The sequence below is a fragment of the Balaenoptera musculus genome, chromosome 11, assembly GCF_009873245.2.
Source record: "Balaenoptera musculus isolate JJ_BM4_2016_0621 chromosome 11, mBalMus1.pri.v3, whole genome shotgun sequence".
Taxonomy (NCBI): domain Eukaryota; kingdom Metazoa; phylum Chordata; class Mammalia; order Artiodactyla; family Balaenopteridae; genus Balaenoptera; species Balaenoptera musculus.
The window spans coordinates 56,596,740-56,668,496 of record NC_045795.1 but is presented as its reverse complement, the minus strand read 5'-3'; the positions used below and the strand labels follow the sequence as shown (position 1 = coordinate 56,668,496).

General features: G+C 43.7%; 3 protein-coding genes across 8 annotated transcripts; 2 read left to right on the top strand and 1 right to left on the bottom strand.

Annotated features, from left to right (window-relative positions):
• The first annotated feature begins 3,697 nt into the window (after positions 1-3,697).
• On the top strand, positions 3,698-6,564 carry LOC118903789 (tax1-binding protein 1 homolog). The gene is given in 2 exon segments (XM_036869232.1): positions 3,698-5,709; positions 5,711-6,564. Coding segments are annotated over 2 exon segments (2,448 nt in total). The 5' UTR covers positions 3,698-3,930; the 3' UTR covers positions 6,380-6,564.
• Positions 6,565-28,789: 22,225 nt separating this feature from the next.
• On the bottom strand, positions 28,790-62,866 carry LOC118903859 (nuclease EXOG, mitochondrial). Of its 6 annotated transcripts, XR_005021879.1 has the most exons (13): positions 62,676-62,844; positions 60,757-60,906; positions 55,318-55,457; positions 53,743-53,819; positions 50,360-50,474; positions 39,549-40,050; positions 37,141-37,241; positions 36,943-37,045; positions 34,125-34,238; positions 31,381-31,539; positions 30,564-30,637; positions 30,251-30,326; positions 28,790-29,236 (listed from the first exon to the last, which is right to left on the bottom strand). XR_005021879.1 is itself a non-coding variant. In XM_036869339.1 (6 exons), the coding sequence occupies exons 1-6, from the start codon at positions 62,836-62,838 to the stop codon at positions 39,589-39,591; spliced, it is 1,107 nt and encodes a 368-aa protein (XP_036725234.1). In that variant the 5' UTR covers positions 62,839-62,866; the 3' UTR covers positions 38,229-39,588. The 6 variants fall into 6 exon arrangements, 1 of the variants encoding a protein (XP_036725234.1); XR_005021878.1 differs by having other exon boundaries at positions 30,251-30,637; XR_005021880.1 differs by lacking the exon at positions 34,125-34,238 and having other exon boundaries at positions 30,251-30,637.
• Positions 59,464-60,467, top strand: LOC118903860 (60S ribosomal protein L29-like). Its single transcript, XM_036869340.1, has 2 exons — positions 59,464-59,754; positions 60,098-60,467. Exons 1-2 carry the CDS (start codon positions 59,560-59,562, stop codon positions 60,350-60,352), a joined length of 450 nt encoding a protein of 149 aa, XP_036725235.1. The 5' UTR covers positions 59,464-59,559; the 3' UTR covers positions 60,353-60,467.
• Positions 62,867-71,757: the final 8,891 nt, after the last annotated feature.

Here is a 71,757-nt window from a genome sequence, read left to right as displayed (position 1 = left end):
ATTGAACCCGGGCCCCCTGCATTGGGAGCGCTGAGTCTTAGTCACTGGACCACCAGGGAAGTCCAGTGGATGGGCTTCTTGATGGACTCTGGAATACAGCTAGTAGTATCTGCCCCACATTAATGCCTTACCAGAATCCTATCTGCTACCTCTTCCCAACCCCCAGTCATGCAACTAACTCATAATTCAGCACTCTGGATGGGGCAAGAAAACAACGGGCCTTTTGGGCAGCATCTCACACAGTTGGAGAAGCTACATGCTCACTCACATGCTTTTACTTGCCCCTGCAGGAGAAATCATGGGCCAGGAAGATATCTCTTGGCCCTAAATTGTGCAATCTTGGGGGAGGCGTGATGTTGGTAAAGTGAAACTGTTCCCTTTACTTTGTCCAATGCATCCAAACTCATACTTTTTTTTTTTGCTCCAACATTGTGCTAGTACTTCTCTACTAGAAACCTGGATATCCACAAAGGCTCTTTTGTTCATGAGTGATGGCTTAATATAGTATTTTCCAGGTGCCCCTGGACTCGAGCCAAGAGGAGCCAGTTAACAGATGACTGCAAAGTCCAGAGCTGGGACTGAGGTCTCTGTGCCTACTACCCTGTTCATGGGTGGGTGAGACTCCTCCTGGGCCCCTTGGTGTGTGGTGCTGGAACCCACAGCTCCCACAAAGACACTTTTGTCTGTGAATGAAGCCAAGTTGTTGAAGGGGGTCATGAGGAGGCACATCTTATTCAACCGTAATGCTCATGGAACTCCTCACTGGAATATATTCAAGTCAAATTGAGTAACTCAACCTGAGCTTCCTTTACTTTGCTTTTATATTTTCATTGGTCTTGAGGCCTCAACCAGGAGTCTTCCTCATTAAGGGAAGAAGTCCTAGAGAGAGAGAGAGAGAGAGAGAGAAGCTTCCATGAGACAGAGTCTCATGGGGAAAAATGATTAGGTTCTTTGCCCCTCCTAATAGAATCCCATTCTCTATAAAACCACCCACACTTTCTTGACCCAGGTCAGAGTTTCTTCCCACGCTGCAAAAAGACCAGAACAAGTCAGGGAACTGTTACCTCTTCATCTATAGGAGTTCTCAGACTTTGCCTCACATCATTATTACTTGGAAAACATTTTAAAATTCCCATCCCCAGGACTTAGAAGCATTCAGTAAATTAGTATTTCTGGGCATCAGTATTTTTAAAATATCACCATGTTATTCAAATTTGCTGTCAAATTGAGAATAAGTACACTTGCCCTACTTAGTAAAAAAAAAAATGTGCATGTGAGTCACCTGAAAATATTGTTAAAAGGCAGTTTCTGTTTCAGAGCCCTGGGTTATGCCTAAAAGTCTGAAATCCGAACACAATTCAGGGACACAGACTACAGTACACTGAGACTACTAAGGGCCTCTTTTACACCGAAGTAAATAAAACTTGGTGACAAAATAACAAAACAAAAAACCTTATAAGTGATGACTGGAAGTGAAAATATCTGTACAATATATCACATTGGGAGGCTCTCATTATCATGAAGAAACTAACCAAATATAATTTCCAGTGATTTTTAATAACCAAAATTTATAAGATGAAGAAAATATCCTCCATTATGGTTTTCAGTAGCACTCTTTCAGAGATAAAAATTCTAGTTTCAGGAAAGGCTCAGCTTAAAAAACATAGGTGTCTGTTTTATCCAGAGTTTCCCAAATTCCAGTTACCTGCACACTGAATACAAATAAATGTTAATCAATTGCCTCCTACTGGCATTATAGCTTAATATTTTCCAGTGTGTTGACTCAGTTTCTTATTAACTATTATTTTCCTTTATTTTTCTTTCAGTTTTATTGAGATACAATTTCTACATACAGTACTGTAGAAATTGGAGGTGCACAGCATAATGACTTGACATATATTGTAAAAGGATTAGCAAACAACAATTTTTCTAATTTACTAAATACTTTATATGACAGTTTGGTAACTTCCATTTAAAACATAAGTTAAATTTACATCATTCATAACATTACATGAAATGGGCTGTGAAACTCTCAATGGTATTCGGTGTTCTGAAATTTGTACATAAAGCACACCTGGGGAAGTGCTAATTCATGAGACAAATTCTGCTCTTTTCTTTCTTTTACTGCAGTAGTCCCCTCCAAGACACGTTAGCCTGGAGGCTGAGTCTTCCGTGCCTTGGGGTGGGGCGGACCACTCTCCTCAGAGGAGGAGACCAGAAGGTCCTCATGGAAAACATGGACTGGGACATGGGTTAGGATCACCCAGATTCCTCTAAGATGTGAAACATCTGACTTGTAGGAGCAGGCTTCTCAGGAGGATGAAATGAAAGCTGTTCTGAACCTGGAGCCCTTCCCCCATCCCTTGTCCCATCATGAAGACAATTCTGGGGGGTTGGTCTGGAATGTGCACAGATGGTGGGGGTTGGGGGACAGTGCAGGCCTGGATTGGGCTCAGGTGAGGCGAGTTGGGTAGAGGCCGGGAGTCAATGCTTAGCACTGGGGCAGGTGGCCTTATGGTCATTTGATGTGCCTGTGTGTATCCAAGTCCAGTTGTACTGGGAAGAGGATGAAGACCATGGACAATTCCACAGATCAGGTCTCTAAGTATCCTCAGAGGAAAATAAGGACCCGAGTCTTACTTTTTTGGGGGGAGGGGAGGTTCTAGCAAAACTGGATGGAGACCTGGGAAGGTCTCTTGCCTGGGGCCTGAGTTTGGAGTCCTGGTCACATTTATGTTTGACAGGCTCTGGTCCACACACTGAGTCTACTTCAGGACACTTGAGTTGTGCCTTGTGGTTGATGACATAGTCCAGACCAAATGTCTTGGTGGCAAGCTGGCGACATCACAGGAGAAGATCCAGGCCTGTTGTCTGTCACCTTGGCAATGATGTTTGAGCACTGACCAATGTGCTTGGGTGCAGGTTGTGAGGTAATAATGACACCCTCATCCTGTCCTTTATCTGGTCCATAAGTTGAGAGCAAAGAGCTCAGTACAGAGTTCTTGATGTAAGGCTGTTCAAGGCAGATGGCCCTCATATCAGGTGTCTTGAGTGGTGGATGACCTGTGAAAACGAGTTCCTTGACAAATTTTTTAGTGACTGTGTGGACAGTAATTGGCTTGGAAGGATGCTGTGGGAGAAGACACCACAAATATAAAGTATATTTGAATTGCCTCTCAAGACAAAAAATAGAAGTGACCAAATAAAAATATTTGGAACCTATGAAATTAAATTTCACTGAAAAAGAAATAAAAACGATCATTTTACATATGAAGAGGCACCCAACCTCAAAGAGATGGTCGGGGAAAATACATTACAATGCCAATGTAACGTTTTTTTCCCCATTATATTGGAAACTTAAACTGCCTTTGTAGCATCTCTTGTCAATATCAGTGGAAACAAGCCCTCTGATACACTCTTGCAGGGAGTATACATGGCTAATGTCCTTTTAAAGGCAGTTTGTCCCCTCTTTTGCTTCTTTAGGTTCTGGGCTTTAGGGGTGCTGTGGGGCTGATGTTTGTGTGATGACCTTGATATATGCTGTGTCCTTGGGCCTCTAGTCAGTGTTCTTCAGGCACTGATCATTTGATTTCCTGTAGTAGAAGAAAAAGGGCAAAAAAATCACACAGAGATTGAATCAAGATGGTGGAATAGAAGGACGTGGAGTTCACCTTGTCCTGCAAATACTGAATACATCAAAAATACATCTACAGCGATTGGCCCAGACTGACGCAGCTCGGCGGCGGCGGCGGAAGGGGCCAGGCCGTGGACGGAAGTGACATAACGCCGGCTTTTGGCCTTGTGGGGAGGCGTAGCAGGTCGGTAGAGGGAGACTGTGTTGGCGGAAGAGGCTCGGCGGCTGATGGCGGCTCAGGCTCGGAAGCCTCTCTAACATTCCCCTCTGCTCGGGAGTTCCTCACTCGATTCACAATGACATCCTTTCAAGAAGTTCCACTGCAGACTTCCAACTTTGCCCATGTCATCTTTCAAAATGTGGCCAAGAGCTATCTTCCTAATGCACACCTAGAATGTCATTATACCTTAACTCCATATATCCATCCCCATCCAAAAGATTGGGTTGGTATATTCAAGGTTGGATGGAGTACTGCTCGTGATTATTACACGTTTTTATGGTCCCCTGTGCCTGAACATTATGTAGAAGGATCAACAGTCAATTGTGTGTTAGCATTTCAAGGATATTACCTTCCAAATGATGATGGAGAATTTTATCAGTTCTGTTATGTTACCCATAAGGGTGAAATTCGTGGAGCAAGTACACCTTTTCAGTTTCGAGCTTCTTCTCCAGTTGAAGAGTTGCTTACTATGGAAGATGAAGGAAATTCTGACATGTTGGTGCTGACCACAAAAGCTGGCCTTCTTGAGTTGAAAATTGAGAAAACCATGAAAGAAAAAGAAGAACTGTTAAAGTTAATTGCTGTTCTGGAAAAAGAAACAACACAACTTCAAGAACAAGTTGGAAGAATGGAAAGAGAACTTAACCATGAGAAAGAAAGATGTGACCAACTGCAAGCAGAGCAGAAGGTTCTTTTTGAAGTCTCACAAAGTTTAAAAATGGAAAATGAAGAATTTAAGAAGAGATACAATGGTGCTACATCCAAAGCCCTCCAGCTTGAGGAAGATATTGTGTCAGTCACACATAAAGCGATTGAAAAAGAAACTGAATTAGACAGTTTAAAGGACAAACTCAGAAAGGCACGATATGAAAGAGAACAGCTTGAATGTCAATTGAAGACAGAAAAGGATGAGAAGGAACTTTATAAGGTACATTTGAAGAATACAGAAATAGAAAATACCAAGCTTGTGTCAGAGGTCCAGACTTTAAAGAATTTAGATGGGAACAAAGAAAACATGATTACTCATTTCAAAGAAGAGATTAGCAGACTGCAGTTCTGTTTGGCTGAAAAGGAGAATCTACAAAGGGCTTTCTTCCTTACAACCTCAACTAAGGAAGATACAGTTTTCTTCAAGGAGCAACTTCGTAAAGCAGAGGAACAGGTTCAGGCAACTCGGCAAGAAGCTGTCTTTCTGGCTAAAGAACTTAGCGATGCTGTAAATGTGCGGGATAAGACGATGGCAGATCTGCACACTGCACGCTTGGAAAATGAGAGAGTGAAAAAGCAGTTAGCTGATGCAGTGGCAGAGCTTAAACTAAGTGCTGTGAGAAAAGACCAGGAAAAGACTGATACACTGGAACACAAACTGAGAAGAGAAGTTGAAGATCTGAAACTTCATCTTCAGATGGCAGCAGATCACTATAAAGAAAAATTCAAGGAATGCCAGAGGCTCCAAAAACAAATAAACAAACTTTCAGACCAATCAGCTAATAACAATAGTGTCTTCACAAAGAAAACTGGGAGTCAGCAGAAAGTGAATGATGCCTCAATAAACACAGACCCAGCTACTACTGCTTCTACTCTTGATGTAAAGCCACCACCTTCTACAGCTGAGGTAGATTTTGACAATCTAACTAAGGGACAAGTCTCTGAAATGACCAAAGAAATTGCTGCAGAAAAGTATAATAAATGTAAACAACTCTTGCAGGATGAGAAAACAAAATGCAATAAATATGCTGATGAACTTGCAAAAATGGAGCTGAAATGGAAAGAACAAGTGAAAATTGCTGAAAATGTGAAACTAGAACTAGCTGAAGTAGAAGAGAATTACAAACTTCAATTGGCAGAGAAGGACAAAAGAGATAAATGGTCTAACTTCATATTTGGAAAACCTCTCCAGGGAGAAGGAACTTAAAAGGAGTATAGAAAATCAAGCAGAAAGGAAATTGGAGGGTCAGAATTCCCAGAGTCCTCAGCAGATCTCACAGTGTTTCAACACCAGCTCAGAGCAAAATGGTCATGTTCCTGCAGTGCCAAATACACAACCAGTTCTGCAGTTTGGTAATCCTTATGCAACACAGGAAACAAGAGATGGAGCAGATGGTGCTTTTTACCCAGATGAAATCCAAAGGCCACCTGTGAGAGTACCCTCTTGGGGACTGGAAGATAATGTTGTCTGCAGCCAGCCTGCTCGAAACCTAAGTCGACCTGATGGTTTAGAAGACCCTGAGGATAGTAAAGAAGACGAGAACGTGCCCCCTGCTCCTGATCCTCCAAGTCAGCATTTACGTGGGCACGGAACAGGCTTTTGCTTTGATCCCAGCTTTGATGTTCAGAAGAAATGTCCACTCTGTGAATTAATGTTCCCTCCCAACTATGATCAGAGCAAATTTGAAGAACATGTTGAAAGTCACTGGAAGGTGTGCCCAATGTGCAGCGAGCAGTTCCCTCCTGACTATGACCAGCAGGGGTTTGAAAGGCATGTACAGACCCATTTTGATCAGAATGTTTTAAATTTTGACTAGTTAATTTTTATTAGAAGTTAATAATACAGTTTAGCAGTTGGAAAAAAAATCACCTCAGACCACTAAGGAGACCACAAGGTGTCACTTTCATGCACCCTCTACTGCACTTTTCTGACCAAGAGCTACTTTGAGTTTGGTGTTACTAGTGTCAGGGTCAGTCCTTGGCTTACCACTTATCAATAAATATAATTAAAAAAAAAATCTACATGTGGAACAATCCTCACACAATACCTACTGAACACTAGCAGAAGATCTCAGACATCCAGAAGTGCAAGAAAGATCTCCACATAATGAGATAGGATAAAAGAAAAAAAAAGGAAGAAAACAGGACAGGACCTGCACCCCTGGGAGGGAGCTGTGAAAGAGGAAATGTTCCCTCACCCTGGGAAGCCCCTTCACTGGTGCAGAGATCAGCTGGGACAGAAAGGGAGCTGCAGAGACTTGGAGGAGGGCGCAGCAGACGGTTTGCAGCAGACAAAACAGAGACCTGCACAAAGGATCTGTGCTACTTTGTGCAGTTCTCAGCCCAAGATGCATGCCTGCTGGTATGTGCAGGGGCTGGGTGCTGAAACTTGGGCTTCAGAGGACAGACCAGGGGAGATGACTGGGGTTGGCTGCACGGAGACAGCCTGAAGGGGCTGGAGTATAGTATGTGCCCAAGCGGGGTGTGCACGGAAGAAGCCCAGGCCAGCCACAGAAGCGAAGCGCCATTGTTGAGGGGCAGGTGAAGGGAGGTGCAGGACCACCATAGCAGCCTCCTTCTTGGTGCCACCTCTATGAGCTCTGGGAGTGCACAGGTGCCAGCAAGTTGCCCACCCTTCTAGGCGGGGCTGAAATCAGATCTGATCCCCAGGGACTGCATGACATAGGAAGCAGGCCTGAAACCTAAGCCCTCTCCCCATGGCTGTGCGATCTGCGGCTTTATGTCACTGCCACTGGAGTACAGTTGATTTACAATATTATATTAGTCTCAGGGGTACAACATATTGATTTAATATTTTTATAGATTATGCTCCACTTAAAGTTATGGCAAAATAATGGCTGTATTTTCCTGTGTTGTACAATATATCCTTGTTTATTTTCTACATAGGGGTATTGGATTAAGAGAAACAAACTACTATCTTTCCCTCCCTGCTTCCCTCTCCCCACCAGTAACCACTAATTTGTTCTCTGTGAGTCTATTGCTGTTTTGTTACATACATTCCTTTCTTGCATTTTTTAGATTCCACATGTAAGTGAGAACATAGAGTGTTTTTCTTTCTCTAACTTATTTCACTAAGGTATTATATAATACATTCTAGGTCCATCCATGTTGCTGCAACTGGCAGAATTTGATTATTTTTTAATGGCTGAGTAATAGTCTATTGTGTATACACACCACATCGTCTTTATACATCTTCTAATCCAAGAGCATGGGATTATCTTTCCATTTCTTTGAATTGTCTTTAATATTCTTTATTAATGTTTTATAGTTCTCAGCATATAAGTCTCTCACCTCCTTGGCCAGGTTTATTCCTAGGTTTTGTGGGGGTTTTTTGGGTGCGATTTTAGAAGGTATTATTTTTTTTACATTTCCTTTCTGATATTACATTGTTAGTGTAAAGGAATGCAAATGGTTTCCAAATGTTAATCTTATATCCGTCTACTTTGCTGAATTAATTTATTAGATTTAGTAGCTTTTATGTGGAGTCCTTAGGGTTTTCTATATATAGTACCATGTCATCTGTATATAGTGATGATTTTACCTCTTTCCTTCCAATTTGGATACCTTTTATTTCTCTTGTCTGATTGCTGTGGCTAGAACTTCAATACTATGTTGAAGAGAAGTGGTGAGAGTGGGCATCCTTGTCTTGTTCTAGATTTCAGGGGGAAGGCTTTCAGCTTGTCACTGTTCAGTATGATACTGGCTGTGGGTTTGTCACAAATGGCTTTTATTATGTTGAGATATGTTCCCTCTATTCCCACTTTGGTAAGGGTTTTTATCATGAATGGATGTTGAATTTTGTCAAGTGCTTTTTCTGCATCTGTTGAGATGGTAATGTGGTTTTTGACTTTTCTTTTGTTAATGTGGTGTATTACATTGATTGATTTGTGTATGTTGAACCATCCTAGTGAACCTGGGATGAATCCCACTTGGTCGTGGTGTATGATCTTTTTTATGTGTTGTTGGATTCAGTTTGCTAATATTTTGTTGAGAATTTTTCCATCTATATTCATCAAAGATATTGACCTGTAATGTTTTTTTTAAATTTATTTATTTATTTTTGGCTGCATTGGGTCTTCGTTGCTGCATGCGGGCTTTCCCTAGTTGCAGCGAGTGGAGGCTACTCTTCATTGTGGTGTATGGGCTTCTCATTGCGGTGGCTTCTCTTGTTGTGGAGCATGGGCTCTAGGCACACTGGCTTCAGTAGTTGAGGCACTTGGGCTCAGCAGTCATGGCTCGTGGGCTCTAGAGTGCAGGCTCAGTAGTTGTGGTGCACGGGCTTAGTTGCTCTGCAGCATGTGGGATCTTCCTGGACTAGGGATTGAACCCATGTCCCCTGCATTGGCAGGCGGATTCTTAACCACTGCGCCACCAGGGAAGCACAGTGGTTTGTTTTTTTTGTTTTTGTGGGGTTTTTTTTTTGCTTTATACTTAATTTCTGCACTGGAAAAGAAAAGGAAGGTGTAAATGAGGACAGGTTAGTTTACAGTGACTCCATCTTTGCCTTTAAATTAATCTTTGCTCTTGGAAACAGAGGGGGATGGAGAGACAGGAAAACATCAAAGCACAAGAGTGAACTGGTGACCAAAATGCCTCCCCGTCCAGCTAACTAGGGATCTAAAAGCCTGGAGGCAGCGCCATAAACACTGACAGACGTCAGTTAAGATACATTAAAAAAAAAAAAATCCCCATAATTCCATTCTCAAAATCAAGCACAAAAACTGACAGTGAAACATGGGTTCCATGTGCGCCCATCGGCCCGGAATGAGCGCCACCTGCTCTACCGCATTGGCCCTGCCGGCCAGGAAGGACCCACAGGTAGGGAGTGGGAGGGGATGCAACCTCCCAGAGCCACAGGCGGGTCTGTGTGCCTTGGAGGCTCTGCCTCTGGAATGTTCCACGCGGGCAGGTGGTGGGTTTGAGTCATGCACCACACGTGGTTGAAGTGCTCACTTTATTTTCCGTGTGCAAACTGTCACCTCTTTTTTCATTTCTTATTTTATTTGGGTTCTCTCTCTTTTCTTCTTGGTGAGCCTGGCCAGAGGTTTGTCAATTTTGTTTACCCTTTCAAAGAACCAGCTCTTGGTTTTATTGATTTTTTCTGTTGTTTTTTAAATATTTATTTTATTTATCTCCACCCTGATCTTTATTATTTCCTTCTTTCTGCTGACTTTAGGTATTGTTATTCTTTTTCTAATTCTTTTAGGTGGTAGGTTAGGTTGTTTACTTGAGATTTTTCTTGTTTTTTTGACGAAGGCCTGTATTGCTATGAACTTCCCTCTAAGAACTGCTTTTGCTGCGTCCCATAGATTTTGTATGGTTGTGTTTTCACTGCTGTTTGTCTCAAGGTATTTTTTAAATTTCCTTTTTGATTTTGTCATTGACCAATTGGTTTTTTAGTAACGTGTTACTTAGTCTCCATGTAATTGTTTTTTTCTCATTTCTTTTCCTGTGATTGATTTCTAGTTTCATGCCATTGTGGTCAAAGAACATGCTTGAAATAATTCCTATACTCTTAAATTTGTTGAGGTTAGTTTTGTGCCATAGTATGTGGTCAATCCTAGAGAATGTGCCATGTGCACTTGAAAAGAATGTGTATTCTGATTGTTGTTTAATGTAATGTCCTGAAAATATCAATTAAGTCTAACTGTTCTATTGTATCATTTAGGATCTCTGTTTCCTCATTGATTTTCTGTCTAGAAGATCTGTCCATTGATGTGAGTGGGGTGTTAAAATCTCCTACTATTATTGTATTCCTGTCAGTTTCTCCTTTTATGTCTGTTATTATTTGTTTTATGTATTTGGGTGCTCCTATATTAGGTGCATGTATGTTGACGAGTATAAAATCCTCTTCTTGTATTGATCCTTTTATCATTATATAGTGTCCTTCTTTATCTTTCTTTATAGCCTTTGCTTTAAAGTTATTGTCTGATATGAGTCTTGCAGCTCCTGCTTTCTTGTCATTTCTGTTTGCATGAAATACCTTTTTCCATCCCCTCACTTTCAATCTATGTGTGTCCTTTGCCCTAAGATGGGTCTCTTGTAGGCAGCATACTGTAAGCTCTTGTTTTTTTTATCCAGTCTGCCACTTTATGTCTTTTGATTGGAGCACTCAGTCTGTTGACATTTTTTTTTTAAGTTCATACTTTATTCAGATATCCTTAGTGTTTTTTTAATGTTTTTATTTATTTTATTTATTTATTTTTGGCTGTGTTGGGTCTTTGTTGCTGCGCACGGGCAGCTAGCGGGGGCTGCTCTTCATTGCAGTGCATGGGCTTCTCATTGCGGAGCATGGGCTCTAGGCGCGTGGGCTTCAGTAGTTGTGCCACACAGGCTTAGTTGCTCCGCAGCATGTGGGATCTTCCCGGACCAGGGCTCAAATCCGTGTACGCTGCATTGGCAGATGGATTCTCAACCACTGCACAGCAGGGAAGCCCTCCACTGACATTTAAGGTAATTATTGATACATATGTATTTATTGACATTTCAAATCTTGTTTTCCAGTTGATTATTTGTTTCTTCTTCATTCCTTTTTCTTTTTGTTTTTCCTTTTGTGGTTTGATGATTTCCTTTTATTTTATGCTTGTGTTCTCTTCTTTTTGGTTTTTGTGAATCTGTTGTATGTTCTTGATTTGTGGTTGCCCTGTTTTTCAAGTATTGTTAACCCCTTGCTATATCTGCTTGCTTTAGATGGATAGCCATATAGGCTTAAACACATTCTAAAAAAAGAAAAAAAAAAGAATCTGCATTTTCTTACTCTCCTTCCCCACATTTTATGATTTTGATGTCCCTTTTTACATCTTCATGTTTATCCTTTTGCTGTTCCTTGTGTTTATCATTGCTTTCACAAATAGGTTCTTTTTTTTGTTTTTCTTTTTGATCCATATACTGGCTAATTTAAGTGATTTACTTTCCAATTGTGGTTTTCTCCTTCCTATTTCTTCTTGCATCTTTTCTATTTAGAAATGACCTTTCAATATTTCTTTTAGGATAGGTTTAGTATTGCTGTATTCTTTTAGTTTTTGCTTATTTGAGAAATTCTTTATTTCTCCTCCTATTCCAAATGAAAATCTTGCTGGGTATTCTAGATTGCATAGTTTTCTCTTTCAAGACTTAGAATATATTTTGTCACTCTCTTCCTGCCTGCAGTGTTTCTGTAGAGAAATCAGCTGATAGACTCATGGGGGTTCCCTTGTAAAGAACTCTTTGTTTTTCTCTTGCTGACTTTAGAATCCTCTCTTTAACTTTTGCCATTTTTATTATAATATATCTTGGTGTAGGTCTGTTTGGGTTCATCTTGTCTGGGACCCCCTGTGCTTCCTGTATCTGGATATCTGTTTCCTTCTTTAGGTTTGGGAACTTTTCAGCCATAATTTCTTCAAATACATCTTCAATCCCCTTTTCTCTTTCTTCTCCATCTGGAATCCCTATAACACGTAGATTGGCCTGCTTTGTATTATCCCATAGGTCTCTTATATTGCTTTCTTTTTTCCTTTGGCTTTTTGTCTGCTCTTCTGATTGGGTAATTTCCATTATTCTATCTTCCAGATCACTTATTCTTTCTTCCACATTATTCATTCTGCTATTCACTGCCTTGAGCTCAGCTTTCATCTCGGGAAATGAATTTTCTAATTTTTCTTGGCTCCTCCTTATAGTTTCTAGTTTCTTTTTTACAGTAATTTGTATTTCTGTCAATAGACTTCCTTAATTCCTTCAGTATTTTCATTACCTCCTTTTTGAAATCAGTGTCTATTAGACTGAAGAGGTCTGTTTCATTGCTTGTTCCTTCAGGGGAATTTTCTTGGTTTTTTAGCTGAGAGTGGATCCTCTGCTTCTTTATTTTGGTTCTATGGTTCTATTTCTCTTAGTCTGTGAGTTTAGGAAAACAAGTATCTACTGTAGTCTTGGAGGGCTGTTTATATGCGGGGGGTGTCCCTGTGTAGCTTGTGTGGGTTTAACATTTTTTTGGCATGAGGGCTGCTTTTGGTTTGGATGCTTGCCGTCTCTTACCTCAGTGTGTGCTGGCTGGTATCCCCTTGATAGGGGGTGTGCAGGTGTGCAGGTGCATGGCTTGCACAGACTCCCAGGAAGGCAGGGGCAGTGGCTGGCTCCTAGTCATGGGTCCCTCTGCAGCAGCAGCGGTGGGTCGCAGGCCCCTGGGGAAGATCGCCCTGGATCTTGGGACCCTAGGTGGCGGCGGTGGGTCGTGCAGCCTCTCGGAGGTGGGGGCAGTGGTCAGCGCCAGGTTGCAGGGCCATCAGCAGTGGTGGCGGACCATGCACACTCCTGGGGAAGTTGGCCCCAGATCATGGGACCCTTGGCAGTGGGCTAAGCCGGCTCCTGGGAGGGTGAGGGCAGTGACCTGCACCCACTCACAGGACCCTCGGTGGCAGTGGTGGCAGCAGTCCAGGCCCGTTCTGGAGTCCAAGATGGCAGCCACAGCTCATGCCCATCGCTGGAGCTCGAGAGGCAGTAGGTGGTGCCCTGCTGCCTGAGAGTGGGCAGAGAAGGAGCTCCTATGGCAGGCCCGCCCCTCTCCTCGTGTGCCCCACCCCCCGACAATGGTGCCTTGACTCTCTGGCGGGCTCAGGCTTCTTCCCCAACTCCCTCAGTTGTGGCACACTGCACCCTCGCCCCCTCAGGCTGTCTCCACGCAGCCGACCCCAGTCCTCTCCTCTGGGTCTGACCTCCGAAGCTCAAGCCTCAGCACCCAGCCCCCACCCGTCCCAGTGGGCAAGCGGACAAGTGTCTCAGGCTGTGGAGAGCCAGGCAGCACTGACCATGTATGCAGGTCTCTATCTGCTTTGCCCTCCAAACACCTGTTGCTGCACTCTGCTCTGAGGCAAAAACTCCCCCTCTGTCTCTGCCAGTGAGGGGACTTCCCAGTGTGTGGAAACCTTTCTACTTTCACAGCTCCTTCCCAGAGGCACAGGTCCTGTCCTGATTCCTTCTCTCTCTCTTTTTTTCTTCTGCCCTACCCTGTTACCTGGAGATTTTCTTGCCCTTTTGGAAGTCTGAGATCTTCTGGCAGTGTTCAAGTAGATGTTCTGTGAGAGTTGTTCCACACGTAGATGTATGTTTGATGTATCTTTGGGGAGAAGCTGAGCTCCACGTCCTACTCCCCTGACATCTTGATCCCATCCTACCCCAGGACATTTCTACAGGACAGGTGTTATTTACAGCCCCACAGGCCTTGTGACTATTAAGTGCCCAAGACCACCAGTTTTAACGTTGCTGTTACGGGAAATGGCCACAAGGCAGCAGGATTTCTTCATGCCCCGCTCTGGGAACTTGGGCAACCAGAGCCTTAGTGAAAGTCGTGTTTCTGGGTTGTAAATTGGAGTGAACATGCCAAAACAAACATGCAAGTGATGCTGTCTCATTACTTCTTTCCCCTTACTCTTCACCCCTGGGACAAATGCCAACCCCTGCAAATCGCTCTACTGAGGGTGCTGTCCTCCGGAGGTGGGACGACTGTAAAGGAGGAGGATGGAGGTGGGAACCTTCCCAGCAGGAGACCTGGAGACCAGGTGACTTTTCAAAGCTCTTGCAGCCCAGAGGGTCTACCCTGCTTTACGTGCATTGGGTTTGGTTTAGCTGTAGGAGTGCAGGCCTGGATCTGGAGATGGTGGTCCCATGCACAGGGGACCAGGCCCTCCTGGTCCAAGGAAAGCTCATTTCCTGGCACATCCTTCCCAGCCCCGAGTCCCTGGACAGGCCAGTCCTTGGGATTGAAGCCTGCCAAGGCTCCAGCGATGTGACACCAGTTTGGGTCAGCGAGGCAGGAAGTGATCATATGAGGCATTTCTTTGTTTTCATATTTTTTTTTAATTTTAATTTTCTAGTGGAGTATAGTTGATTTACAATGTTGCGTTTTTTCAGGTGTTTGGCAACTTGATTCAGTTATACATAGACATATATCTGTTCTTTTTTGGATTCTATTCCCATATAGGTTATTACAGAGTGTTGAGTAGAATTTCCTATGCTATACAGTAGGTCCTTGTTGATTATCTATTTTATACATATTAGTGTATATATGTTAATCCCAACCTCTAATTTATCCCTTTCCCCTACCTTTCCCCTGTGGTAAACATAAGTGTGTTTTCTAAGTCTGTGAGTCTGTTTCTCTTTTGTAAATTACTTCCTTGGTATCAATTTTTAGATTCCACCTATAAGTGATATCATATGATATTTATCTTCCTCTCGGATTTGATGCCAAAATCTTGGCTTTCTGTGCACCAATGCCAAACAGAAATATAGAGACAGAGTTCTGGAGAAAAAGAAAAATAGCTTTATCTTTGACAGGGAAATGGGAAAATACAGCGCACTAGCACCTCAAGAACTGTGACCCCCTTCCCTGGGGGGAAGTCCTATAGGTGAGGCTCGAAGTCCGGGGTAGGTGATAAGGATCAAAGTGGTGAAGGTCTGCATTTTTCTTCTTTCTGCATTATTTCAAAACAGTCACAGCTAGCATCAGGCAACCCGGTAATTGGGTCCGTTCATCTCTAAATTATCAGCCTGCAACCTTCTTTCTGAAAGGCAGAATGCTACAAGGGGAGATTTGCTACAGGGGAGTGCAGGGAGTGTAAACACAAAGTGCAGGATGTAATTCACACAAGATTAGAGTGTGTTAGGGGCAGGATATAATTCAAACAGAGTTAAGGAGTGATAGGTGCAGGATGTAATTCACATAGTGTCAGAGAGTGTTAGAGGTTAGCTTTGTGAAAACCAAATCTAGTTACAGACACTACAGATGAGTGATAGTTAAAATGAAACTAGGATTGATTACCTCTTTCAAGCCAGTTTATGTTTCTCCTCTAGCCTGTTTACTGTTCACTTTCTTTTCCTTGTTAACAGGAGAGGAAAAACCTCATTTCTATTTTTGTTGCAACAGACTTACTTCACTTAGTATGATCACCTCTGGGTCCATCCATGTGGCTGCAAGTGGCATTATTTCATTCTTTTCATGACTGAGTAATATTCCATTGTTTCTATCTACCACTTCTTCTTTATCCATTCATCTGACGATGGACAATTTGGTTGCTTCCATGTCTTGGCTATTGTAAATAGTGCTGCAGTGAACCTTGGGGTGCATGTGTGTTTTTGAATTATGGTTTTCTCTGGATATATGCCAAGGAGTGGGATTCCTTGATCATATAGTAGCTCTATTTTCAGTATTTAAGGAACCTCCATACTGGTCTCCGTACTGTCTGTTACCACTTTAAAAATCTCACCAACAGTGTAGGAGGGATCTCTATCCTTCACGCCCTCTGCAGCATTAATTGTTTGTAGACATTTTGATGATAATCATGCGGCCTATTGCGACGTGATACCTCGTTGTAGTTTTGACCTGCATGTCTCTAACAATTACCGATGTTGAGTATCTTTTCATGACCTTTCTTTAAACAGTGTGAGTAAAATTTGGCTGCTGCAACTGCCTTCTTGAAAATTTGCAATCTTTGTATTGTTTTTTGATTACCTACACAAGGACATTTCTTGAGGGCAGGAGTCATTTACATCCCTGTAGTCCTGGTGAATACTGAGTGCCCGAAAGCACTAGTTTTAAATCTTGGCACAATCTTGTTGGAAAGGAAACTGGTAACAGCCAGTATAAAGAACAGTATGGAGGTTCCTTAAAAAACTGCAAATAAAGGTACCAGATGATCCGGCAATCCCACTCATGGGGGTATATCCAGAGAAAACCCGTATTTGAAAAGACCCACACACCGCAATGTCCACTACAGTAGTATTTACAATCGCCAAGACATGGAAGCAATGAAAATGTTCACCAACAGATGAATGGATAAAGAAGATGTGGTACATATAGACAATGGAGTATTACTCAGGCATTAAGAAGAATGAAATAATGCCACCTACAGCAACACAGATGGACCTAAAGATGATCAGACTCAGTGAAGTAAGCCAGAAAGGGAAAGACAAAGATCACATGATATCACTTATAGGAGGAAACCAAAAATTGATACAAATGAAGTCATTTACAAAGCAGAAACAAACTCACAGACTTAGAAAACAAACTTATGGTTACCAAAGGGGAAAGGTGGCAGAAGGGATAAATGAGGAGGTTGGGATTAGCACATAAACCCCAATATATATAAAATAGATAATCAACAAGGACATTCTGTATAGCACAGGGAACTCTACTCAACACTCTTTAATAACGTATATGGGAAAGGAATCGGAAAGAACAGATATGTGTCTATCTATAACTGAATCACGTTGCCGAACACCTAATAAACCACAACACTGTAAATCAACTATACTCCACTAGAAAATAAAAATTAAATTTAAAAAAACCCCTAAAACTAAGAAATGCCTCATATGATCACCTCAGGCCTCGCTGACCCAAGCTGGTGTCACATCCCTGGAGCCTTGGCAGGCTTCAGTCCCAAGGCCTGGACTGTCCAAGGGACTCAAGGAGCTGGGAAGGATGTGCCAGGAAATGAGCCCTCCTTGGACCAGGAGTGCCTGGCCCCCTGTGCATGGGACCACCATCTCCAGATCCAGGCTGGCACTCCGACAGCTAAACCAAGCCCAGCACACCCAAAGGAGGGTAGACTCTCTGGGCTGCAAGAGCTTTGAAAAGTCACCTGGTCTCCACGTCTCCTGCTGGGAAGGTTCCCACCTCCATCCTCCTTCTTCACAGTTGCCCCACCTCTGGAGAACAGCACCCTCAGCAGAGTGGTTCTCCAAGGGTTGGGTTCTGCCCCGGGCAAGAAGGGTAAGGGGGAAGAGGTAATAAGACACAACCCCCTGGAATTTCTCTTTTTTTTTTGGCCCTGGGGCTTGTGGGATCCTAGTTCCCTGACCAGGGCTCCAACCCGCACCCCCTGCATTGGAAGCGAAGAGTCTTAACCACTGGACACCAGGGACACTCTCTCGGGTGTTTGTTCTAGCACATACCACTCAAAGTTACAACTGGGGAGCACAACTTTCCCTAAGGTTGTTGTTGCAGGAGTAACCAGAGCTGGGTATGAGAAAATGCTGCCGCCTTGTGGCTGGTTCCTGAAACAACAACTTTAAATCTGGTGCTCATGGGCACATGTTCATATTCACAAGGCCTGGGGGGCTGTAAATGACACCTGCCCTCAAGAAATGTCCTGTGGTAAGCAATCCAAAAAACATTCAAATCAGGGCAGAATGTCACGAAACCAATTTCAAGAGGTAACTTTTACTCATACTGTTTTAAAAAAAAGCACATGCCAAGATGCTCAACATGACTAATTATGAGAGGAACACAAATCAAAACTGCAACGAGGTCTCACCTTGCACCAGTCACAATGGCCATTGTCCAAAAGTCTACAAACTATAATAGCTGGAGATGGCATGGAGAAAAGGGAACCCTCCAAGCTACTGGTGGGAATGGCAACTGGTAACAGCCACTATAGAGAACAGTACGGAGGTTCCTTAAAAATCTACAAAAAGCTACCAGATGATCCGGCAATCCCACTCCTTGTGGTATATCCAGAGAAAACCCGTATTTGAAAAGACCCATGCACCCCAACATCCATTGCAGCAGTATTTACAATAGTGAAGACACAGAAGGAATCCTATGTTCATAGACAGATGAATGGATAAATAAGTTTTGGTATGTACAGACCATGGAGTATTATTCAGCCTTAAAAAGAATGAAATAATGCCACTTGCAGCAACACAGACGGACCTTGAGATGATCATATTGTTGCTGAAACTTCTCCTCTGGTCACCCATACCGAATAGGAAGGCGGAGACAGAGTGTTGTGTGAAGTAGAAAAGTGTAGCTTTTATTGCTTTGTCAGGCAAAGGAGGCCACAGCGGTCTAATGCCCTCAAGAGTCTGTGGCCCACCCTGGAGGGGGTAGTGAGTAGTTTTATAGTGTTCAAGAAGCAGGGCATGATCAGCTCATGGACAATTCTCAGACTGGTTGGCATCGAGGTGAAATTTCAAACTTCATTAACCTTCGGTTTTCATCCAGTCTAGGGTCTATGTTCTTGCTGTCAGTAGTTTTCAGCTGGAGGGGACTGCTTCCCATAAAAAGAACTCAGGAATGTGTGTCAGGCCTTTATATCTTTCAGGAAACTCTAAGTTGGGTGATTCTGCTACTTGGCAGAAGTATAGTCTAAATTCTTACCAGTTCCCCAGCCCATCTGCTATTGTTTGTTTCTACATCTTCACATTTCCCAATCACTGACTCTTGAGTCAGCGTTTTTCTTCAAAGAGAAGGACACAGGCGCTTGTACATGGTTTCAATCCCCCTTTTTCTTTGATATTCCTCAGTTGAGGAGGAATAGGTGCAGAACATGAAAGGGAATGTTTTAGATTGAGAGGTTAATCATAAACTTGGCAGAAGAACTGTCAGTCCATCTCTGTTTCAATTTTCCCCTTCTCTGTGGGAATGGAGTGACAACCACTCTGGTTACTTCCTGCTGATGTGGGGTGTAGTCCTGACTAATTGGGGGAATGGACACAGAGTTGGAAATAATCTCGAATTCGAAGCTTAGCATCAATATTTTGTATTAAGAAAATATTACCTCTCTGATTCCTTTGTCATAGCACCTAGACAAACATTTGAAAATTATTAGACATATTACAATGCAGATAATGGTTAAAATACACCTTTGTAGTATTTTTCAAAATAATCCTCCTATTTTAGATGGCAACCAGGAAAATAAGTTTTGGAGTGTTTCCTTTTTACAGATATTTAGTAACCAAGTAGGCTTTTGCTGGGAGGCTATAGCTTGAGCTGTCTCATTTGCTATTACTATTTTTAAAGTAGGAAAAAGGTTTCATAGTTACAAGAAGACCTTGAGAGGATAAGGTTGCAGTTGGCAGCTGCTATTAGATATTGTTTTGAAAATGGCTGATGGTGTCCTTAAGTCTGATAAAGTTTAGAGAACTCAAGTTTTCAGTAGTATAGGAACGTGTCTGAACCCACATCCATACTGGCCACCTAGTTCCATTTTGGACGTCTGAACCAGTTATTTCATTTTGATTTTTTTTAATGGCTAAAGCAGATGTACAATGCATGTTTAATAGACCCAAAACAGGCTGTTTTGGTTACCCTAAATTTCAAATTCAGTCATGTACAAGCCAGAATGATTTCCCCATACCTCAACATGTGAAAATTTCTTCCATCATTTTCCCTTTTCGACTGCAAATATTTCCATAAATGGCATTGATAATCAATATATTTTTCCAACGTTGCCAGAGTGGTGGCCCAGTTGCCTGCTCTGGGTCCATATATGTCCCTCGGTCCTATGCCTTTTTTTTTTTTTTCTTTTTTGCTTAGTTCTCCACGTTGGGGGAAAACTAATCAGATATCATGAACAGGCTCAGAGGTATGTTAATGGGGAAATGCTTTGTAGGCTATACAGTTTATCACTTGTACTTAATTGTCACGCAAGCATTGTACATGTGCGCTTAGCAATACACTTAAAACAAGCAGTGATACATGTCATGAATATTTATACTCTGTGACAACTTCACTAGAGAATTTTTTTTTCATGCTGAACACGGGTCAAAAGTATGGTTAGAAGTAAAACAATAACTTTCTGTTTTGATAGGAAGACAAACATTTGATAAACAGTGCAGTTGAATTAGTTGGATGGTTCTTACGGGCCTGGTCCAGATTTTTATGTCAGCTGTCTTCCACTGCTGTTATCTTCTTTTCATCCTGGTGTGGGTGTCGTTTGGAGTTAGCAGTCTTTTCTATAGACATTCAAATGCAGAGGCCCTTCTTAAATGGGAAATATGAATTCGAGTCAATTCCCTTCAGTTTTGTGGTACATATCATAGTTAAGAGTATCTTTTAAGGGTCTTTTTATTTAGTTTGCTGACAGTCCTTTAAATAATGTCTTTTCCACTGTGCATAATCTCTTAGGTGTAGGTCACAGGGCATCTGAGATTGGCTTTAGAAACAAGCTTAGAATATTCTTTTACTAGTTCAATTAAACTTTATAATAAGGTAACATAGCAATAAGGAGCCATTTTGGACATAGATAATAAATACAAAGCCTCAATAAATATAAAACTTCAATATCTGCAAAGGTATACTATTGAAACATAATTTTTCTGTCTAGATTATCCTCACTTTTACTAAGTCCAGCCAAATTAAGGCTTTGTTCAAAATAAGTCTGGTTTCAATATACATGGCCTGATTATTCATATAAATGTAATTGCTCATATAGGCTCATTTATATTGGCTGCACTGGAACTCTTCTTTAGGAATCACAGATCAAACTTTTTTTTTTTTTTAATTTTATTTATTTATTTATGGCTGTGGTGGGTCTTCGTTTCTGTGCGAGGGCTTTCTCTAGTTGCGGCAAGTGGGGGCCACTCTTTTTTTTTTTTTTTTTTTTTTTAAAGCACTTTTTTTTTTTATAGCTACTTTATTTATTTATTTTATTTTTTTTTATTTTTGGCTGTGTTGGGTCTTCGGTTCATGCGAGGGCTTTCTCTAGTTGAGGCAAGTGGGGGCCACTCTTCATTGCCGTGCGGGGACCGCTCTTCATCGCGGTGCGCGGGCCTTTCACTATCGCGGCCCCTCCCGTTGCGGGGCACAGGCTCCAGACGCGCAGGCTCAGTAGTTGTGGCTCACGGGCCCAGCTGCTCCGTGGCATGTGGGATCTTCCCAGACCAGGGCTCGAACCCGTGTCCCCTGCATTAGCAGGCAGATTCTCAACCACTGCGCCACCAGGGAAGCCCCAAGGGGGCCACTCTTCATCGCGGTGCGCGGGCCTCTCACTATTGCGGCCTCTCTTGTTGCGGAGCACAGGCTCCAGACGCGCAGGCTCAGTAATTGTGGCTCATGGGCCTAGTTGTTCTGCGGCATGTGGGATCTTCCCAGACCAGGGCTCGAACCCGTGTCCCCTGCATTGGCAGGCAGATTCTCAACCACTGCGCCACCAGGGAAGCCCCCAGATCAAACTTTTAAAAGGCCTCTCAAGGCCAGGCTTGCCTGCAGATTCTGCCTGTGATATCTATAGATTGGGTAAATTTGTCTCTTCTCCAGGTCTAAAGAGTATCTAGATTCCTGCACATGCCAAGAGACAGTCTTTTCCATTCACCTGATAAGGCTGCTCAGAACCCAACAGTCTCCAATTTCTGGAGGAACCAGGCAGAGAGAAAAAAATATTTTAATTTTACCTACAGGTGTAAATTACCAAATTGTTGTAAATCATAAGTAGCCTGAAGAAAAGGGCTTTTCTATACCTGAAAAACAAAGATTAGAAGCCAGCAGTATGTCAGACAATTCATAAAAACTATAATTATATTTAGCAGTTCATTTAATCCCCTATAATTTATTTTGTTGTTTGAGTCCAGTTTTTCCATTAGTTTTGTTGACCTTGCTTGATGATTGAGGATGATAGTGACAGTGATAATTTCAAGAAATTTGTGACATTTTTGTTAAGTCTTGTATGATTTGTCCAGTGAAGTGGGTGTCTTGATCACTGGAGATGGTAGACACTATACTCCAAGTGGGAAACACATTTTCTAACCTTTTCCTTTTCATTGTGAGCCATTCCCTGCAGCCAGAGAAATCTTTAACCCATCTAATAGAAAATGAGGTTTGTCAGGGAGCCGGGAAAAGCCAAGAGGGCATCTTGGATTTCCCATAGCCCTGATTTTTAAAAATTTACAGCTATTGTTTATTCATTTTTAAATTCCCTGACTTAGGAGTAGACCATTTCCATGCTATAAGGGCAGCAGGACAGCAGATATCTGACAATGAGGGGATCAATGTTAACAACATAGAAAATTCTTTTCTCAAAGTACCTTTTTCACAACCCTTTTATCACTTTCTGAATTCATAATAATTTGTCCCTTATTTTTTTCCATCCAGAAACAACCAACTGTAGGACAAAATTTATTATCATCATTTTTTTCCTCAACAAAAATATCTGCAATCTTTATACCTTCTTTCACTGGCAATACATCTCCTACTTGCTTTACACACTGTAATGTTTCCCTTATCATTTTATTAGCTTTAATTACATATTATAATTTTTAACCCTTAAAAAAATGCTTGCACTTCCCTGGTGGCACAGTGGTTAAGAATCCACCTGCCAATGCAGGGGACACAGGTTTGAGCCCTGGTCCGGGAAGATCCCACATGCTGTGGAGCAACTAAGCCTGTGCACCACAACTACTGAGCCTGTGCTCTAGAGCCTGCGAGCCACAACTGCTGAAGCCCAGGTGCCCAGAGCCTGTGCTCCGCAACAAGAGAAGCCACTGCAATGAGAAGCTCACGCACCACAACAAAGAGTAGCCCCCACTCGCCGCAACAAGAGAAAGCCTGCACTCAGCAACAAAGACCCAATGCAGCCCCCCCCAAAAAATAATTAATTAATTAAAAAAAAAACCCAACCCTTAATCTCTAGTGAGAACCAAGAAGAAAGCAACTGAACTGTCTGTCATATTGGCATTCTCTGATTAGCAAACTTAGGAACATATTCTATAATCTCCAAAAACATGCATTTTCCCAAAGCACAATTTCTTTTCTCAAAGTGGCACAAGACATGTGTCTAATAAATGCAAACATCTTTAGTTTCCCTCTTGCAAGAAGACAAAAGTAGGTAAATTTAGATCTCATTTGTAAGCACTTACTTTTCTTTAAACCAATTAAATAGAGCTCATTTACAAATTAACCTCAGCAATATTATCCAAAGTCAAAGACACATACTGAGACATACATACAGACGGACAGAGATCTCATTGTTTCATCTTTTTATATTTCATCAGGCACTGTAATTAAACTTAGTTTATGAATAACAGAATACTCAAATTTACACATTTGATTTTAAAAGGCTTCTTTTTCTTCCCTCCTTTCCTGCCCCCCCTTGGCTTGAGGTTCTACTAATTAACCCAAGACTGAAGTCCCAGGCAAAGTGGGCTGTGTTTGTACTTCAAGGACATGATAAGAGTTAACTTCAAGTTTTCTCCTAAGAATATTTTTGTTCTCTCAGTGTTCTGAAAAAAAGTATTTTATCAAGCCAGCTTTCTCTAACTGCACATGCAAAATGGACCAGTTTTGGAATTTCAAGAGTTTCATCTCAACCAGTTTTCTCTGGAGTCTAAAGAATATTGTGACCACATGGTGTTTGTTAAATTATTTTTTCCTTATTTATAGGTTTATAATTATAGGTTGACCAGGCTGCCAAAATTTTCCCTAGTGGGCTGTCAGATGGAATCAAAGAAGCGCTTCCTACGTTGAGTCAAATTAAACACTTGCCAGCAAAACCAAAGGCAAACCAAATCCTTGTCGGGCAAACAGAAGCCACAAACAAACAAAAAAAACCAAACAGCCCAAGGCTCAAATTGGTTTCCAAGCTGCTACTTACAAACTGGATCTAAAAAATCCACCCCCCCAAAAAATAAATAAAATAAAAAATTCCCAAACGGCAACAGAAGGTTCCCCAAACGGACAAGGTTGAGGGTCCTCAGAGTGCACGCCGGGGGGCTTACCGAAGTGCTGGCAGAGGTGCTGCGACGTCCCAAACGCTACCTTGCTGCTTCCCCAAAATATCTTCTCAGAGCAGGAAGTCCGGACCGGTGTGGGCAGAAGGAGAGGGGGATGACCTCAAGGCAAAGGTGGCCTTGGCAGCTGCTAGGACAGCTTCTCTCCTGTCTTCCATCCCCGCCTTGGAGCTCCAACTACCGAGACGGCAGGCCGGGTATGATCAGGGCACAGCCCTACGGCAGGGGATCCCTGGCGATCCGGCCTCCAGAGGAGTCCTTCAACCCTCTGCTCTCTCGAAGGAGGCTGGTGTGGAGAGAAACCTCAGAGCGTCCGCTCAAACACAGGGGCGCCTCAAGGCCACCTGCACACAGGTCGATCCTGGATGAGCCCCCAAAATTCTATTGCCAAAACTCGGCGTCTGTTCACCAGTGCCAAATAGAAATGCAGAGACAGAGTTTTGGGTTAAGTAGAAAAGAATAGCTTTTACTGCTTTGCCAGGCAAACAGGGCCACAGCGGGCTAATGCCCTCAAGACTGGAGGGGGTGATTAGCTCGCGGACAATTCTCGGATTGGTTGGCATCAAGGCGAAGTTTCAAGCTTCATCAACCTTCTGGTTTCAACCAGTCTAGGGTCTGTGTTCTTGTGGTCAGCAGTTTTCATCTGGAGAGGGTCTGCTTTCTGTAAAAACAACTCAGGAATGTGTGTCAGGCCTTCATATCTTTCAGGGAACTGTGGGTTTCATGATTCTGCTATGTGGCAGAATTATAGTCTAAATTGTTACCAGTTCCTCAGCCAAACAGCTATTCTTTGTTTCTCTATTTCAAATTTCCCAATCATTAACTCTTGAGTCAGTATTTTATTACAAAAGACAAGGACACAGGGGCACGGTTTCAATACTAACTGAAGTAAGTCAGACAAAGACAAGTATCATATGATATCACTGGATGAGGAATCTACAAATTGATACAAATGATCTAATTTACAAAACAGAAACACTCATAGACATAGAAAACAAATTTATGGTTACCAAAGGGGAAATGTGGCGCAAGGGATAAATGAGGAGGTTGGGACTAGCATATAGACCCCAATATATATAAAATAGATGATAATCAACAAGGACCTTCTGTATAGCACAGGGAACTCTACTCAACACTCTTTAATAACCTATATGGGAAAGGAATCCGAAAAAGAACAGATATATGTCTATGTATAACAGAATCAAGTTGCCGAACACCTAAAAAAAAACAACATTGTAAATCAACTGTACTCCAATAGAAAACAAAAATTAAATTAAAAAAAAAATGCCTACAATGTTCCCCTCAGGCCTCAGTGACCTGGGCTAGTGTCACATCCCTGGAGCTTGAGGAGGCTTGGGTCCCAAGGCTGGACTGTCCTGGGGCTGAGGGAGCTGGGGAGGATGTGCCAGCAAATGAGCCCCCCTTGGACCTGTAGTGTCTGGTCCCCTCTGCACGGGACCACAATCTCCAGATCCAGGCGGGCCCTCCTACAGCTAAAACAAGCCCAGTACACTCACTCAAAGAGTGGTGGACTCTCAGGGCTGGAAGAGCTTTGAAAAGTCACCTGGTCTCCACATCTCCTGCTGGGAAGGTTCCCACCTCCATCCTTCTTCCTTAGGGTCACCCCACCTCTGGACAATAGCACCTTCAGCAAAGTGGTTTTCCAGGGGTTGGGATTTGCCCCAGGGGTGAAGGGTAAGGGGGATGAAGTAATGAGACACAACCCTTCGGGTGTTTGTTCTGGCACATTCCACTCAATTTACAACCCAGGAACACACTGTTTTAAAAAAAAATGACAAGGGGGCTTCCTTGGTGGCGCAGTGGTTGAGAGTCTGCCTGCCAATGCAGGGGACACGGGTTCGAGCCCTGGTCTGGGAAGATCCCACATGCCGCGGAGCAACTGGGCCCGTGAGCCACAGCTACTGAGCCTGCGCGTCTGGAGCCTGTGCTCCGCAACAAGAGAGGCCGCGATAGTGAGAGGCCCACGCATCGTGATGAAGAGTGGCCCCCGCTTGCCACAACTGGAGAGAGCCCTCGCACAGAAACGAAGACCCAACCCAGCCAAAAATAAATAATTAATTAATTAATTAAAAAAAAAAAGACAAGATTCTCAACATCACTAATTATTAGAGCAATGGAAATCAAAACTACAAAGAGGTATCACCTTTCACCAGTCAGAATGGCCATCATCAAAAAGTCTACAAACAACAGCAGTTGGAGAGGGTGTGGAGAAAAGGGAACCCTCCTAAGCTGCTGGTGGGAGTGGAAACTGGTAACAGCCACTATGGAGTACAGTATGGAAGTTTCTTTAAAAACTAAAAATAGAGCTACCAGATGATCCAGCAATCCCAGTGCTGGGTGAATATCCAGAGAAAACCATAATTCAAAAAGACCCACGCACCACAATGTTCACTGCAGCACTCTTTACAATAGCCAAAACACTAGCAACCAAAATGTCCATCGACAGATGAATGGATAAATGAGATGTGGTACATATAGACAATGGAACATTACTCAGCCATTAAAAAGAATGAAATAATGCCATTTGCAGCAACATGGATGGACCTAGAGATGATCATACTAACTGAAGTAAGTCACACAGGGAAAGACAAACATCACATGATATCACTTAGAGGTGGAATCCAAAAGTTGATACAAATGAACTAATTTACAAAACAGAAGCAGGCTCACAGACTTAGAGAACAAACTTATGGTTACCACAAGGGAAGATGGGGAAAAGGGATAAATGAGGAGGTTGGGATTAGCATACACACCGCAATATATATAAAATAATCAACAAGGACCTATAGTATAGCACAGGGAACTCTACTCAACACTCTGTAATAACCTATATGGGAAAATAATCCAAAAAAAGAATAGATATACATCTATGTATAACTGAATCAAGTTGTTGAATACCTAAAACAAACACAACATTGTAAATCAACTGTACTCCAAAATAAAGTAAAAATTAAATTAAAAGAAAAGAAATGCCTACTATATTCCTCTCTGGCCTCAGTGACCCGGGCTGGTGTCACATCAATGGAGCCTGAGCCGGCTTTGCTCTCATGGCTGGACTGTCCTGGGGCTGAGGGAGCTGGGGAGGATGCACCAGCAAATTAGCCCCCCTTGGACCTGTAGTGTCTGGTCCCCTCTGCATGGGATCACAATTTCTAGATCCAGGCGGGTCCTCTTACAGCTAAACAAAGCCTAATGCAACCAAAGAATGGTGGACCCTCAGGGCTGTAAGAGCTTTGAAAAGTCACCTGGTCTCCACGTGTTCTGGTGGTGGGCTTCCCACCTCCAGCCTCCTTGCTTGGAGTCGCCCCGCCTCCGGACAACAGCACACTCAGCAAAGCAGTTTTGCAGGGGTTGGGATTTTACCCGGAGGTGAAAGGTAAGGGGGAGGAAGTAATGAGACACAACCCCCTTGGGTATTTCTTCTGGCACATTCCGTTGTAATTTACAATCCCCAAACACAACTTTTGACTTTCCAAGGCTCTGGTTGCCGGAGTAACCAAGCTGGGCATGAAGAAATCCTGCCGCCTTGGGGCCGTTTCCGTTAACAACAACTTTAAAACTGTTTCTCATGGGCACTTCATATTAACAAGGCCTGTGGGGCTGTAAATGATACCTGCCCTCTAGAAATGTCCTGGGGGAGGTAATCCAAAAAGAAGACTGTCACAAAGCCAATTTCAAGAGGTAACTTTCACTCACACTGTTTAAAAAAAAAAGCACATGACAAGATGATCGACATCCCTAATTATTATAGAAATGCAAGTCAAAGCTACAACGAGGTGTCACCTTGCATCAGAGTGGCCATCATCAAAAAGTCTACAAACAATAAATGCTAGAGAGGATGTGGAGAAAAGGGAACCCTCCTACGCTGTTGGTGGGAATGTAAATTTGTTCAGCCAATGGAGAACAGTATGGAGATTCCTCAAAAGCTAAAAATAGAGTTGCCATATGATCCAGCAATTCCACTCCTGGGCATATATCCAGAAAAAAACATAATTTGAAAAGATACAGGGACTTCCCTGGCAGTCCAGTGGGTGAGACTCCGCGCTTCCACAGCAGGCAGCGTGGGTTTGATCCCTGGTCAGGGAACTAGGATCCCGCATGCCGCCTGGCGTGCCTCCCCCAAAAAAAAACAAAGAAAAAAAAAAAGATACATGCACCCCAATGTTCACTGTAGCTATTTACAATAGCTAAGACATGGAAGCAACCTAAATGACCATCTACCAATGAATGGATAAAGAAGATGTGGTACATAGAGACAATAGAATATTACTGAGCCATAAAAAAGAATGAAATAATGCCATTTGCAGCAACATGGATGGACCTAATCATACTAAGTGAAGTAAGTCAGACAGAGAAAGACAAATATCACATGATATCACTTATGTGTGGAATCTTTAAAAAAATGATATAAATGAACTAATTTACAACACAGAAACAGACTCACAGACTTAGAAAATAAACTTATGGTTACCAAAGGGGAAAGGTGGAGAAAGGGAAAAACGAGGAGGCTGGGATTAGCATGTACACCCTAATGTATATAAAACAGATAATCAACCAGGACCTACTGTATAACACAGGAATTCTGCTCAATACTCTGTAATAACCTTAAAAGAATTTGAAAAAGAATAGGTACAGGTGTATGTATAACCAAATCACTTTGCTGTATACCTGAAACTAACAGAACATTGTTAATCAACTATACAGTGCTCCCACGTAAAGTAAGAATTAAAAGCAAAACAAAACCATGAGGACAGGGTTTAAGTGCGCTTTACTCAGCACTGCGGCCAGTCCCTCGCTCAGCGGCTGGCACGCGGCAGTGGCTCAGTAACCCTTTGTGGAGCCCGTGGAGGTGGGGGAGGCTGGGGCACTCACCATAAGCAGTAAAGGGCCAGGCCTCCCCTCTGACACGCTCCAGGTCACTACCGCTTGGAATGGGCCAGTGCAGGAGCTCCTCACTGTTCTTGAAGCCAAAACTTGGATTCTGGGTGTGGGGCCCCTTGTGTGGGTCTCCGTAGCTACCCGAAGTGGCCTGGGAGGTGTCAGGCGCATCTGGAGGGAGGCAAGAGAGGCCCTTGCGGTCACCACACCGCCACAGCTGTCACCCGGCCACTCTGGGGTGAGGCTGGGGTCCAGGTTCCATGAGGGACGGATGCCGGCTCCTGTGTCAGAAGGAAGGCATGCAGCTCAGGATCTCAGCCCTTGGCAGGGAGAGAGATGCTCCCGGACAGACGTCAGCTCTCACCCTGGGGCCAGGGCCCTGGCTGCTCCCTGCCCCGTGCCAGCCGCTCTTCCGCCTCAGCCTTGACGGCCTCGAGACTCAGTGCTGGGAGGCTGGGAGGGGCAGGGAGACAGCACAGGCACTCACTCCTACAGGCGGAGACAGAGCGGGCAGCGGCCGAGAGCTAGGAGATGCCAAAGGCCACGGCGGATGGGCTGGGGAAGCCGCAGGACTGTGTCTCCTGCCCCGCCTGCACACCCCTCCAGCGCACCGTCCTGTGCGCTGCCTGAGGGCTGGGGAAGGCCAGGCCGGCCCGCTCGCACCACACTCTCTGGCCCCCGCCCCGTGCCTGGCACAGAGAGCAGCCCCGGAATGCTGGCACAAGAGACACCCCCTCAACCCAGCCGTTCACCGTCCACTGGTTCACCTGGATCCTCTCCTCCATTTGAATCCTTCCTGCCCTTCTGTCCTCTTAGGTCCCCGGCTCCTATTCTCACCCCCAGTCCCACCTTCCACTCTTTGTTCTTCTGGAAGGACGTCACCTACATGAGATCCTCGCCTACATGGAGAGGCAGGTGCGGATTCACACACATGCACGCTCAAGGCACAGTAACCAGGGTCCGTGTTGGGGAGCGAGCAGGGCGTGACCACAGGGAGATGCCTGAAATCCTAAGAAGGAACCTCAGGCTTCCTGTCCCCACCGCCCTGGACCAGGGGCCTCAGGACATTCCCAGGGACAGAGGCAGGCAGACAGGCCCGAGGTGGGGGCCGAGGGGTTTGGTCCAGAAATGACACTCAAAGCCTGGCAGCTGCCAAGCTCTGTCTCAGGGGATCCTGGGGGGACCCCAGAGGGACCCCGGGGGCCCCCACCCAAGGCGCCGCTCTCCTGTGGGTGTCCCAAGTCAGCCTGAAGGGCAGGGGACAGGGACAGGCCAAGCCCAAGCCCAGCACGTACAATCACCACTCCGACAAGCACTTCCTCCCAGGCCAGTTCACGGGGCTGGCATCCACGGGCAGCTGCCAGGCACCTGCTGCCGGAGAGAAAAGCCCCATCACCCCAGCGTTCGTGGAGGGAGGCGCCAGCTCGGATTCCAGAAAGGCGTGCAAGTCGAAGCAGAGCCCCCCTCCCCGGGTGTGGGCTGACCGGCGGCGGTACGTCCTGCCCTCCCACCCCGCTGTCCTCCGGCCCGGCCTCCGTGGGGCTGAGCTTGCCTCCTGTATTTGCTCTTGGAGCCGTGTCTCCTGGGGACCGTCTGTCTGCCACTCACCCTGTTGGGCTGCACTCCCTCTTCCTGGACAGCCAGGGACCAGGCTGCTTCTGCCTGCAAGGCTATGGGAGGTGCTGCAAAGACAGAGAACGGGGAGGGCTTGACCAAGAGGAGAGGCCGGCTCGACAGAGATAATTGGGCCTCCTGTATCCTGTATCAATCCATCACATTTATAGTCTTCTCTCCAGACAGGAGACAACGAGGAAATGACAAAAGCCAATAAGGCCAATAAATAAAGGGTAATGGAATACCCAGTACGGGCAGCCCATCCCCTGAGCCCCAGAGCCGGGAGCAGGGCCGAGCCCTCCCCCGTGTCTGTCTTGACTTCAGCCACAGGCCCCAGGGACAGGTAACAGCCCCCATGGGGTTTTCAGCTGGAGCTCCAGCTGCGCAGGCCAAAAACCCTGGCATCATCCCTACCTCCTCTCTCTCACACACCCCACATCCAATCCAGCAGGAAATCCTGCCGGCTCTGCCTTCAAAATATATCCCAAATCCGACCACTCCTCAACACCACCATTGCCATGCTGGTCTGAGCCACCAACGCCTCTTGCCTGGATTCTTACAAAGGCCTCCTGGTTGGTCCCTGGCCCAGACCGTTCTCAACACAGCAGCCAGTGGCGTCTATTAAAAGGCAAGTTGCACAGAACCCCCGAGTGGCCCCCATCGCACTCAGAGAACAGCCTGAGCCCTCTGCAGCCCCCCAATGCACCCCGCTCCCCAGGGCCTGTCTGAACCCGTCTACAACCCCGGCTCTTACTCCACTTCAGCCACACCAGCTCCTTGCTGGCTCTTGCCCAGGCCGTGCACGCCTCACCTGAGGGCTTCAGCAGTGGCTGTTCCCTCTCTGACACAGTCTTCTCCCAGAGAGTGCATGGCTCCCCTCTTTCCTCGGATGTCACTTTCGCAATGAGGCAAGAATGACCATCGTACTTTCTATCCTCTCCAGCCACTGTTTGTATACTTAGATCAGGTTCTGTGGGGTATAATTTACACGTAATAAATTCACCCTTTTTATTTTTAAGATCTTAGCCCTTGTTTCTTTCTTTCTTTTTTTTAATATTTATTCATTTTGCTGCGCTGGGTCTTAGTTGCCGTGTGTGGGATCTTTAGTTGTGGCATGCGAACTCTTAGTTGCAGCATGTGGGATCTAGTTCCCTGACCAGGGATCAAATCTGGGCCCCTTGCATTGGGAGCTTGGAGTCTTAGCCACTGGACCACGAGGGAAGTCCCAAAATTCACCCTTTTTAAATGCACAGTGTGGTGAGTTTTGACAAATGTATAAGCAGTATAACCACCACCAAAATCAAGATATCAGATATTTCCATCACGTCCTCATGCTCCTTTACATTCAACCCCTTTCCCAACCCCAGTCCCTGGAATCCACTGAGGTGTTTTCTGTTCCTGTAGTTCTGTTTTCTGGAGCATTCATTTGAATGGAATAATACTGCATGTAGCCTTTGTGTCTGGCTGCTGTCACTTAGCATAATGCATTTGAGCCTCATCCATGTTGCCGCCTGTGTTGATTTGTTCCTTTTTATTGCTGAGAGGTACTCCATTAAATGGATGTACCATGGTTAGTTTTGCATTCAATAGTTGATGGACTGGACATTTGGGTTGTTTATAGTTTTTTGCCATCAGGAATAAAGCTGCCGCTATCAACATTGTGTACTTGTGTTTGTGTGATCATATGTTTTTATCTCTTGGGTAAATGCCTAGAAATTTAGTTTCAGGGGACAACTAATCAGTTTCATCTGATCAGTGTATGTTTAACTCTATAAGAAGTTGTCAAATATTTTCCAAAGTGGTTGTTCATCATTCATTCCCACCAGCAATGAGAGTTCCAGTTGCTCCATATCCATGCCAACATTTGGAATTGTCTTTTTTTTTTCCTTTAATTTTAGCCAATTGCGTGGGTGTATCCTGTAATTTTAATCTGCATTTCCCTGATGACTGATGATGACAAATGATGTTGAGCATCTTTTCATGTGCTTATTAGCCATTCCTATATCCTCTTTGGTGAAATGTCTGCTATTGTTTTTAAGGAGCTCTAAAGAAATGCTTTCTATATTAATACATATGTCACCATCTGAAGGAGCAAAACTCCCTGTGCAGTGTGACAACATTCCATCGCTCTGCATGGGCTTGCTGTACCATCTGGAGAAACTGACCTCACTGTTCTAGTCTCCCTTTTCTCATCTGTAAAATGGGCATGACAATACTTACCTCCTAGCGTAGTGTGAGGATTGTATAAACTAAAACACAAAAAATTTACAATAATCCCTAGTACACAGTAAGCACTTAATAAATACCCAGCATGATAATGATGAGCATGATTACCAGCCCCCATGTGACTTGTTCATGCCAATCCAATTTCCCTCTTCCAGAGCCCTGTGTTTTCATCTGTAAATGGTTAAGGACAATCTCTAAGTCCCTTCCACAATAACATCCAATGATTTCCTGAACTGCTCTCTGTTTACTGACACACCCCTCACAGGTCCTCCACCTAGGAGCACCCCCCAATAGCCACCCACCCCCGGGACACTAGTTACACACACAATGCAGCAGAAAGCTCCCCGCAGCCCGTCCTTCCTGACGCACAGAATGGCCTAGGCCCCAGCTCCTCAGTCACCAATGAGAGGGACCATGAGAAGCTGGAAGGACCAGAGGGGACAGTGAAGACTGAGGAAGAGCTGGGAAGGGCAGATGGCGCCAGGCAAGACCAAGGAAAGTGGGGAGGTAGTGTGGCCTTTCAGGGACTGCATCCCCTGCCCCGCAGTGGCCCCGCATGCCCTCCTCTCCCTCCACGTCCTCTCCCTAGCTCAGCTCCAGAGCTCGGGGTGGACCAGGCCCTCCGTCAGCCCCATCCTCCCCGCACCTGACCTCTGGGGGAAGCCGGATCCCCAAGGGAGTCCCTCCCTGGGGCTGTGGGGCAGGGAGGACAGGAGTGTTGGGAAATCAGTCCACACAGACCTGGGCCTGGTGCCAGGGTGCCACAGGGAGTAGGAGGAGGTGATGAGAGAAGGGGGCTGGCCAGCAGGGCCCAGGCCACTGGCAGGACGGGCCACAGGTGGCGACTGGGGAGCTGAGGGACAGGGAGGCTGGGGGAGTGGAGGGCGTCACAGGGGCTGGGGGCCTGGGGGTTCTAGAAGCCCAGAGCAGGGAGACTAGCAGAGGCCAGAGGAACGGCTGGGTCGGGGGCTGAAGCTCTGGCCTTCCCACCCCCAGTCCTCCACTTGCACTAAGCGGGCTCTTTACGCCCACTGTCAGCCCCTCGATTATGGGCAGCCCGCCCAGCCCTCGCCACCCACCTGCTGCAGAGCCCCCCGTGCCAATTTCTCTGCTCCTGTGCCCCAGCTGAAGACCACCTGGCCCCATGTGTCTCCTTCCCGCCAGCCCCAGCTGCTGCGTGACCACCCTCCTCCTCCTGTAGAGACTCTGACGTCTGCAGGATAGATAAAAACGGAGCAGTGGGGCCACAGCCTGGCCTGCGGGCCTGATGGCAGCGGGACTCCCCAGGCGCGAGTGACAGGAGGCCCCGGAGCCAAAGGGATCCCTTACCTCACTCCCTCACTCCTGCTAAGTGATGTCAGCCTACACACGGGACCAGCTGGGGAAACCGAGGCATCTGTCCATTCTTCCTTTAGCAAACATGTGCTGAACATCTCCCAGGTTCTGGAGTTAAAAAAGTGAGCACAAACAGAGGAGGCCCATGCCCTCATGGAACTCAAGGTCATCCTGGGGAGACAGACACTAACCTCAAAATCCACAAACCAGGGCTCTTTATAATTACAAAACAGTGAGGGTGTGGGGTGGGACAAAGTACAACGAGTACGAATATCCAGGGGCGGCATCAGGGAAGACCTCTGATGAAGACATGGCATTTGTGTTGACTGAGGTGGGTGTTGCCAGGCAGAGAGAGGGAAGGGTCGCAGCCTGGTCCAGAAGGGAAAGATGGCCCACGTGGCTGGCATGGGAGTGAGGGGGAGCCAGGAGCGGAGTGTGGACGTGACCCAGGGGCACACAAAGAGGTGCCTTGTTGTACTTGCTTTTTTATTATTTGCGGGGAGGGGCACGGTTGCCATCTGGGTTTGTACTTTAGAAAGATCCCACCTCTTGCTATGAGGGAAAGATCTGTGGGGCATAAGAATAGATGAGGGGAAACAGGTCAGGTGGTCTCTGTAGGGAGAGATGACGGGGCTTGGACTAGGATGGGGACAGTGGAGGGTGAGAAACTTGGGAGCAATTTTGGATGCAAAATTGGGGGACAGAGCACCCAAGAGTGGGTGGAGGCGCCTCTGGTCTCTGACTAGGACAAGGAAGGTGCCACGAGAGTCAAGAGGCCTCCTCAAGGCCACCTCCTTGGCTGGCCCTCAGGCCTCCTACATGTGGCCCAAAGAGTACTTGGCAAGCAGGATGGATGATTCATTGGGGACCTATTCTATTTAATAATTAATTCTCCACTATGGAGAAGAGTATGAAGGCTCCTTTTAAAACTAAAAATACAGCTACCATATGATCCAGCAATCCCACTCCTGGGCATATATCCAGAGAAAACTCTAATTCGAAAAGATACATGCACCCCAATGTTCAATGCAACACTATTCACAATAGCCAAGATATGGAAGCAACCTAAATGCCCATCAACAGATGAATGGATAAAGAAGATGTGGTACATACAGACAATGGAATACTACTCAGCCATAAAAAAGAACAAAATAATGCCATTTGCAGTAACATGGATGCAACTAGAGATTATCATAGTAAGTGAAGTCAGACAGAGAAACATACCATATGATATCACTTATATGTGGAATCTAAAATATGACACAGATGAACCTACGAAACAGAAACAGAATCATGGACATAGAGAATAGACCTGTGGTTGCCAAGGGGGAGGGGGTTGGGGGAGGGATGGAGTGGGAGGTTGGGGTTAGCAGACGTAAGCTATTATATATAGAATGGATAAACAACAAGGTCTACTGTATAGCACAGAGAAGTATATTCAATATCCTATGATAAACCATAATGGAGGGCTTCCCTGGTGGTGCAGTGGTTAAGAATCCACCTGCCAATGCAGGGGACACGGGTTCGAGCCCTGGTCCGGGAAGATCCCACATGCCACGGAGCAACTAAGCCTGTGTGCCACAACTACTGAGCCTGCACTCTAGAGCCTGCGAGCCACAACTACTGAGCCCATGTGCTACAACTACTGAAGCCCACGCACCTAGAGCCTGTGCTCTGCAACAAGAGAAGCCACCGCAATGAGAAGCCCGTGCTCCACAACGAAGAGTAGCCCCCGCTCGCCGCAACTAGAGAAAGCCCGTGTGCAGCAACGAAGACCCAATGCAGTCAAAAATAAATTAAATAAATTTTTTTAAAAACCCATAATGGAAAAGAATATAAAAAAATAATGTATATATATGTGTAACTGAATCACTGTGCTGTACAGCAGAAATACAACATTGTAAATCAACTATACTTCAATTTAAAAAAAATAAAGTAAAAAAACAACAAAAAAAGTGAAGTGCTGTATCTACAACTTACTTTTTTTTAGACAATGATTTACTTTTAAATGGTTCAAGAAAAGAACACCAATGAGACACAATATTGAGGGAGGGCATTCATTCACTGCACTTTCAACTTTTCTGAAAGCTTGAAATTATTCAAAATAAGATTGGAGGGGGGGCGGATTAAACTCCCTAGGCTACTCTGACATGAGCCAAACATGAGGCGCACTGGACAAGATGACCCCTCCTGTACCATCTAGCCTGAGAGCCTGCCTACTGAGGCTCTGCGTTCGGGCGAGGTCCCAGCAGTGTGGCATTAGGCCACATTGACCCCTAGAGGTGCTGTGCACTCAGAGGGGACCAGTCCTTGGCCAAACTGTCAAGTTCAAGAACATGGAAAAGAAGCCCATCCAAGCACCCCATGTCCCCTGCCTCAAATTATACAGAGTGTGGTACATCCCACTTGGCCCTCTGATGACCTGAGGGTTGGTCCCTGGAGGTGGGGGTGGACTGGAAAAGCAGCACTGGATCCCCTGATAGACCATCTCCATACGACATCCAGAAAAGCAGGCCAGATGGAGAGGCTGGGCATGGATGTGGGCAAGAGCAGGGGTTCCGTGGTCGATGTGACGCCACCCCTGACCAACTCCACCAGAATGAATTAGAGGCTCAGGGAGGAGAGTGAGGGCCCAGAAAGGGGAAGGGCACACAGGGTGGACATGGGAGGGAGTTAGCAGGGAACAGAACAGCAGACCCTGGAGTTGCGGATGGGCTGCTGACAGGAAATTTGAGATTTGTCATGTTAACGCCAATGACATTTATGGACTCACGATCAAGGCAGGGAACACAGGCGACATGGTAATACTCACAGTCACTCCAAGAGCAGGGCTGTGGGCTGAGCCCAGCTCTGTAGGAAGCCATTCATTCCCTCAAGATCAGACTCTGTATCTCCTGCTGGCTCTATCCTAAGTCCTGAAGGAGGGACGGAGGTTTTCAGTCGTTTGAAGATGGAGGCACAAGGGCAGAAACACTCACAGGTATTTAAGGGGCTAGCACACCCATCCTACCTTTGCCACTTGTGGAAGGCCCCCCTTTGCTGCATACGATATAGGCGAAATAGTCTCAATCCATAGACCAAAGAGCCTGAAGTCTCGAAATAAAGATGTTACTGCAGGTGGAGAGAGATTAGGGAGTGAGTCTCTCGCCCCCAGAGGGGGATCCCAGCAGCAGAGCCCCCGAAGCCTGGTCCTTCTCCCTCAACAGCCTCCCTCAGACCAGGGGCTCCCTGAGCATAAACAGAGTGGAAGGCAGAGTCCCAGGTGCAGCCTGAGACCGCGGCAGGACCCGGAGAGGGCCCGGCTGGATGGTGATTGGCTCAGGTCAGTAACGAGGTGCTTCTTTGACCAGAGGGACACACCTGATGCTGGGGGGAGGCCTAGGGCTCTGCTGCGTCTGAGTCCAAGTACTCAACAGTCCCGCGGGGGAGACGGAAGTGATCTGATCCAGAGGAAAGTCCTGAGCTCTACCCAGTGTTTACATTTCAGTTTGTTTTGGAGGGACTCTTAGTGGAAGTGTTGAGACAACAATTCAAGTATCACCTGTTGTATACCAACAAAACTTCTACATATAATAATGAGGATTGGGAGACTGCATTTTTTTTTTTATTATAAGTAGTTATGTCTTTTTCACAATGACTAGGTAGCATTTTTCATAGGAACTAAAAATGTGTTAAGACACTTTAATTTACTGATCTAAAAATCAAGACTTTCTACCATCGAGGTGGAGGCACAGGAGTGAGAACAGCATGGGAATAACCCCAAGGCTGCTGGAAATTCAGGTCAGAGGAGAACGTAGTGACAGGCCCGGGGGACAGCGGACGGGGACTCACCTCTGGAGACGGGCAGTAGGACCCCTCCCACAGAGCCGCCCTCGGGCTCCTGGAAAAACACCCAGACCCCACTGTCACCTCTCCAACAAGGAGAGAAAGTAACAGATATTTTTGGTCACAGTGACATTTTGGCTCTTTCTCCCTGAGAAGAAAAAGACCGGCACAAGCTAATTGGGGAACAGTGAGATAAAACAGGCCAGTATTAACCGGGCTGAAGTGTTCTGACCCCCCAACTTCTTGTTTACCCAAATAAAGCAGAACAAGATCAACCATTCTCATCTTACCTTTATCTTAACACCTTGGCATGTCTGTTAGAGACAAACACAAAAACACCACAAAAACTGTTCTGGTAACACCACTTGGAAAGACAGTACTGATAGGACACAGTCAGACAAGTTCCTGTGCTCTATTTGAAGATATTTTACTGCCTGCACTTATGACAGCCCATGAAAGGATTCCACGTAAACCCAAATCTAGAGATCTGGCTCAGAAAAACAGCCACTGTTTCCCCCAGGGGTAACTGTCTTTGGGTCTTTGGGCCAACCAGGTAGGCAGGCACAAAGGCGAGCAAGCCATGAGCTGGTGAATCTGCGGGCAGAGATTCACAAAAAGCCCATCTGCAAAGCAAGAAACACGTCAATTCGGCACCAGCCAGTCACTAGAAGAATTGCATTTCTGAAGGCAAGTAGGGACTCAGGTAAGCCCCATAAAGCACTGTCCTCTAACGTTCAAATACCTGTGATTGTTTCTTCCCAAAGAACTTAGGAGAGTTCAAGTCAGAGAACATTAAAGTCCCTATGGCTCGACTGCAGACAGGAAACCAGAGCCCTCTTACCAAGCAGGCCCCAGGATCACAGACACCCACAGAAGTATGTCTTTGAGCCTCTGTGTCAGGGAAGATTTTAATGTACCCCATGTTATATGCCTCATTCCTTGTGGATTACTTCTTTGGGAAGATGAGCCTTGGGCAAAATACTTCAGCTCTCTAAGCCTCAATTTCCTCATGGGTAAAATGAGGATAGTGGTATTTCCCTCAGAGGGTAGTTGTAGGATAGTACATGTGAAGCACTTAGCTTAGTATACAGAACACACTAAGTGAGCAGAAAATGTAGTTGTTGAGTGCTTTTGCATAACAGAAGAGGAGGAACAGCAGGTCCATGAGAGGAGGAACAAGAAACAAATATATAATACATGTGGTCAGGATAATTCATAGAGGTTATCTAAAAGCCATCTCTAAGACCAACTCAAGTCCAAGGGAAAGAAAACGTACAATCTTGGGTTCCAAGAAGGCTGAGCAGATAAATCAAAGACACTGTACGATTTGGAGGCAGAAAATAGAACGCCTTCACATACAATACATCCAGAGGGACACGCACACAGCGTCATCCCGCAGACACAGCCCTCCTGTTAACTTGACACAAGACCAGCCTGTGATCTGCAGGCATTAACAGTTTCCTTAGTTTCCCACGTCAAATAAAATACCAACCAAAACATCTGACATCTTTTGATGAGAAATTTAGTCTAAAATTTAGGATTCCATCATTTTAAAACAAAGCCACTAAAATACAGTATCTGAAGAGGCCGCACCTGCTTCATTACAGATGACATCACGCTTCTGAGACGTGAACTACGAGGACTTTCCCTCCAGGACTCCTGACTGCTCCTGAGCTTTAAGTTCTTCCAGTTTCTTCTCGTAGCGAGTCATGAACTCCTCATCAGGTTCAATGCCTGCGTTCTGCAAATTTTCCATGACCTTTTCCAGTCTGTGTACCGATCGGGCTCCTTCAATCTTTCTTGTGCTCAGGTACAGAGTGAACTCCCTGAAATCCAGGAGCTTACAGGTGTCCACCGAGCAGATGTTCTTGATGTCACTAGTCCTATCCAGATGAGGGAAAAACACCAGTCCTGACAACTTCTCCAGCTCCTGCAGGCTCACCTGGAACTCACTTAATTGGGGCTGGAAGCCAATGGCCTTGTTGGGCACCACGAAGGCCCCTAGTGCCAGGGGCTCAGCAGACCTCGGGCTTCTGCGCGCCAGGATCACCTTGTAGAGGTGGGAGGGCACCGCCACATTGTCCTCGCCGATCACCTAAAAGCAAAGCAGCCATATTTGCAATGCTAATCTGCACTAGCAGGTCCCAAATTTTTCCTGAAAAGCTTTAAGATGCATTTCTGAAAATGTACTTACAAACTACCCCACCCCACCCCCAGTGGATTTAAATTCAGCTGCCAAAGGTAATAATAAACCAAGACACAGATTCACAGAGAAGATGAGCATTTAACAGGTAGATTCTGATCGTCTTTAAAGCAATGCCACCCCAAAGAGCAGGGGTCCCATTCTCTGCTCCGTCTGTAGGACAAAGGGATGTCAGGAGTGAGTCCTGGGTTTTTTAATGGACAAGAAAAGCTGTCACCTTCTCTCTGTCTCATAATCAGAACTTCTGGTGCTTCTAACATTCAAAGGTCAAAACGGCCAGCTTGGGGAACTCCCAGCTCTAGAAATAAAAATATGGCCTTAGTTTACCAAATTCACTAGGGAGCTAAACAAACAGCCTTTCAAGAAGCACCCAGACACACCACATCAGTATTACCATCTCCAGTATCACCTAGACTGTGGCTCATTTTTTAAATTACATTAGGTAAATGTAAATGCTGTTTGCTCAGAGTTCTGCACACTCTTGGGTCTGCTCTCAAACACAGAACTTCTGAATGTGTCATCAAATCAAACACTTTGGAAAGGTATCCACACAACGAAAAAGCCAGAGCCAGGGTCAGGCCTGAAAACAACTTGGTTGCCTGTGTAGGTTGGCTGCAATAATGAAATAACACTGTTATGAAACCTTTTCAAATTTCCTTCCAATTGGCTTAGAAGCCATTATCTATTTTCTGGAAAAGAAAAAAAATGAATGTCCACTTCCTTAATGGTCTCCAATAAAATGACACAATCTAACTACAATAAGCTTGGGGTACTACTGCTCCTCCCGGGCCCGCCCTTCCTCGGCAAGAGGCCTCCCTCCCAGGCCAAACCCGCTTGCTGTGGGAGGCCCCACTGGGAGCCCAGATAAGGCAGAGGGATGAGAGCTACAGAGGATTCTCTTCTGCTTTTCCCAAGCTCCTACCTACACGGCGCACAGCCTAACAACTCCGAGGCCATCTGCTGCCTAACACGCAGGGAAGTCCCACCGCCAAGGCCAACTGCAGGGCTGCGGGGAAGACCCATCATTCCACAGGAATGATCTCTATAACTGCCTTGGAAGTTAGTGAAAGTGGTTGGTCAGGGTGCAGTTTAGAGTAAGGTTTATGAAACTACACAACCCCCTCCAGCAAGTCATTTATGCGGCTGGGAAAATAAACATGCCCTTCAAGACAAAAAAACATACTGAAAGTGAACACGATGGAGGGTCACAACTAGCCCACAGATCACCAACAGATGTTAACTCAACACTGCAGCTCAGAGGTCCTGCGCCCGGCACTGCTGGAAATACCGAAAGGAATAAGCTTTAAAGTAAATGCAGCTGGTGCTGCTCTCAAGAAGCTTCCCATCCAGGAGAGGAGACAACACCCACAGCCTTCACTGCAGGCAAAATGTGGTGAGACCCTGATACAGAGCAGCAGCAGCGCTGAGGGGATGGCTGCAGCTGAGCCACAGTTTACAAGGTGGAGGTGGGGTGGGGGGAGGTTAAACGGGCTTCAGGTGGTCCAGGCACTAACTAGCTGGGGAGCCAACAGTTAAGCAAATCCTTGGTACCCCCTGGTGGACACCCTCCATCACTGCAGCACAGATCTCAGACTCCAACTGTCAGGAGACCAGTCACTTGATTATTTTCTCTCCTCATGGACTCTTTGTCTACAAATGACAACTCTCAAAAATAATTAATTGGTTAGGCCATGTGCTGCCAACCAGAGCTTCTAACCAGGTTTATTAAATTCCAGCCAAAAGTAAAGAAGCTTGGCATTTTAAGATTCATGGCTTTACCTCATGGAAATGTACCATTTCTATTAGATTTTCAAAAACTCTCACATAGCTAGAGGACCTCTAATATTACTTTTGAGAAACCTCATGGACACAGAAATTCCTACTAAGAACCACAAAGTGTGACTCTTCCACCCATGACGGTCTCACAATATTTCAACAAAGGGGCCATAAAACACTATTCCCAGAAATAAAGAGAATAATGGAAACCTTAGCCACTATCTGTCTTCTCTGACTCTGTCTGCTTTGTTTTCAGGAAGTAAATATCTTTAATCTGCCTAATATCGGAACCAGTCCTATTTGGAAATTCAGAAACCTCATTGTTTCTTCCTTGAATTTAAAACTTAAAATCAAAAAAATCCTGAAATATTTTAAAGCTATCTTCTCTGTAAACAACTCAACCTACATAATAAATTCTTCCCACTTTCAGGAAAACTGGAAGACTTTCAGAAAATGTTTCTAGAAACTAGGGTACTGAAGCAGAATGGTTCAGCAGATTGAAACCCCACAGACCTGAGGCTTTGCATGAAGTTGCAAGTCACAGCCACTGGTATCTTCTTTTTTCATTCATAAAATGGGTAATAACAATCCCCAAAATGTCTATCTCATAGAATAGTTCTGAAGATACAAAGACACGTTAAAAAAAAAAAAAAAAAAGATTTTGAAATCTGCAAGGCCTATGTAAAAAAGCTATTTTTGTAGTGGATGTCATTCAAAAGAAAGAAATGCAATTGCATTGGTACAAAAGATGGTTCTGCAGAGGGACAGTGGGGAAACATGGGATCAAGCAAAATTAGACCAGTTCAAGGTGGACAATAGGGTTTCAGGAGAAGAAAACAGGTTGGACCCAAATGATGCCCTAAACAAAGGACTTGAGGGCTTAACGTGAACCAAGTCTTTAGTATCAGTAAATCAGCAATAATCCTTTTCATATAATATTTAGGTATAAAAATACTTTACAAAGGAAATCCTTGCTGCTGTTAAATTACCAAACAGCACTCAACTCTTGTCAAGGCTGTAACAAAAGCTGGGAATCAACTGGGAGTGACTAGAAAATACAATATATATAACAATCATAAAGCTGGCACTCGCTCGTGACCTGAAATTAGTTTCCGTACATGCTGACCTGCGCTCATTCCCTCCTATCCAAGAGACAGAGATGACAATTTGCTCCCCCATCCCACCCCCAGCTCCACACACACAGAGCTGGGCCTTCATGCTGACTCAGTGCCAGAAGACACTGGCCGCAAACAACACCCAGGCTAAGCCTGCCCTCTGTCATGTCATATCTGCAGCAACTGTGCCTTAAGTGAAATAGCAAGCAGCTTCGTGAGGAAAAAATATGTACCTGCAAGACTCAGATAGATGTAATGTATCTGGTTACGTTCCCTTGGTAAGACAAAAGAAAAAGAAATTCCAAAAATAAAACTGTTGGACACATCAAGAGATGAAGCCCTTAAAATAAGGGTCATGCCAATCAAGTGAAAGAAAGAGACCATGACAGTGTGATAAACAGGGAATCTCTACGTGAGAGGCTGGAGGAACAAAAAGGGAGGGAGTCACAGGGGTGGGGAGTCAACAGGGGTGTGGCAGCCCCGTGTGGTACCTGTGCTACCTCTGCGGGAGCTCAAACCCTGGGAGATGGTGCTTCTCACACGGGGCACCCACCTGGCGCAGAGGTGGGAGATGCCAAGCCAGTGAAACAAGCACAGCTTCCCAGACTCTCAATTCTACTAGGCAATTTAGGATGGGGGTGAGGAAATATTTAACACATAAAAGAATTTATTTCAATTAAAACAAATAGATATGGAAATGAAGATTGCATAAAGATAAAAGAGGAGATTTCAAAAAAACATTCCTGATCACTACAGCTGATGCCCCAAGATCCCTGGAAGCATACTTTCAATTTCCTCCCCACTCCAGGAGTTGTGGAAGTTTGGAAAATAATGCTGTAGAAGGAAAACACAGACTGTTAAGTACTTCTAACATCACCACCACCACCACTACCGAATTGTCAAATCTGAAGCTCACTTTCTTGCCAGGTCAATTATAATGTTCAGGCCAGGATCTTCAGGTATGTTTCACTTGTCTTGATTCAATCTTTTCTAGAAATAGGCACATGGATGACCTAAGCTATAATAAAGGGGGTGATTCTAATTAGAGCTGTCAGATGACTCACTCTGATAAAATCACTGCTACCAATCTTCCCTCAGGCTCACATTCACTCAAGTCCTATGATGCTGTGATTCTTTCCTATATATTCTAGCAGACATTTCTGCCTGGTTATAAGGAATCCTCCTCTTGGCCCATTTTCTGTTCTTATTTTTGCAGGCTAGTAAATATCACTTGTAACTGCTCTCCATCCACATCATTTTTTACCTCCTGGCCTTAAGCTTCTATATATGAAGAGCACAGCAATCCCTTCACTGTCGACTTTTGAGAGCTTAAAGAAAAATACTACGAATGACTGGCAATTCTCATACAAGTAGAGAGAGCCACCTTTGGATTTCCCCCTTGACAATTACTAGCAATGTGACTTGGACATGACCCCTCAAAACCTCAATTTCCTTGCCTATAAAAGAAGATAACCACTGCTTGTTTGTAAGAGCTGTTTGTGAGGACTGACTGGGATAGCATGAACAAAGCTACCTACATACTGGGTTGTGTATATGGCCCTCGATAAATACCAGCTCATCTGCTTCACTTCCTCCAAAGTATACACATATATGCTTCATTACCTAGATAGAAAAGTAAATTAATACCTCATTTTTATTAGCTACATCCTCCTAAAATAAGGTTCAGAGTATAGTTGTAAACAAGAAGTAAATACTAAATGGATGGATTTAAGAAAACAAAACACGAATTGCCACACATAACTGCAAGATATTCCCCGGGAAACAGGACTTCATGATTCAAATACATATTAATTCCTTGAGAGGAAAAGACCCACCTCGAGGGCTGGGCAATGCTGTGTCCCCTTTCTCAGCATCACTAAAGGACATGGTTTTATCAGCAATGATTTTATTATGAATTGCTAGAAAATAACCTGAATTTTTAGCTGGGCATTCAAGGTTTCTACCACCTGGTACAAACCTTCCCTTTTATTTTTATTTTTTCAAAACAACTTTTTATTGAAGTATAGTTGATTTATAATGTTATAATATTGTATTAGTTTCAGGTTTACGGCAAAGTCATTTAGTTTTATACATACACACACATATATATTCTTTTTCAGATTCTTTTCCATTACAGTTATTACAAGATATTTAATATAGTTCCCTGTGCCATACAGTAGGTCCTTGTTGTTTATCCTTTCCTTTTATTTTCGTCTTCTTCCCTATATAAGTGCTCTAATCCAACTGTCTGAGGGACTTACTATTTCTCGGCATACATCCTACCTTTTCCTACCTCTTCCCCTTGCCTAGCTTTGCCTCCCATGTCTGTTTTCCTTAACCAAATTCACCCAAGTTTATACGTGTATATATTTGTACGCATACATATAATATTTTTGGCCCAACTAAATTCCTAAAATGGTGAGCTCTGAGACAATGTTTCCAATTTAATTTACTAAAGGATCCTATTTTGCTTTCATGCTAATAAATATACTAAAGATTTTTAAGTTTAAAATTCCACCTGAAATCAAGTTTGATGCCAAATCTAACAAAAGCTATAACAGAAATGGTTAGTGAAAAATATAAATACGTATATAAAAGTAGATGTCACTTTGATATGATTCCAAGAAAGATGAAAAACTGTATACCCATCGAGGGATATAGATTCCTATCAACATTCAACTTTATGTACACATACATAACACACAGAGTTATCTGCTTCCTTTACGACCAGGGTCTATAAATCTCCTTCTCAAAAAGCACTGGAAGGACTTCCCTGGTGGCGCAGTGGTTGAGAATCCGCCTGCCAATGCAGGGGACACGGGTTTGAGCCCTGGTCCGGGAAGATCCCACATGCCACGGAGCAACTAAGCCCGTGTGCCACAACTACTGAGCCTGCGCTCTACAGCCCGCGAGCCACAACTACTGAGCCCACGTACCACAACTACTGAAGCCCGCGTACCACAACTACTGAAGCCCACACGCCTGGAGCCCGTGCTCCGCAACGAGAGAAGCCACCGCAATGAGAAGCACGTGTGCAACAAAGAGTAGCCCCCGTTCACCGCAGCTAGAGAAAAGCCCGCGTGCAGGAACAAAGAGCCAATGCAGCCAAAAATAAATAAATAAAATTAAATTTTAAAAAAGCATAGGAATATTGAAGATGGAGAAAAAAGGCCTTCCCAGCAGTGCGCCACTAAAGGCAATAGAATGCACATACTATGTTCTTTGGGGCTCTCTCCACCCACTAAAAACGGCTAAAAATAAATGTGGTGAACACACATGACAAGGCTAACAGCAGACCGAGTACTCAAGAATCAACTTGCCCAGATCTTGGTTTCTAAATACCAATCCCCATTAAAATGAACCAAGAGAAACGGCTGATTCCAGAGTTTGCCCAAGACGAGTCTGGAACATCCTGTTATGCCAGAAAGTAGGAAGTGCAGAGAAACTTAGTGGAGTCCTCCTCAATATTACAGGTGTTCAGAGATTCCACAAAATCTGAGTACAAGTTATTAAGTAAAAGAACTGATAAAAGTTGTTGACTCAAAGAAATTAAGAGAGAGAGATGACTCCCAGGATGTGAAATAGAGGAAAGAAGGGAGAAAGTAATCAAGAATGTAGTTTGAAGCATGTCATTTACAATTCCATATACAATCCTCCCACATGAGAGGTACTTAAAGATTTGCTGAATTAAAGATTTGCCAGTATGAGCATGAATAGGTCCTATAAATTAATACAGACATGGAAAACTAATGATATAGGTTCAGAGGCCCAGAATCTGAAAGAAAAGGCCTAAGACCAATAATGCTTTAAAATAAAAACAAAAAAACAAGACTGTTACTCAAAGTATACTCTTCAGGAAGCTGATCTTGACTGCCCTCACACATTCACCATTACGACACTAATTAGGGTGAGAAGAGCTGACAGGTCTCTTTTGAAACTCTCTTCAAGGCTACTTGAACATGCCTGAATATCATTCACGGATCAACTATTTAGGAGAAGCAAGGTTAAGTCTTTTTAGTGGTTAGTTTTACATATTCCAGTGTAGTAATAATTCTGGTCTAGAAAAGATATACTAAAAGGTATATACGTATATATTTGTTTCATTCTGAATTAACTGCAAATTTAAAATGTGTAAGGATAGCATATGGAACACGTGCACACCCTTCACCCAGATTCATCAACTCAACATTTTGCCCAATTCCTTTTATCACTCTCTTTTTCTCTCTCTCTATTTTTTCCCTAACCCTTTTGAAAGTAAGTCATAGACACATCTTTCAGGATGTCTCTCCTAGGAGCAAAGACGTTCACTTACATAATCACAGTACAATGATCAAAATCAGGAAATTTAACACTGATGAAATATAATTATCTAATCTACAGACCTCAAATGTTACCAATTGTCTGAATAAAGTCTTATTTAGCAACTTTTGTTTTTCTGATCTAGGATCTGATCTAAGATAACACAATGCATTTTGTTTTCAGGCGTTTTAGTCTTTACTTTTTAGTCTCCATTAACCTGGAACAGTTAATTTCTCAGCCTTTGTTTTTGACAACACTAACATTTTTGAAGAATGTAAGTCAGCTATTTCACAGAATGTCCCTCAGTTGGGGTTTGCCTGATACTTCTGCATGATGAGACTCAACATTATGCATTTTGGGCAGAAATATCACAGAAGTGATATTGTATCCTTCGTGTATCACACCAGGAAGTACAATTTATCAGTAAGTCCCATACATGCAATATTAACTCTGATCACTCGGTTAAGGGGGAGTTTCTCTACTGTGAAGTTACCATTTCTTGCTTTGTTATCAATAAGTAATTTGTGGAGGGATTCGTTTAGATTATATAAATGTCTTATTCGTCATAAAGCTTCTACTCTGTAGTTCTAACATCCACTGATGATTGTTTGAAACACATTACCATGATGGCTACAAAATGATTTTTCTCTTCCATTCTTACAAACTTATTAGTTGACAGTCCATGGTACACAGAAGCTTCTCCTTACAACCATGTGTTTACTTATGTATTAAGATATGGAATCCTATTTGTAAGTTCTATAATCCATTTTATTTTGATATCAAATAGTTCCAGACACGTTAAGTTAGAACTCCATAAAGCTGATTCCTGTGTTCTTTTGACATGTCCTCACCATTTGTTTGAGTACTTACTTGCTTCCTGGCACAAGATGCTCCAGTTTGTACTTTCCCTGCACCATCCCTGGAATCAGCCATTTCTGCAAGTGCTGGGTTCTTTCAGCAGGAGGTGGTTTTTTAGAAACCAAGATCTGGTCTCAGGGTACACTCATTGCTAATAGCATATCACTGCTTCTAGGCGCTTTTAGCAGATAGATAATAAAAATTATATCCAACTTAAGAAAAACAATATACTTCCCACGACAGCATGTGGCCAAAACATATTTAACAGAAATATTCACACACACACACAAAAAAGCTGTTTTGTGAAATGTTCTTAACTACTGGTTAACTGTCCCTTTTAAACCTTGTATACATTTTTCTTCTACTACACAGTAAGCTAGTCATACAAATTTTTCAATTTTATGAAAACAAAGCCCACACAAAACTGTAATTTGATCATTTAAGGTGTAGAAGTGAAAGCTGGGAGAACCTATTTTCCAAAAGTAAGAGTAAAGAGGATTTACCAAAGCTCAAGAATAATTAGTATTTGAAAAATAAGAGAACACAGGGAGCTTTAAGGCATTTTTTCCTTCTAGTATTACAAAAAATACGAAAATTAGCAAGTTGATGAGAGAGATTAATCTGCTTGGAATACTAACTCCATTGCCACTCCTTCACTCCCACAAGAACCCCTGGAATACTCTGAGGGCATGAGCACCTGTGTGAACACTTGGAGACTTACACATCACTGCTCATCAGAGCCAGATGGGCTGATAATAAGCCAGTCAAGTGGGACAGAATACACCCTAAAATTGTTTTCATTTTCCTAACTCTGTTTCTCGGATCATTCAATTTTATCACAGACCCCCTTAAGTAACCATGTAACCTAAGCAGCATTTACTAAACATCTACTAGATGTTCCCCCCAAACATACCTCCTCTTTGACTTTCCAGGAAGTCCTTCAATCCCTCTCCTTTCACTGACTCTATCACCTTTCTTCCTCCTCACCTCACTTCATTCCCGACCCTCTGTAGATCTCACAGTACATCAGTTCAGCTACCTTCTTGGCAGAATCCTTTTTTTTTCCTTTTTTTTTTTGTTAATTGGGGTATAGTCGTTTTATAATGTTGTGTTAGTTTCTACTGTACAGTGGAGTTCCCTGTGCTATACAGCAGGTTCTCATTAGTTATCTATTTTATACATATTAGTGTATGTATGGCAGTCCCAATATCCCAATTCATCCTACCCTCCTTTTCCCTTGGTGTCCATATCTTGGCAGAATCCTTAATCTTAGGCATAACAGAAGCTGTCTACAGCTCTCACACCACTAATTATACTCTCTTATATCTTCAATCTCCCTTTCCTTCAATTCATAAAGTTCTCAAATATCGTGCGTGTAAAAAAAACTTCACCTTTTTAAAAAAATCCAAGCATCTAAAAGAAAAGTTTTTCCTCCCATTTATTCAACTAACTGCAATCTGGATGTCTTCCTGAATTCTTCCCTCTTCTTCACGTAAAAAGTGAATTTGTGATTACTCTTTCCTGTATTCCTCTATTCCTCCTCACTCCATCTGCCTGAGTTCAGCCCGTGTCTGTAACGATACCTAAACCCCAGAATTCTGCTATTGATCTTAAGTGTCCGGCGCTCACACTGTCAATCCTCTGGAGTCCCCGTGCTTCCCTCCTGACTCAGTTCACTCTTACTCACCCATCAAGATCTAGCTCAAAAATCTCCTCCTTGGGGAACTTCCCTGGCGGTCCAGTGGTTAAGACTCTGCACTTCCAATGCAGGGGGTGAGGGTTCAATCCCTGGTCGAGAAACTAAGATCCCACATGCAGCGGGGCCAAAAAAAACATCTCCTCCTCTGTGAAGTCTTCCTGACCCCCACAAATAGGGTTGGTCAGTTCGTTCTGACACCACTTCATCTATGCGTTTATACATCAGATCACACTTTAACATAATTAACTGATAACATGTCTATTTCCCCTTCTAAACTGTGACCTCCTTGAAGTCAATGCTTGCTTTTTAACCCATCATTTTATCCTCTATGCCTATCATTCCAACAGGTGCTCAATAAATCCTGGTGAATAAATGAAATTGAAAAGTAGAATGAAGAATGAGATTATAACCTCATGCAAATAACATAAGCTTGAATATTAAAACACGTTCCTACCTGGTAACTAACCGTTTTCCTTCCACTGCTTCCAGTCTGAGGTAAGGTCAGCGGTCCAGATACTATCCAGACGTCCTCAAACCTCTCTGTCAGTTCTCGACAGTACATTTCTATTCTGAGAAACAAAGCAAAAAGATGTGTGATATTCTCACACATAAATGTAGAAGAAGCAGCAAACCATATCAAGTCCTTAGGAGAGAAACCAAGAATATTAGAGAAATCAATGTAAAGAGAATATGGCACAAAACACTATAAGCATATAAGCAATGTTCTTCCCAGTGTGTTTACTGCATGGAAAAACTTTACAAATACACGCATTTATACAACTACCTACATTTTCCTGTGTGTGCATTCAACATAGTTTATAACTGAAATTTTGTTTTGTTTCCTCTCATATTTTTCTATGTCCTAGTTCTCAAATAAACTTTTTTCAAGAATTACATATCATTTCAAAAAGTTGATATACCTTTTTTATGTAACTACTATTGTAGGACAATTGGGTTTATCCTGACATTTCTTAAATAATGCAACACTGTATTAATTCCTTAGAATAAATTTCAAGGGCCAGAATTACTTTATTGAATAAATATTTTAATGATGCTTGATTATATGTAAAACTAATATTTTTAATGAGATTGTACAAATTTACTCTATAAACTCCAAAATACGAAACAGCAGTTTCACAAGAATCTTTGCAACACTGGGAATAATCATTTAAAAACTGTTCTTGCTAATTTATTAGATAAAAATGGCAAGTAGTTTTATTTTTTTTATTTTTTAAATAAATTTATTTATTTTTACTTTTGGCTGCATTGGGTCTTTGTTGCTGTGCGTGGGCTTCTCATTGGGTGGCTTCTCTTGTTGCAGAGCACAGGCTCTAGGCACACGGGCTTCAGTAGTTGTGGAACTCGGGCTCAGTAGTTGCGGCTCACAGACTCTAGAGCACAGGCTCAGTAGTTGTGGCACACAGGCTCAGTTGCTCCACGGCATGTGGGATCTTCCCAAAGCAGGGTTCGAACCCGTGTCCCCTGCATTGGCCAGTGGATTCTTAACCACTGCGCCACCAGGGAAGCCCTGGCAAGTAGTTTTAATATGCACTTTGTTATACTGCAGTTGGAAGCAATTTATGAGAGGTAACAATGCATGACATCATTCCTCAGTTTCTGTATCTAAAAAGTAAAATCAACATTACATCTTATAGCATACATGTCCAATTGAAGGTAAAGTTTTCCTCCAAAAAGTATATCCCTTGAAAAAGGAAAATGTTAAATGCTTCCGAAGGTATGTAATCAGTCCGAATATGGAAAGAAAACGCTATAGGACAAACATCCCAGATCTTCAACCAATAATCTGCGGGGGCAGGGAGAAGAGGAGAAGCATACAGATTAAAAGGGACTGAAGAGATATATTACCCAAATCTATGTGTGGACTGTGTTAGAATCAACCAAAAAAAAAAAAAAAAGGTAAAAACAGGCAGGGAAATTTGAACACTGATTGTAAAATTGTTAATAAGGAATTACTGAATTACTGTTACATTTTTAGGGGCAATGACAGTACTGTGGTTATATTTTTAAAGAATTCTTATCTTCTAAAAATATATATCAAAATATTTGTGGGGCTTCCCTGGTGGCACAGTGGTTGAGAATCTGCCTGCCAATGCAGGGGACACGGGTTCGAGCCCTGGTCTGGGAGGATCCCACATGCCGCGGAGCAACTAGGCCCGTGAGCCACAACTACTGAGCCTGTGCGTCTGGAGCCTGTGCTCCGCAACAAGAGAGGCCGCGATAATGAGAGGCCCGCGCACCGCGATGAAGAGTGGCCCCCGTTCACCGCCAACTAGAGAAAGCCCTCGCACAGAAACGAAGACCCAACACAGCCAAAAACAAAAATAAATTAATTAATTAATTTAAAAAAAATTTGTGGATAAAATATCTGTGACCTGCTTAAAATAATCTGCGTAGGGGGAAAGGAGGGTATGTAGATGAAAAAATGTGGGCCATGACTGATAATTGTTGAAGTCTTTTTTTAGTGTGAGGTGCTCTCTTCATTATTTTAAACCACACAGTAATGTTTGGGGAAAACGCAGTAGCATGAAATATTTGTACCAGTTTTAAATGCTTAAAAGATCCCCTGACAGAACTGCATGAAAGCATCAGAAAAATACAGAATGCCCAGATGATTTTATACAGTAGCCCCCCCGCATCCACAGAGAATACGTACCAAGACCCTCAGTGAATTTCTGAAACCGCAGACAGTGCCAAATCCTATATACACTATGTTCTTTCCTATACATATATACCTATGATAAAGTTTAATTTATAAATTAGGTATAGTAAGAGATTAACACAATAACTAATAATAAAATAGAACAATTATAACAATATACTGTAGTAAAACTTATATGGGTGTGGTCTCTCTCTCTCTCTCAAAATATCTTATTGTACAAATTTAATGACTTTTCCATCTAAACTAAGCACTTATGCTTAGTGGCCATAACTTTTGCAGCCCGAGATGCAACAGCAGAACTAGCATGAGTTTCTTTTTTCTTCTTCACAGTTTCACAGATATAAGATTCCTTTTTACCACAGATCTCAACCATCTCAGCATACAATTTTTTTTCTTTCTTAAGTCAACAACTTTTACCTTTTCACTTAAGGGAAGCATTTTACAGCTTCTCTTCAGCAAATCCAAGTTGCTAGCAACACTACTCTTGCGTTTGCGGGCCATTATTAAGTAAAGTAAGGGTTACTTGAACACAAGCACTATGAAAGCGAGACAGTTACTGACCAATGGGGGGAATACGCTGTACAAAGGGAGGATTCACATCCCAGGCAGGACACAGCAGGAGGCGCTAGATTTTAGCAGGTTACTCAGCAACGCGCCAATTTCAAATTTATGAATTGTTAATTTCTGGAATTTGCCACTTAATATTTTTGGACTGTGGACGGTGAGTAACAAACAGCAAAAAGCAAAACCGTGGATAACGGGGGACTACTGTAGACAGCTTCTATCAAAAACTGGTAATGGTTATGTTCAACGGTACCAAAACTGTTCTTAAAAAGCTCAGCAACTCTTTAAATACAAATGGAGAAAAATACAGTATCCTCTGCCTATAAACATAGTGTTCTACTGCCTCAGTAATAAGATTTTTAGTAGTTTCTTCCAGAACTTGACTTCTGACCAGAGGAAACATGACCAAAATGGCTGGCTATGTTTTGAAGTCTATACTTCCAAATCTAGCAAAGAAAACTAGTCCAAAATATTTATCTTCAGTAGTGTTAACATTTGAAAAACCAAAGGCAGAAACAGGTGCTAGGCACACATTCTCCTGTCACATCACTCATCTCCCACAGAATCACATTTTAAAAACTCTCACCCCTCACCTGTTCCAATAACCAGCATTATTATCAAAATTCTGAGGCACGATATTAGAAAGGTAAAAGGTTTCAGCCATGGCTTTCTGTGAAAAGAAATAAAAACAGTAACTTGCACTGAAATACCTTTCCCTTTGAGAGAGATTTTACAAAGCAGAGACAACCAGTTCCTTATTCATACCTTAGCTCCAAGCAATTACAGCAACTATCTGTTTAGATAAACAAAAGCCACAGCTACTCCATGACAGAAAGCTCAATAATGATTATTCAGAATAAGGACTATAACAAAAGAGGTAGTTTGGTGTGCTGCTTTTCTTCACAATTTATAAAATTCAAACCTATAATGTAGACTCTATGAACGAAAAATTTCCAGTATAAAGCTAAAAGGTGAATTCTAGTGCTAAGCCTCTGGCAGAGGATTTCTCAACGAAGGGCAGCTTTCAGGAGCACAGTAGTATTTTAGTACAGTGCAAACACATTAGTTCAGGAGTGGCACAAAAAAGTCCTGTTCTTCTGAATTTCTAGCCACCATGTGTTCACTCATCTCACACTTCTGACCTGTAAACCCAAGGCTCTGTCACTGGATTTCCTTTCATTGGTCTACACTGCCAAGGCCACCAAATACCCTCTCATCAAACAGTGGCTCTCAGCCTTGGATGCACATTGAAATAACCTAGGGAGCTTCAAAAATATCGATGCCTGGGTCCCAACCCCTAGAATTTCTAATTTAACTGCTCTGGGTTACAGGTCTGGGCATCAGGATTTTTTAAAACTTCCCAAGGTAGTTACAATGAGTATCCAAGGTTAAGAACCACTATCTTAATGATAATAATCACCAATTCATGCAATAAATGCCAGTCAGAAAAGACATTTCTCGCCTTTTTTTGGCAGAGAAATTATCCTACATTAAAGGAGGCTAGAGAGACATGACAACTAAATGTAATATGTGATTCATGATTAGATACTGAATCCAAAAAAAAGTTGTAAAGGACATAATTGGGAAAATTTGGCAAATCTGAATGAGAACTGTATACTGGATATTATTGTACAAATATACAAAAATACACTTGCACACATTTCTTGGTATAATGATACACCTGACATATATTCAAATATCCTCATCTTTAGACAATACAATCTCCCGAGCAATCTACTTAGGCGTGAAGTGTTACAATGTCTGCAATTCACTGTCCATGGTTTAAAAAAATGCATATGTAAAATATATGTATCAAAATGTTTTTGCTGTACTATCCTCAACTTTTCTACAAGTCAAAATATTTTTGCTGTGTTCTTTTTTCAACTTTTCTACAGGTCTGAAATTTTTCAAGATAAAAATGAGCGAGTAGCTTTAGCTCCTAGTGGCTTTCCAATTCCCTTTTGCATAGCATTTAGTTTTCCTCAACCTGTTTAAAAATGTCTGAGCATCTGAGCAAAGAAAGGAAGTGAAGTCAGGAAGAAAAAGACAAAATAGGGTATGAAAATTCTCAAGTGTTAGGGTTTGGCTCCTAGGTTTTTAATTTCCAAGTCCCATGGTACACATAATACCAGCCCTGTGTTCCCATCCCTCCCAAAAAATATGCCTACAGATGAGAATTTGTTATCTCCTGCTGGAGCCATGTGGCCTCGTGACCACCCACTGCCAACATAGTCCTCGTTGAAGGCACTGAAGGTTGGAGGGATGTTGGGATCTGGCTTGAATTTACAATGTTTTCTGTCTGCATCACCTGAAGAAAAACACACAAAATGGTAAGTTACCAGTGGACAAATATCCCTCAAGATTCTCTAAGCAAGGCAAGCTGCTTGCTGCTGGCTGGTATCTCTCTGAGCAGCTAGTACGTAGTGACAGCACGCATGTCTCAAGTTCCTGGGATAGCTCGGATACTTCACCTGAATTTAGCAAGGACTAGTCCAGGAAAGAATGTTCTTCATACAGTGCAGCTATCTCATCTCATATACTTTTGTTTCTGGCCTTTCAAGTTAAAGGGAAAAATCCCTTGGATAGTATCTATGTAAAAGCAATGACCAATCAAATAGCTGAGCTGTATAAAAAGCTTAGTTACTAAATACACTCTTGCTTTTTAAAAAAGACCCCCACGGGGACTTCCTTGGAGGTCCAATGGTTAAGACTCCGTGTGGGGTGCGTGGGTGCGATCCCTGCTCAGCAAATTAAGATCCCACATGCCGCGTGGCATGGCCAAAAACAAAAGACCCCCATGTATTGTATGTTGTACAACGGTATTTGACAAGTTTATATGTACTGAAATAATGGATATATATAGACACAAAACAATTTGTTCTGGGCAGGCACAGCCTAGAGGAGGGAGAGAGTGCCTCTGATATCTTGCTTACTGCCTCTTAAGCCATGACAAAACAAACATTTAGGTTATGAGATCAATCCAGAAACTCCTGACACAAAATATCTGAGCACCACACAGGAGAGACAAAAATCTCAATTTTACTTATATTCTGATACCTCCAGAATAGTTTGCCACCGTGGACATCAGCGAATCCTAACACTATGTTTTCCACTGTCATTAGGACAGGCCTTGTTAAACTATAAAAATTATGAGAACAAATGGAATATACTCAGGCTGCTACTCAAAAAAGTGTAAAATGGGGATTAATGAAGTTACTGATTCTAACGTCATTTCATTCAATCAAGAAAAAAATTAAATTATCAGACCCCAAGGTTCAGAGTAAAGTATCTAATGTCTAGCTTCTTAGAATCACCCCATAAAAAAAAAATAATAACTGTAAACAGAGAATTACTAGTAAACTTCTCAAAGTGTCATTACCATTGGAATCGCTTCCTGGTATGTCTGGTTTTCTTTGTCTGGTGCTCACTGCCCTTGAAAAATCATTTGGGGGCGGTGGGGGGGGGGGGACTTCCCTGGTGGCACAGTGGTTAAGAATCCGCCTGCCAATGCAGGGGACACGGGTTCAAGCCCTGGTCCGGGAAGACCCCACATGCTGCAGAGCAACTAAGTCCGTGCGCCACAACTACTGAGCCTGCGCTCTAGAGCCCGAGAGCCACAACTACTGAGCCTGTGCGCCTAGAGCCCGTCCTCCACAACAAGAGAAGCCACCGCAATGAGAAGCCCGTTCACCGCAACGAGAGGCACGTGCACCACAACGAAGAGTAGCCCCCACTCACCACAACTAGAGAAAGCCCACATGCAGCAACAAAGACCCAACACAGCCAAAAATAAATCAAAAAAAAAAAAAAAGAAAAATCATTTGTGGGAATTTCCAAAATCCTAGGATGAAGATGCCTTCCTGAAGAGAGGATGTAAACTTACTTCTGTCCAGTGTCTGGAGGCATTAGCAGTGGAGGACCACAGTAAACCAAGCTCAGGGTTTAAGGTTCTTTGATCTGTACAGGCTACATGGCTTTGGGCTACAAGTCTGCATGACAGCCAGTTTGTGGCCTCAACTTCTCTAGAACAAACTTTTTATTTTCTTTTTTGATCCTTGTCTGCTCAGTGCCAAGGCAACCTTCCGTGTAGTTCCCTATGGTGGGCAGGCAAGTAAGTTCTGGTTCACCCTTCCCCGAGGGTGCAGCCCTCTGGGGTTCCAGGTTAATGTGGGAAGGGTCTCCTGTATGATAATCTACCTTGGGTGAGCCCTAGGTCTTGCCTTCAGTCCCCCTGACCCCATAAGGCTGCAGAACCAAAGGCAATGTGGCTTTGGTTTACCAGGGCCACCCTTACCCCTCTGGATTCTGGCATTCCCCCAAATATTGGCCTGGCAAAAAAGCTCTACTATCATGTTGCCTCTTCATGTTTTGTTTGTTTGTTTGTTTTTAAAGCCAGGATCAGAAGCCAGGAATCTGGCTTCTGAGACAATATTTTTTTTTTTTTTTTTTTTTTGCTGCACTGGGTCTTCGTTGGGGCACATGGGCTTCTCTCTAGTTGCGGCGTACGGGCTCCAAAGCGCGTGGGCTTAGCTGCCCCGCGGCATGTGGGATCTTAGTTCCCCAACCAGGGATCAAACCCGCGTCCCCTGCATTTGAAGGCAGATTCTTAACCACTGGACCACCAGGGAAGTCCCTCTTCATGTTGTTTTTTTTTTAGTGATTTTTTTTTCTATATACTTTTTATATACTGCTAATAACATTTCTTGTTGTTTTTAGCAGGAGAGTTAATCTAAATAACTTAGTCTGTCATAACTAAAACAGAAGATGCTTTACACTATAATAAGTAAATCACAGGTATATTGCTTCTTGTTTTCAAATAATATTAATTAGCTCTATTTTACCTCCTCAAAATTACACAGCTCACGTGATTTACAATATGAAACAGTGCTTTTCTTATATGCCTCTGAAAATGATAACTTAACAGCAAGATAAAATTAGTAAAGCTGAAATTTCATCTTGGGAAAATTTTTGTATTTAAAGGAAATTTATCAGGCTTGAGACTAAATCAAGTGAGTTTCTCTTGATGTAAGTACATAATCAATTTCACCTGCTATGATAAAGTTTATGCCTACATCAGTTTCCTTCTAGCAGCAAGCATATTCCAAGCCTCCCGATATTCTGCTGGTTAATGTGTACTCTATAAAGGCACACACTCATCTTAATATCAGCATTTTAATATATTTAAACATAGCATGCACTGTAAAGCAATGGAGAAATAATTTGTGGGCCATATAGCAAATTAACAGGCAAATAAGAGAATGGGAATAAAACAACTATGACAAAAAGTAATATCCTTAATATAAAAAAGAACTCCTACAAAATTCAAAAAAGAATATCCCTGGGACTTCCCTGGTGGTCCAGTGGGTAAGACTCCGCACTCCCAATGCAGGGGGCCCGGGTTCGATCCCTAGTCAGGGAACTAGATCCTGCATGCATGCTGCAACTAAGATTCTGCATGCCGCAACAAAGTCTGCACGCTGCAACTAAGAGCCCACATGCCACAACTAAAGATCCTGCATGCCTCAACTAAGACCCGATGCAGCCAAGATAAATAAATAAAATAATTTAAAAAAAGAATATCCCTATTGAAAATCGTAAAGAAAAATTCACAGAGAAAGAATAATTCACAAAATATTAACCCTCACTGGTAATCAATAAACGTAAATAAAATCAACTAATAAATTGGTAAAGCTCAATAATGCTCATTATGTGTGACAGCTGGGAGAGACAGGACAAATAATGATGGTGGGAGTGTAAATTGGAGTAGGCTACCTAGAAACCAATCTGACGTTGACCAGCAAGATCTGGTCATCTTAATTACAGGAACGCACCAAGAAACCTGAGGGCACGTGAACAGGCTCACACACCTGCCTGCGTCTCCAGTCACATTTCACATCACGTTCTCCCTTGCTCCAGCCAAACTGGCCTTCCTTGAGTTCCGTAACCGAACCAAACTCTTCACATGGGGGCCTTTAAAGATGCAACTGTGCTTCTCTTTCCCTGCCTGGAACGCTCCTCTCCATACCCCCGCTGCCCACCCAACTCCTCTGCCTGAGTGACTGCCATCCACTCTTCAGGCCACTTTCTCAAAGAAGCCTCGCTAATCAGTTATCAGGTTCTCCTGTTATAATCTCTCATCGTATTCTTTACTGTTCCTTAATTATACTATGCCAACTTGCAATCATTTTTCCTTCAGAACAGTTATTGCCAATTGTAATTATACATTTATGATTATTTGATAGGTCCACCCACCCCCTCCCCAATTCAAAGTGCCTTGGGGGTAGAGACCATCTACTCTGGTCACTGATATAACCCCAAGGCTCAGCACAGTGCTATGCACAAGGTAGGCACTTAAAAAGCATTTGTGGGCAGGCCCCGGTGCAGACCTGGTCAAGTCCAAGAACCACACCATGCACAACCAGTCCCGAAAGCAGCACAGAAACGGCATCAAGAAACCCCGATCACAACGATATGAATCTCTTAAGGGGGTGGACCCCAAGTTCCTGAGGAACATGCGCTTTGCCAAGAAGCACAACAAGAAGGGCCTGAAGAAGATGCAGGCCAACAACGCCAAGGCCATAAGTGCACGTGCTGAGGCTATAAAGGCTCTCGTAAAGGGACTTCCCTGGTGGCGCAGAGGTTAAGAATCCGCCTGCCAATGCAGGGGATACGGGTTCGAGCCCTGGTCCGGGAAGATCCCACATGCCGCGGAGCAACTAAGCCCGTGCGCCACAACTACTGAGCCTGTGCTCTAGAGCCCACGAGCCACAAGTACTGAGCCCGCGTGCCTAGAGCCCGTGCTCCACAACAAGAGAAGCCACCGCAATGAGAAGCCCACACACCACAATGAAGAGTAGCCCCCGCTCACCACAACTAAAGAAAGCCTGCGCGCAGCAACAAAGACCCAATGCAGCCAAAAATAATTAATTAATTAATTTTTTAAAAGAGGCTCTCGTAAAGCCCAAGGAGGTCAAGCCCAAGATCCCAACGGGCGGCAGCCGCAAGCTCAGTCGACTTGCCTACATTGCTCACCCCAAGCTCGGCAAACGTGCTCATGCCCGCATCGCCAAGGGTCTCAGGCTCTGCCGGCCAAAGTCCCAGGCCAAGGCTCAAACGAAGGCCAAGGCTGCAGGTGCAGCTGCGGCTCCAGCTCAAGCTCAGGCTCCCAAAGGTGCCCAGAACCCCACAGAGGCTCTGGAGTAGAGACCTTTATCTGCCAATGTGAGGACAGAAGGACTGGTGTGACCCCTGGGCTGCTGTCTGCATGGGGCTGGTGTCCTCCTGTGCTATTTGTACAAATAAACCTGAGGCAGGAAAAGAAAAAAAAAGCATTTGTGGAGGTAATGAATGAGTGGTGCTCACTGCAACAATATTTATGACAAAGCCTCCAATTAATGTGTCAAGATACAGATCCTCTCAACCCCTGAGACAGCCTGGAAGGGTCTAGGGCGCCCTGGTTGCCAGGCAGGGTCCATTTATCTAGTGAGCCATACAAACACCATCATTTTCTAAATGTGCTGTAAAGTAGAAAAAGTTGAAATTATTAATAATCCTCGTTTTAAATTTGGAAACATCTTTCTTCAATGCCTTTGCTTCTAACCACCTACCCGTTATCTTGCTCTTGGATAGATGTTCAAGAACCCATCTAGGAACCCGCTTTGACTGATCATAAGACAAGGCATGGTTAGTGTAGCACCTCGTCTCTGTTCCAGTTAAAGGGAATCCAAATTGTTCTAAGAGAGCCCTTTCTGAAGAACCTAAAAATGAAAAACAGGGGAAAAAAATAACAGTTAGTGACTACTATTAGGAATAAAAAATTATAAGGAAGGGGGTAAGACAAAGGACTGACTCAACAATTTAATCAACCAGGTGATCTCATTTTTGCAATTACTTATAAAGCAAAGAAGAGACAGTAGGCAAAATACTGGTTTTGCCTATAATCAGTTGTATAGTTCTATACAGGTTAACTGTAGCTATTTCATTAACTGTTGTTTTCTAATTTAAAAAAAATTTTTTTTATTTTTCTAATTTATTTATTTTCTTATTGATTGATTGCTGTTGGGTCTTCTTTGCTGCCCGCGGGCTTTCTCTAGTTGCGGTGAGGTGCACAGGCTTCTCAATGAGGTGGCTTCTCTTGTTGCTAGAGCGCAGGCTCAGTAGTTGTGGTGCACGGGCTTAGTTGCTCCGAGGCATGTGGGATCATCCTGGACCAGGGCTCGAACCCGTGTGCCCTACATTGGCAGGCGGATTCTTAACCACTGCGCCACCAGGGAAGTACCTCATTAACTGTTAAATAAGGACCTGATCTTGCTGGTCTTTCACATCAAATTTTCAAATCTCTGCCCCACAAAGTACAGTGTATACAAAAGCAGCAAAGAAAAAACTCCTGTCATTACTAGTCATTGATATGATTGAATGCGAGACAGCCTACCTACTCATTATGTTCTAAGAGTTAATGTGGGGACAAAAGCACAGCCTTTTAAATTTTTTTAAAAGACCATCGTTCAGGGGCTTCCCTGGTGGTGCAGTGGTTTAGAATCCGCCTGCCAATGCAGGGGACACGGGTTCAAGCCCTGGTCCGGGAAGATCCCACATGCCGTGGAGCAACTAAGCCCGTGCGCCACGGCTGCTGAGCCTGTGAGCCCGTGTGCCTAGAGCCGGTGCTCTGCAACAAGAGAAGCCACCGCAATGAGAAGCCCGCGCACCGCAACAAAGAGTAGCCCCCGCTCGCCCCAACTAGAGAAAGCCCGCGTGCAGCAATGAAGACCCAACGCAGCCAAAAAAAAAAAAGACCATCGTTCACTGACACTCTTCCTCAATGTTCTGGTACTGAAGCAGAGATGTGTGCTGCAGCAAGACAGTGGTAAAACTGGTATTGCTTTTCCTAGTGGGAGAAACCAAGCACGCACGGAACAGGGAGTCGGTTTCCAAATAATTCTCTCTTGATGCGCTCTCCAGGCTTCAACCCACCAGAGTTGCTCTCTTGCTAAATGCCAAGTATCAGGAGGAGCAAGTTAAATTAGTATATCCGAGACAGAAAGAAACGAGCATGAGCTCATTTACTTTGTCAAATATAAGGTACACCTGGTAACCTGCGGATTTACATCCTTTGAAGAAGGGCCAGCAGGTATTCTTCATTTGAACGATGATAAATTGAGGACAGTTAACTGATCTGCTAAAACTATGTGTTCATTCGTTCATTCATCCATACGTACTGGATGCCAATTATGTACCAGGTACAGGGCTGGTGGAGAAGAAAACTGACACCGTCCGAGCGCTTATGGAGCTAACAATCTAGGGGAGGACATAAACAATAAAAACAGACATGTCGGGGTAGTAGATCCCCAAGGGGAAGGAAGTACATGGAGCAGGCAGGTGAGACGCAACGCGGGGAGAGGAAGCCGAGCCGGGAGACTGCAAGGCAGACGACCAAGGGCCGGGCGAGTGGAGACAGCGCACGTCCATGGTTACGGCTCCTGCCCGAGGTAGCAGCCCGGGCCCGAGACCTGGGGACCCACACACTCACCGTCCGGCTCCCTCACCGCCAACGCTGCCTCAGCGTCCCGACTCCGGAGAAACTGCACGACAGTTAGCCCGGTTCCCATAGCGCCCGCGACGGCTCCAGCCACGAAGCCACTCAAAAAGCGTCGGGAGCCTCGGAAGCGGGAGGCAAAAGTTTTGGCAGCCATCTTACCCGAGACGCTAGCCTTTTGCCTTAGCGCATGCGCACTCCAGGTCAGCCGCCTGAAAGCCAATCGCAACCGCGGGATCAAGACACGCATGCGCTACCTGGAGTCGCTGGCCCTGAGCCTCTCAGGAGACACCGGAGGCCAGAGCGTAAGCGCGCGCCCCCTGGTGACGAACCTGGAGGCCCAGGCGCGTCCCGGCTCCACCCCTGGTCCCCTGGACCGGGTGATGGGTGAGAGCATGACGCCTTGAAGGCTCAGTATGTGCACATACAGCCCTGAGAAGAAAATACTCTTAGTCCCGTTTAATAGGTGAATAAACCACTTGCGCATGCTTACGCTAAGGTCCTCAGAATCGAGATTCCAACTTAGGTCTGATTCTAAAACCTGTGCCACATTGGATGTCCTCATGACACGTGGCTTTGAAATCGCATGGTACACAAATCGTAACTTCTAAAGATAGCTTTGCATCTCCTAAGGAGTTTCTTGGCAAGACAGCACTCCATGGTGGTTTAGGACCCTGAATCAGAGCACAGGGGTTTGGATACCGACTCAACCACTTTCTACTTTTCTGTTTCCTCTTTTTAAAACGGGAATAATAATAGTAATAATAATAATACTTATTAGACCATAGGGTTCTTGTGAGGATTAAAGGAGATTAACCATGTAAAGCATTTAGGGAAGAACCTGGGGCATGTCGTTAAGTGCTCTGTTAATATTAGCAATTTTTATTTAGGCAGCTCTACTTTATCTTGATAGAATATGAAATCCGGATTGCTGAATGCCTGCTGTCAAAGGAAGGATATATGTTTTATGCACTCGCACTCACAAATAAATAGGTCTTCTTCATTTTGCAGCATCATCTCCAGCATTCCATGTGGATTTAGTTCACTAAGCAGGAGGCCATTTCTAACAACCAACTTAAATGGATACGTTGTTTTGACAGCTTCATGGCTCCGTGCGCCCTCCCAGGACTACCTGTCATGAAGTCATTTTGTATAATCCCCAGGACTTCTGACACTAACTAACTGGTTGAACTAAGTCAACCAGAGTCTTCCTAAGGATTTTCGATCTGGAACTTTCTCCAGATAGCAAAGCTGTGACATATGGAACTCCCGCTCTGTCTACAGCCTTTTTTCCTGCTAAGTAGACAAAGAGTAGATGCATCTGGTCTTGCACAGAACACCAGTGGAACAAATGGTGAGACACGGGTGAAGGCGTGCCATGCTGACCCCAGCTTCCAAGGCTCCTGAAGAAGCCCAGACACATCCTGCCTTTACGTAAGGCTTGGCTGGCCACTTGCCCCAGGATCCTTCCAGCAAAGCCCCCTTTTTTTTTAAAGTATTTTTTTAAAACGTTTCTTTAATTAATTTATTTATTTATATTTATTTTTGGCTGTGTTGGGTCTTCGTTTCTGTGCAAGGGCTTTCTCCAGTTGCGGCGAGCGGGGGCCACTCTTCATCGCGGTGCGCGGGCCTCTCTCTGTCGCGGCCTCTCTTGTTGCGGAGCACAGGCTCCAGTCTGCGCAGGCTCAGTAGTTGTGGCTCACGGGCTTAGTTGCTCCGCGGCACGTGGGATCCTCCCAGACCAGGGCTCGAACCCGTGTCCCCTGCATTGGCAGGCAGACTCCCAACCACTGCGCCACCAGGGAAGCCCAAAGCCCCCTTTTTGTTTAATGGTGTCTGACATGTGCAATCAAGAGTCCAGACAAGTACGACCAGGCAACACTGGTACCTGTAGGTTTCAGAGCTGCTTTGACAGCTTCCATCAGAATTTACTAAATACATACATTCACTTAAGAGGTATTTCTCAAGGCCCTCCTAAGTGCCATGCACTGTGCTAAGCACCAGAAAGAGAGAGAAATGGTGGGTGACTCTTCCTCTCCCACATCCTGTACTTGGAAACAACAGTGAACCCCACACTGGGTCCCAAGAGTCAAGAATTAGAAGTAAAGGCTGCCTGACTCTGGGTAGGGTACCTCCTCTGGGCCTGTTTGTCCACCTTTAAAATGAAGGACCAGTAGTTTTAAAACCGTCATCAGGGGAACCCTAGTATTGCATAGGGGTGCTTGAGAATTAAGGGAAGGAGTGGGAGGGCAGGCTGAATGGCCCCTGAGCCCTCTTCTACTTGCTAACTTGGCCAAGCCTGCTTTTATGAACCCGCTTCTGTGTCCAATTTTTTTTTTTTTTTAACTGAAAGAATCCCTTTGCTGAAGAGAAAGCAACCAGATGGTCCCTGCAGTCTGACCTTCCAGTGTTGCTAGCGCTAAGGTCTTCATTCAAAAATGTTAGCCTTTTGTCTTCCTCTTCTTCTCATCAAGGGCACTCACTAATCAAAGGTGAACTTTCTAACTCTGAGAGGACAAAATGGATCAAAAACTGGACAACTTTGTTCCAAATTACCAACTTAATCATACACAGCAGGAAAGACATGGCCCATGCTCTCTTGGAGTTAACATTTTGGTATGGGGAAACAGAATAAACAAGTAAACACAGAAAGTAAAAGAAAAAAAAAAACTGGACAACTGGTGCCTAAATAAAGGGCCCCTTCATCAAAAATTGTTCCAAAGAGATCCAAGCAGGTTATTTAATCTTCGTAATTATCATCAGTGAATAAAAAGGCATTGACACCACCAGAAGGATTCAAAGCAATTGTTTCTCCACTTAGCAAATATTAGAGGCCAAAAAAAGTCTTTTATGTTACTGCAGAAAGCAGTGAGGTGATTTCTGAGTCTTTCCTGTTTTATTAGGTAGTAGAGACTATAATTATTTTATTAGCAGGGAACCATGTTTGCATCTAGTGAGATAACTCAGGAGCTCCCAGACGGGAGATCTGGCCTGCTGATTCAGATCTGGGGTGGTGCTCCATCACTGGATTTTTTTAACAGCTCAGCAAGTGACCCGGCTACTCAGCCATGTTTGGAAATGGCAGCGCTTGTATTCTCAGTAGTCCTGAATATAACTTATTTTCTAGGTTTCTCTGCTGCACTTACAAAAATATTGCTCAGGGTTGTCTGCAAAGTATAGGATTGGGGAGCAGGGTTGTGTGTGGGGGGATCTTGGGGATTTGGAAAATACACCCCTGTCCTGCAGGAACATACCCAAAGTCCCTGGACAGTCCATTAAGGAGAAGCCCACAGTGTCTCCAACTAAGTCCCGAGCTTCTGAAGGGCAGAACTGGAGACCTGTGCTTAGTCCACCCACAGGACCTTGGCAGCCTAGGTATCAGCCATTAACGGCATGTCGTCCAAGCAGGAATTCACGGAGGTGCTCAAGTTGGCCCTGTAAGTGGGAGAACACAACCCCCTGCCGTGTGATTAAGAGAGACAACAGGATTTTATTATTATTATTATTTTATTTTCATATACAAAAAGATAAAACTTGAAACAGTTCTAGATTTTTCCTCCTATCTGTTGGGGTGTGGCTGCTTCTTCACACAGGGGGAAAAAACTACATTCACATCGGTTTATTTGAGGACCCAGTGCAGAGTTCAAGCAGCAAAACCCCAACTTAGCAGATCTAATTCCAAACTTGACACTCATTTCTAAAATTACCACAGTAAAAAGGAACAAAGATCCACTGCAAATGAATGAACTATGATACAATGTTCTCTCCAAAATGTCTTCATTTTGCAACTGTAATTACATGGATGTCTGCTTTAGGCCATTTTAGATGTGTGCGGGTATATAATATATATATGTGTGTGTGCGTTTTATATATATATATATATATATATATATATATATATATATATATATATATATATATATATATATATATAAATCAGCACACTTTTCAAATCCAGACAGGGTAACAGCAACAAGCTTAACTCTGTGTATATATATATATATATATATATATTTTTTTTTTAAAACATGATACTTTAGTATAACTTTTGTTAATTCAGTAGTACAATCTATTTCTGTTCTACAAAATTTTTATTTTATAGCTACAAGGGTGAAAAGTGACCTATTACATTTACATCTCACATATCCTGGCATACAAACAGTACTTACTGAATTTGAGCCAAAAACTAGAAGTCTTTAGTTTTAGCACTTGAAGAGCTTCTTCACTTCTACAGGCTTAAATCATATCCTAGTCACATTTCCAGAGTTTTCAAATGATTCATCATTGTAAACCGCAAGAAACAGGTGAATCCAAACCTTTAATTACAGTTTTATATACAAGTTAGATAACACAGCTCAAAAAGACTTTGCTATCCATCCTAAACCCAACACACACATTCTCCACTAAGTTATTAGACACGTCTTAGGATTTTCCTTCTTTTCCTTACAAATAATACACACATTTAGAAGGAGCTGGTAAAACTGACATATAAGATGGCAAATGAGAGGTGACATCTGTTGGTTCCAGAATTGGTCCTGCAAATGTTGTACTCTGCTGTGTTCTTTAACTGTGTGTCTGTTACATGCAGAAGCTCTTTTCACAAGAATTGACATCAAACTCAATGTAAGTTAAATTTACAGTACTGTATGAAGTTCTTCAGGTTCAAGGACAAATGTGGAAAAAATATTAACACGTGAAAAATTCGGCCTTTGATGCTACCATTAAGATCATGTCAAATTCATAAGCAGATTCTTTTGTACAGTTGAAAAACGGCATTGTGTGGATTTGTGGCGTGGAACTGAAATCTAGAAGTATGTTTCTCATCTGCGGTAACCCTCACCCCCAATTCTCAAGTACCACCCAATTCTCTTTGCATTTTTACAGAATTCTAGGAAAAAAAAAAAAGGGAGGAAAGAGACGCTGGCATTTTAACAACTCCTCCCCTCACAGGAGGTCTTCACGCTCTCAGATGAGGTCTCCTAAGAATCTCTGTACGGTCACTGGCTCTCAGACGGCCTTTGACAATGACTTGGACACTTTCCAAATCAAATCCCAGGTGTTGCCTAACCTTTCCTACTCTCATCTCTGTCATTGCTGGTAAAACTTCGATGCGCGCGTTTTTCCCTTATGGAGAAATTATTTGGCTCAACATACACTTAACTCGTGGCAGGGCTCTGAGAAAACCCCAGCTGGGCTGAAGTAAAGCCCTTGTAGAGAGTGAAGTAAACAGCGCCTGAACAGAGCAGAGACCGAACACTTCGAGGGCTGAGTTGGGACCCAGTGGGGACACACTGACCCTGGTGTCCCACGGTCAGCAGGACAGGCCAGGTGGGCAGCCCACGCTTGTAGGGCTGAGTTACCACTTTAATGTTGGTCTGCCATCTATGCCCCAGCGACAAAAATTCAGATGTGGTGACTGCTGGTTAATTAAACTTTCTGAACTGGTAAAAAAGGCTCTTTAAAAAATATATATATATTTATTTAAAATACATCAAAATGACAAACAGCCATAACCCGCAAGGCCTAATTTCACAGCAACATATGCTACAGACATCTTCCCAAAATGCACTGTGGTGGATAGGGGGCCGGGGGGTTTCAATCCTGCCATTTAAGGGAATGTTCTTCATTTGAGCTTTAGTGACTGGAAATGTGTTACAAAGAGCTCATTTTCGGAACTCATTTGTGTACAAGGCCAACCAGTTGAATCACTCTGCCTATTCAGACAGCAGAATACTGAAAATGGCAGAATTCAAAGTTGAGCGCGGAAAGCACCCTTCAGATGGCACTCGAGACCCATCCCACCGCAGGGCCATGAAGAGCTTGCCAGAAGCCCCTTTTGCAATCCTTGGGAAGAGTTTTACTTTAAAACAAATAAGTACCCATACTCGGCAGGGTTCCTGCGTGTGTATGTCACAAGCCTGCAGTTTCGAGAGGACCCAGATGGTGACACTGTTCAACACAAGGTCTGAGGTAACTGGTTCTTAACACACCTGGAGCACAGAACTGCATCCAGAAAATACAGCCGGGAAAAAGGAAAAAGGTGGGGTTTCGGGCTAGAAAAAACAAGTAGAAAAAAGCTTACAGCAGTTGCTTTTGGGGGGAGGCAGGTGACAAAAACAAAGGCACAACAGAATTACATTCCGAGACACGTGGCTGGAGAGCAGAGAAATGTTCTTTGATGGGGAACAGGTAAAGGACGGATGGTTGGCTCCCAGAGTGCTCCTGGATCTGCCGAAACTCAATTCATTCAAGTATAAAAGGGGTGGCGTAAAACTTTACTCTCGATCAGACCGAATAAAAGCACAGCTGGTTTCACATGACACATGAGGGACTCTCCTGACAATATTGTCCCAACCAGAACACCTCTGAACGCAGCAGCTGAAGCCAGCAGGCAGGGGCTGGGGAACAGGCCTTCAGCCATTACGGCTACAGAGTATGAGCTACATGACTCTGTACTTGAGTATAGATGAGATGTATACTTCCTATACATCCCCATCAAGAAGGCTTACCCAATAACCATTCACTCCCTACCCAAAAAATCAAAAGGCTAACATGAAGACTGCCTTCCAGATTATGGCAGTGATGCTGACCGTCGTAGGAAGAGCAGGAGAACCTTGTAGATACTGGAAAGATGCGCTGCTGGTACAGGATCCTGAGCCTCGTCCACAGGCTCCTGGGTTACTCGCTAGCCTAAAGTGGCGAGCCAATGCCGCCCCTCTCGCCTCCAAACAGCCCTCCCAGAGACGATAACATGTGTCTGGCAGCTCTCCGTATAATCTGATCACTATGTCCACACACCACCCTCCCCCTTTCCGAATGATTACTCCATTGGGAATTCTGTCCTGAAAACTGGATAATTTGGTCCTAGATAATTCAGTTTGGCAGATTTCTCCAATCACCAAATCCTCTCTTCCCATGTTTGTAGCCTGCATCTTATTCTAGTCCCAACCCACCCCAATCTGCACCCATACAATTTCTGTTCCCCAAAACACCTTCACACTACGACACCCATGAGAGTAACTTACAAACAAATTATTCACCTCAGAACCCTTTGTTCAAAAGAAACCTCAGGAGGAAGCACGACTGTAAAGCACACTGCAGGCCCCTCTTGCCTCTCCCAGCCCCTCTCCTCCAGGTCTGCAAGGACCAGGGCTGAGCATCCCCGTCCCGCACAGACTGTCCCACACAAAGACAGCCACGAGTGGAGTTTTGGTCAAACAAGACCCAAAGATGGTCTGTAATCTGCCAGTGTATCAACGAGAATCCGCAGGAGCACTAAGTGACAGCGCCACACCACTTACACTCCAGTGTATGTTTATCTTGAAAGGTAAAGCTCATTACTCTGATTAGAAAATCATTCTTATTCGAAACTCACTAGACTTTATAAAAATAATCTGTGGTATAAAACAATCTCCACACTGTGCAGAAGAAATCTGTCAGGTGATATAACTAAATATATATGTAGTGCTATAGATTTTTTAAAGTAAAATTTCAAGTGTTGTAACTCTATTATATAACCTATACTTTTATTTACAATGCTACCTAAAAACATTCCAATGCAAACATGATTCGGAGAATCAGGGAATGAGCCCACGCCCAACCAACAGCAGAAATTCCCAGGACTCAAGACAGAACTCATCCATTTGCAAAAAACCCATCCTCACCTGCCTGAAAAGCATTAGCTAATGAGTTGTATTTTTTATAACTGTCAGCTTAAAAATGTAAACTTCGCAAATGAATGAAACGCTTTTCTGTAGATGTCCAGAAGAAACCACGTTTGTAGAATCCACTGCATACACACATGTCCGTGTGTATATTTCTTTAGTGTCCTGTAGCTGGCTTGCAGTAGTTCTCAGAATTGTCTAGGCCCCAGACAATCCAAAGACACTCCTGGAGAAGAAAGGGCAGCACAGGGCCCATCTCCACATGCTGGCGTGTAGAGAATATGCATTTTAATTCATGAGGAAAAAACACTTGTGTTATCGCTACGAGCTGCCATAGGAGCAAATAAAATATCACTGGTTTTGGCACTACAGGGATACATGGAGTACCACAATCAAAACGTCCTGCTTCATTCATACCTGGAAGATACCGTCACACAAATGTAAAAGCTTGGTAAAAATTGTAAAAATTTAAATAGTGGTAAATCCTTTAAATTCAAAATCTTGTCCAAACCAAAGTTTACGGTGGACCCAAAATGAGTTTAAAATAGGAATATTCAAAATATCCCACTAGATAATTTGGACTTTTACTTGATGATAATGTATAGGTCTCCTGGACCCACTACAGTCGTCCCTCTGTATGGGGGAGGGATGTGGCAGGGGGATGGGAATCCAAAATCCACTGAGGCAGAGGCCTCTTACATAAAATGGTGTAGCGTTTGCATATAACCTCCACAGATCCTCCCCTATACTTGAAATCACCTCTAGATTACTTATAATACCAAACACAATATAAATACTATGTAAATAGTTGTAAATACAATGTAAATACTATGTAAAGAGTTGCCAGTAGGTGGCAAATTCAAGTTTTGATTTTTGGAACTTTCTCTTGTTTTTTCCCCCAAAATATTTTTGATCCAAGGTTGGTTGAACCCGCGAATGAGGAACCCGTGGATACAGAGGGCCGACTGTAATTGTTTTTAAAGTGTGGCTGAGTCAAATAAATTAATTTCCAAGGGAGAGGGTGCGTTTTAAACTTCAATTTCTTTTTGCTACAAAACTAAAATCATCTTTTAAAACTTCCCCAAGCCTCCTAAAGGTCTGGGATACATTCATACGTGAATTGCTGGTTACAAATTAACTGTCAGGAATCTTACTTAAAGAACAATGCCTATAACCCTGAATTCATTGTTTACAAATCTAGACTGAGAAAATAAACAAACAGTTCATCAACTGAATTACTGGGTCTGTTTCTTTGCCTAAAACATTACTCCTGATTGAGACAAACTCATCATTACTAGGCTGAACACATTAGCTGTTGAGCATTTTATTAGTTCAGCTTTTGTAAACAGCCATTGACCTAGGAGAATTCAAATCACCCAAAAGAGGAGAAAAAGCCATCTTGTCCTATTTCC

Bases quoted from the DNA above. Each gene is read 5' to 3' on its own strand.
- LOC118903860 (XM_036869340.1), top strand. From the start codon at position 59,560: ATGCACAACCAGTCCCGAAAGCAGCACAGAAACGGCATCAAGAAACCC. The intron at 59,755-60,097 runs GCTCTCGTAAAG...TTTTTAAAAGAG, and splicing joins CACGTGCTGAGGCTATAAAG to GCTCTCGTAAAGCCCAAGGA.
- LOC118903859 (XM_036869339.1), bottom strand. From the start codon at position 62,838: ATGGCTGCCAAAACTTTTGCCTCCCGCTTCCGAGGCTCCCGACGCTTT. The intron at 53,820-55,317 runs GTAGGCATATTT...TTCTTTTCACAG, and splicing joins GAGATAACAAATTCTCATCT to AAAGCCATGGCTGAAACCTT. The intron at 50,475-53,742 runs GTGAGGGGTGAG...TTTGTTTCTCAG, and splicing joins AATGCTGGTTATTGGAACAG to AATAGAAATGTACTGTCGAG.